Source organism: Fistularia commersonii, chromosome 7, assembly GCF_037954325.1.
Source record: "Fistularia commersonii isolate RoL2024-O1a breed Wild chromosome 7, RoL_Fcom_v1.0, whole genome shotgun sequence".
Lineage (NCBI taxonomy): Eukaryota > Metazoa > Chordata > Actinopteri > Syngnathiformes > Fistulariidae > Fistularia > Fistularia commersonii.
In genome coordinates, this window is record NC_141290.1 from 4329145 (window position 1) to 4401233 (window position 72089).

The window sequence follows — 72089 nt, forward strand, 5'->3', positions numbered from 1 at the left end:
ATCGGTGACCCACTTCGACGCGGCTGCCCAGAATGCCCACGCAGGTCCGCGACACCAGATTTCTGGAGATACTGCTCACGTTGCAAATAAACAACAATGGCTGGCCCCGCATTTTGCGAATATCTGCGGAAAGAGATGGAAATGTACATACACTTTGTATACGCAGATACATCCACAGAATGGTGATTCTGCAAATTGATCATCAGTCGATTTGATGGTGAATATGGGACAAATTGGGACGACAACAAAACACTACTTGCGTAATTTCCCTTCATAAACGATCTAACTGTGGCACCTTTTACAACTTATTGATGTCCTCACAATAATAACGGGACACACAGATATCTTGATGCTTAATTAGTTAAAAGTCAATGTACAGGTACGTAAATAAAAACTTTTTGTACACTTGGCTGGTCGGATTTGAATTCCCAGTCGCGTTTTGCACGGTTTGTCCCTCGCGGTGCCCCATAGGTGGCACAGTTGCCATAGAAACGGAACGGACGCATCTCCGTCCCTCACGTGGATCGTTCGGACCCGTTGGACCCAGTTGACCCGGACACGGACGCCACGTCGAATTTTTGGCGTCGCTGATGGAGGTGCGTCCCGTTGTGATGGAGGAGTTTGGCGGGGATGAAGAGGGAGAAGAGGAGGAAACCCTAGAGGCCCCGCTGAAGCCCCTGCTGGGCGACGAGGAGGTGAGCTAACTTTAGCTTGGAGGTGTGTTAGCTGAGACGGCTGATGCTAGCGCTCCGACAGGTGAGAGGCGGAGCTGTTAGCTTGTAGCGGCTAGCTGGCTAGCTTCAGCTAACTAGACCCAGTGACGTAGTTGTAATTTGATGACTTAAGGGGTGTGTTTTGTTGCTTAATAGTTAAATTATTCAAACTAGTATATGTTTAATATTTATTGTGTCACTCTGTCATATTTTATTCAACCACAAGCAATGATTTTCGTTGATTCATTACACAATATTTCAGTCAAAATACTGTTAATTGTAATAATTTATCTGTCTATATATTCATAACAGTGCAATATTTCATAACAGCTTCATGTACAATATTCTTTCCTACTCTTGTGCACTCATTATCTTTCACTTGGTACTTGAGACCTTATGGGACTTTATAGTCTTCACTTGTTACTAAGACACTTTATAGTTTGTTTGTTATTCTTATTCTCCCCCCCCTTTTTTTTTTTTTACTGTTGATACTATTTTCTACGATTATTATTGTGTTTTTCTTGTAACTCTGGCACAACAATTTTCTTCGGGATAAATAAAATTGTTCTTATCTTAAAATGGTCTTTAAATTCATTAATATTATTTACTCAAACAACTTTAAACAACAATATCAATACCTAATTTCTATGTGCTGTTTTATTTCACTTTACTTTTATATTTGTTGTTTTTTTTTTACTTGGTTTTGGGGATATATTTTGTAATGCAGTTTTTAACATTTTTTTTAGTTGTGGCAGATAACATATAACATTTTTTGACCTTTATGTTTAATTTCTGATGCGCTTTTCCAACACTAGTAATGTAACAAAACAGCAAATACACTGAAAGCTAAAGTTAGAAAGAAATGATCAGAGAAAAAAAAACAGGAATGATCTCTAAAATGAGCAAGAAAATACCATTAAACCCGTAAGAAATCCCATTCAACATGTGCATAAAGGTTTTTTCCTTTTTTGAAATAATCTTCAAATTTAAATCAGCGAAAGTTAAACATCCTCTATGTTACTTGTTATTTATCTGAGAATGTGATATAACCGTCGAAACATCCTGATGCTAATGTTTATTCCTCTTGATCCTGGGCTGACCTGTGTGCGGAAAGGCATCCGAGGACATCCCGGCCTCCCTTCTCTGCTACTTCCAAAGCTCCAGAAGCCGCGTGGCAGTTTGTGAAAAACTCGTCCTGCAGGAACTTGAGGGTACGACTTGATGAACTGAACTTGACTTGTTGGATAACCACACGCGTGTGTGTGCGTGTGTGTGTGTGTGTGTGTGTGTGTGTGTGTGTGTGTGTGTGTGTGTGTGTGTGTGTGTGTGTGTGTAACCCCTTAAGGAATGTAAACAACAATCAGTGAGTGCAGCTGATGAGCAGTATACAATCGTGAGGTCACTGGTAAAGTGTGTCATGTTCGTAGATGATCACACGCAGACAAGCGACCGGGATCAGTACCTCCTCTCTGTCTTTTCTCTGAATTTTATCTCGGCTGTGGCTGCATCACGTCATAGGCTGCAGGGCCCGCCGGCTGCAGGCGATGGGAACGCCGTGACCCAGAGTAACACCGTATTTGTCCCTCATTACAAGATGTCCTCATTTAGGACGACAAGTCCAATCAGCTGCCTGAACGGCTGTGTTGGTATTTGTTTTAATTTTTTTAATGACGCAGGGTGTGAGAGGTTGGTGTTGGGAAAAGAATGTGAACAATATGCTCCTCCCTGCCAAGCACCTGTCAATCAAACTGCATCAAACAGTCACCAAAGAGAAGGTGTGTTGCATGTATGAGAGCTTTAGCCACAGAATACTACGGTGACGATTGACGTGCCGCTTCACGCTGTAGGAACTTCTTGCAGCGCCTTGTGCATTATTTGGAATTGGGCCGTTTCTCCCTGCGTTTGGACAGCAAAGGAGCCACAGACCGTGGATCTCAGTTTCTAAAACCAGGAACTCATCGGTGCCAGGTAGAACTCGTAAGCCAAGCCCTGTACCAGAATCTGGTTGCGTTCTTTACAGCGCAACCCTCAAAAACTATCTGGTTTCTGGCCAGCGGTTTTGTTGTGAGACGAACAGGTTTTCTTGTGAGACGAACAGGTCTGAGCTCTTTTGGGCTACAACTCCACAGAGGAGTTTCCAGGGCTCTTAGCCCCAAATAGGCAAATAATAAGATCATTGTTTTTTTTCAATAATAATAAATAATAATCATTTTAGCCTAAATGAGTAAAAAGTCACCTAATGGCGTAGCAGAAGCAAAGAGTGTGCAAGAAAATCCAATGAATTCACATCTGCATGGGTTTCCTAGGGGTTCTCCAGTTTCCTCCCACAGTCCAAAAAGTATAGAGGGTTAATTTGTTGAAAAAGTGGAAAATTGCTCGGATGTGTGAATGAGGGGGTGAATGGCTGTCTGTCTCTGTATGTGGCCTTACGATTGACTGGCAACTGGTCCAGGGTGAAACCCATCCCTCACCCAATGACAGCTGGGATAGGCTGCAGCATCCCCGCGACCTCAAGTGCAAGATAAGCGGTATAGATAGCGAATAAATGAATATTATTTAAAAATAAAAGTTAAATACATGACAAATAGTCTTTCTAAGATCTCAGCTGAATACCAACTATACACCACAATGGAAATGCGTTTAAAAAAATAATTGCAAGAAATATAAAAACCAAATAAAAACGTACTTGGTCGATCAGAAAAATTCATGTGTTCATCACCTGTGCACTTGAAAGCGAGGGCAAAGCTGCAGCAGCTCCACCTTGGACTCTGACGCCCTCGAGTGTCAGCTTGGTGCATCAGACAAAAAAAAAAGAGCGGTCCGGATCCCACACATGCTTTGCCATCTCATCCAGAAGCAACTACATTCAACTTCCGTTGCAGGCTTAAACCTTTTAGGATATCGATCCTAAAAGGCGTTTGGTTCCTAGAGCCGGAGGAGACGTCCTCAGAGATGCTTTTATTATTATCAATAGCTTTCCGTTGAACCTTGAATTTTATTTATGTATCATTCTGTCTTGTGCTCCAGATGTGTCTGGGGGCCCGGACGCTGCTGAGGCGTGGCGGCATGGCAGAGGTCGGAGAGAGGAGGCGGAGAGGGAGGAGCAGATGCGACGGCGGGAGAGCGAATTCAAGGAGGAGCTGAGGAGGATCATGGAGGCGGAAAGGGTGAGATCTAACTTAGCACTCGACGGACCTTCGAGTTCCTGAATTACTTCTGAATATACACTCGAAACCTCCAAAACAGCGTATGGCAGAATTGTTTTGTCTTCTGCCCAGGTCCAGCAGAGGGAGCTCCAGCTGGCGGCCATGATGGCCCAGGAGAAAATCGACAAGGAGCTTCTGATGCAACAGGTGTGTGTGTGTTTTTTTTTTCTCAAATGTGTGCGCACACACGCATGCACATACTCACCGTATTGTTTTGAATCTATCTGGCAGGAGATGATTAGCGACTTGAGGAAGCGCGTGGAGACGGAGAGGAGGATGAGGGAAGAGGAGGAGAGGAGAAGGATGGAGGCGAGGGAGGAAGAGAGAAGGAGAGAGAGGGAGAGGGCAGAGGAAGAGGAGGCGAGAGCAAAGGAAGTAAGGCAGAGGAGAATGAAGGAGGCGGAAGAAATGAGGAAGATAGAAGAGGCTAGAAAAAAGAAAGAGGAAGAGAGGAAACACATGGAGGAGGAAGTGGAAAAGAGAAGACTAAGAGAACTACACCTGAAGAGGGAGGAGGAGAAACGAAGGATGCAGGAGGACGAGGAGATAGAGAGAAGAAAGAAAGAGGAAGAGAGGAGTCTGAGAGAACTTAATCTGAAGAAAGAGGAGGAGGAGAAGAGAGAAGCGATGGACAGAAGAAAGAAAGAAGAAGAAAGGAAACAGATGGAGGAAGTTAGAGAAGTAAGAGAACTTCACCTGAAGCGGGAGGAGGAGGAACGAAGGATGGAAGAGGAGAGAAAAGTAAGAGAGCACCGCCTAAAGAAAGGGGAGGAGGAAAGAAGGATGGAAGAGGAGGAGAGGAAACTGAGGGAACTTAACTTGAAAAAAGAGGAAGAGAAAAGATGGATGGAAGAGGAGGAGAAGAGAAAGGAGGAGATAGAAAGAAGAAAGAAAGAGGAAGAAAGGAAACAGATGGAGGATGCGGAAAAAAGAAAGGAGATGGACACAAGAAAGAAAGAAGAAGAAAGGAAACAGATGGAGGAAAAGAGAAAATTACAAGTAAATACATTGAAGGAGGAGGAGAAAAGAAAGGAAGAGGAGAGTCGAAAGAAAGAGGAAGAGAGGAAACAGGAGGAAGAGAAGGGAAACTTGAAAGAAATGAATAAAAAGAAAAAGGAAGAGGAGAAAAAGATGGGAAAGAATGAAGAGGAAGACATGATGAAGGTAGAAGAGAATGAAAGAAAGGAAGAGGAAGATAGCGAACGGGAGGAGGAGGAGGAGAAGAGAAAACAAAGCGACTCTCACCTTCACAAAGAAGAGGAGAAAGGAAGGATGGAGGAGGAAAGGAAACAGGTGGGGGAAGGGGAAACGAGAAAACCAGGAGAACTTGACCTTAAGAAAGAGGAGGAGAAAGGAAAGATGGAGAAGAAGAGGAAGGAGGAGGAGAAACGACAGAAAGAGGTAGAGATGAAGCAGATGGAGGAGGAAAAAAAACTACAAGAAACTAGACTGGTGGAGGAGAAGAGAATGGAGGCGGAGAGGAGGAAAGAAGGAGAGGAGAGAGGAAAGAAAGAGGTAGACAGGAAACAGAAGGAGGAAGAGGAGGCGAGGGAGAAGAGAGAACAAGAAAGTACTCGTAAGGAAGAGGAGGATAAAAGAATGATAGAAGAAACGGAGAGAAGAGAGGAGGAGGAAGAGGAAGAGAGAAAAACACAACATGAGGGAGAGCGGCAGGAAAGGAGAGAGGAAGAGGAGAGGGAATGGACGAAGGAGGAAGAGAAGAGAATGGAGGAGGAAGAGAAGGGGATGAGGAAAGAGGAAGAGCAAGAGAAGCTGGAGGAAGAGAAGGGAAGAACTGGGGAGGAAGAGGAGAAGAACAATACGGAGGGGGTGGCGGGGATGGAGGAGAGAGAAGTGAAGGAGGGAACAAAACCCGAGAGAGGAGGAGGGGGGAAGGCGAGAAAGGACAAACGGCGGAGGAGGAGACGGGAGGAGGAGTCTGAGGACGGAGGGGATGAAGAGGAGGGTGGCAAAGGAAGAGTGGAAAGAAGTGGAGCAGGTGAAGAGGAGAGAATAAGGGAGGATAGCGCTGAGGAAGAGAAGACGGAGGCTGGAGGAAAGGTGGAGACACCCGGAGGAGGAGATGAGTCCGGGGAGGAGGAAAGGAAGACTCCCCCGGTGGAGAACCTCGGTCAGACCTCCTCTTCCGGACCCGTGAGCGTCCTCCTCCTCCTCCCCGAGGAAACGGAGCAGCGCAGGCTAGCCTGGATGAACGGATGCGTCTCCTGGTCCAGACTGGCCCTCCTGAGCCGCCGCAAGGAGGCGGGACGGGGAAGGAGCTGGAGGCACCCCAGGACCACCGTCCAGGACGGGAGGCTTCCTCCGCTCTGCACCAGGACGCTGCTTCAGGCCGGGGGCTGGGCTTCGCTGCAGGAGGTCTCACACACACGCTCAATAACCTGACACAACACATCTGCCGTATCTTAGCAAAGCCTTAACTTCACCTGAACATTTAACCCGACCCAACTTCGGAGTAAACTTAAACCTGAACCCAGTCAAAACTAACCGTATCTTGACCCGGCCCGACCGAACCCATCCAAACACGAATTAACCTCAGACCAACTCAGACTAACCTGACACTGACCTCCTGCCAACCAAACAGAACCTAACCTAAACTTGACCTGGCCTGACCCAACCTGTCACAATACAAACCAAACTCAGCTCAAATAAGATAAGATAAACTTTATTGATCTCCATAGGGGAAATTCTTTTGTCACAGCAGTACAACAGTTACAAGTGTCATATAAATATGAATATAAATAGAGAGGCAATTAGAAAAACCAAAAGACATCCACAAATCCATAGACAGCACAGAGACCAACAACAGCAACAAGATCAAGGCTAAGAGTGGACAACAGGATGGGGGGGCAGTAAGGGTGACAGTAGACGGCCAAAAGTAAACAACAATATAAACAGAGTGACAATAGCAATGATAAGAACAAAAGAAATAAATGAAAATAGGCAGGAAGCTAGTGGACTCAGACCAACAGGATAAAAAAAAGATTGTTAACAGAGTTAGGGCTGAATGGGTGAGGTAGTGAAGTAGGTGAGGCTAACTCAACCCTGACCCCTTGCTAACCAGACTTAACGAACCCTAACCCATCTTAAACTTAACCTGAGCTGACCAAACCTGTCCAAACACAAACAAGCCTCAGCTCAACTCAGACTAACCCAACGATGCCCCCCTGCTAGCGTAACAAAACCTGTCCTAAACTTAACCTAACTAATCTCAGGTCAACTCAGACTAACTCAACCCAACATCACTGTCCACCCCTAACCTAAACTTTCCAATCCCAAACTAACATCATTACAGCCTAAACCTAATCCGAGCATAACCAGACCCAGCCGACCCTTGGGTTTAACAAAAATCCATGTTAACTTTAACCTGAACCTGAATAAAATCCCCCAAATCATAACCTGACCCGATCTACGAGTCTACACTTAATCTTAACTTCACGTAGACTTAAAAAGCACGATGTAAGTTTAAGGGTGACGAGTGATCAGGAGCAGTAGCTTTCAAGCCGTCTCTCTTTTTGTGACCTTCAGGTGACCTTTGTTTCCATGGAGACGCAGGGCGCCTTCAGCCTTTCCCCTCTGGCTCAGTGTCCACAGCTCCGCTCGCTCACGGTCAGACGTTGCGGCCTCAGAGTCCTGGACGGCATCGGCCAGCTGCCGGAGCTCAGCTATGTCGATGTGCAGGTGTGTGTACGTGTGTGTATGTGTGTGTGTGTGTGTGTGTGTGTATGTAACGGTTCTGTGCTCTGGTGCCCCACATCCCTGCGGCAGGAGAATGACATCTCCTTTCTGAACTGCGAGAACATGACCAGCCTGCGAGTTCTTCGGCTCGCCCGCAACAAGCTGACCTCCATCCACGGCCTGAGCGGCGTCGAGAACCTGGACCTTCTTGACCTGTCGCACAACTCCATCGTCCGCATTGGTAACCCCCGCCCCCGCGAGCGATCTCCACCTCCACCTTTCCCACCTCCGTCCTTCAGACTCGAAATTAAAACCCGGCTTCTCACATGCAGTTCCCCATCTTTCCACTAGAGGGCAGCAAGTGGCCTCTTATTGAGCCCGGTTTACTTTAGCATGGAGCTGTGATTTATTAATCTGCCGACCTGAATTACACCGGGGACGGATTTAACTGCAGCGTTGCCGTCTTGCTTCACCCAAAAGTGACGGATTACCTCGGTAAAGTAATTCACAAATATTACTTCCTTCACTTAAAGCGCTGCTGCTCAAATGTTGTTTAATGTGGCCCACTAACAAACCGCTTCTAATACCCGACCTAATGAGCCACACACACACACACACACACACACACACACACATACACAGGAGTTGTGTCTTTAATAGTCGTAATGCGAAACGGATGCAGCCCCAAACAATAACAGCCCAAAGAAAAGGAAAAAGAATAATACACATGTATTAAAACTATATAAATATGAGTACTGCAATACATTTTTTTGTATACAATCACACACACACACACACACACATATTTATATATAACGTAACATGGGATTGAAATACATACGGAATATTCAGAGACGCTCGTTTACAAAGGTTAAATATTTATTATTTAAGTATTTAGACATTGTATTTGTGCAAGCGTTAATCATGTCTATAAGAATGGGAAGAAGTGAACAATGATATATACAAGAAAATTGTGATTTAAGAAACATGTGGCTATTTCCATAAATGATACGCATGCTTTGTAAAGATAATATATATATAAATGGAGGAAATGAAAGTCTCCCCGATGCACCCAGCGGGCCTGGAGTCCACCAAGAGACTGCAGCGCCTGTTCCTCCGCCACAACCAGCTGATCAGCACCCGGGGCCTGCGGGACGTCTACACCCTGCTCCACCTGGACTGCTCGCACAACCACCTGGCCAGCGTGGAGGGCCTGGAGAACGCCGCCTTGCTGCACACGCTGGACCTGACGGCCAACACCCTGGGCCAGGTGACGGGCACCCGGCTATTGGTTATAGATTAGACATTAATCGGACGGGAGGGTCCCCTCGAGGGGCGGAGACTGGGACGTAATTCGGAGGCCTCGTTTATGTCGCGGTGGATGAGATTCTGGAAGATTTAGACACACGAATCGCTCACTGTAATTCTGGATAATTTTGATTACGTACATGCTGTGGTTCAGAATAATTTTATGAATAGACTTAAATTTAATTTCAGTAATGCTTGAAAAATTACCCTCACTGTAATGCTGAATTATTTTAATTATATATATAATATGATTTAGAATAATATTAAAATAAACTCATTTTAATTCAGAATAATTTCAATGACATACCTACTGTATTTCCAAATGTTTTTGAAATTCAGAATAACTTAAATATACACTAACTGTTATTCAGTATTCTTTTAATTATATGCTGACTGTAATTCTGAATTATTTTAATATATGCTATAATTCAGTATGATTTTCATAAAATACTCGTTTTAATTCTGAACTATTTTAATATATGCTATAATTCAGCATGATTTTAATAGAATACTCGTTTTAATTCTGAATAATATTAACATACACTAACTGAAAATCAAGAATAACCTGATTATATTCTTACAGTAATTAAAAATATTTTTATATATATTTATATTTTTATATACACTAATGTTGTGTTTCTCATAATATACACAAACAATCATTTTAATATACGGTAAATATACTCTGAATAATAGCACTCCTAATAATTCTGATTTTATACTAATCTGTAATTTACAATAACCTTGATATGTGCTCACTGTAATTCAGAATACCTTTGATTGTAATTTACTTTAATTCAAAATGATTTTAATTACATACTAACTGTAATCCAGAATAGTCTTTATATCCACAAACTGTAATTCTGAATTATCATAATATACACCAATTGAAATTCTGAATAGCTTTAATTATATACTAACTAATTCAGAATCAAAAGTACTTTTCAGGTACTTTCGGGAGTCTCATTTGACGTTTGGAAATTAGGAAGGAATGACCCTGAAATTAAAAACAAAAAAAACTCAGGTGAAATTTGCACCAGCCGTCCGTTTCGAAGCACAAACCAGAGAAAGCCTTCTCCCCGTTCGCCCGTCAGCCGCCGCGCCTCGACAACCACGTCCTGCTCAGAGAGCTGCGTCTGGACGACAACAGCGTCTCCTGCCTGCGGGGCCTCGCCGGCTGCTGGCTGCCGCTCCTGCACCGGCTCACCGTGGCCCAGAACAGGTACGCCGGTCCGGGGAAAACACACCCGTCACGTCGGTTTACCTACATCCCCATCGCTGTTGTAGTTTTCCGTCCTGTCACGGTCTATTTCCTGCTTCCCCCCCCGTAGGATCACCCAGCTGCCCTGCATGTCCCACTTCCTGTCCCTGTCCAGCCTGGACCTCGCCTTCAACTGCCTCTCAGGTAAAAACAAATTAAAGCTTATTTTTCTTTTGCTCCCTCGCCCGCGACCCCCTCAGAGAGCCCAACGCTCACACACGGCCCCGAACGCACCCTGGGCCGAGCACCCCCCTCCTTTTCTCCGTGTTGACCTGACCCCCCCCCCCCCCCCCCCCCCCCCCCCCCCCCCACACACACACACACACACACACACACACACACTCCTGTGCACCGTTGCTACTTATGAGAGCGAGATACAAACTGCATCAACCCCCCCCCGTCACCCCAGAGCTGGAGGACGTGTGCCGCGGCCTGGACGGGTGTCATCTCCTGCGAGACATCAACCTCCTGGGGAACCCTCTGCAGCACGAGGGAGGCTGGAGGTAAGTGAGTTGATAACTATCGATACATTGGATTGGTCGGATTATATCGCGCGCGGCATGATTCCCTCTCCCACGCGCGTCCTAATCTTATTGTGAATATTCTCCCCGAGGCCTCGGTGTTTCGCGTGACCCCGCGGGGCGTCATCGCTCCGGAGTGTCCCGCTCAAAGCAGAAATAACCCACGAAAATCCACGACCACCCCTCCCCAGCCCTGCTCCCCGGTTGGCTCAGGTAGTCTAAACATTCCAGCAGAACACAGGCCTTCCTGTCCAGCTCCCCGGGATTAGCGCTCTGATCCGCGTCCCATATTAGATTACCGCGACGTGCCACCGACACATGTGCGTGCTCGCGCTGGCTCGCCGCGCCCCCGCGCCTCGCAAAATATTGACACGACGGAAAAGCCAATTATTCTCCCCAGTGTCAATTTGCTCTTTCACTTAGTGCGCCACGAGTGCCCCCCCCCCCTCCCCTCCCCCTCCCCCGACCGAGCGTGTTTTCTCGGAGACGCTGGAGTGAGTCTAACACGCCAAGTATGCGACGAGCGCTCTGCAGGCGCCCCGAGACCCGTGCGGCCGTCGGCGCGGTGACTCAACCCTCCACCCCGACCCACTCCACCCCCCCAAGAGTGAAAAATTAGACTCCACTCTCCGGCCAAAAAAGCCATTAATGGTTTCAGCTGATTGTTTTACGGAGCATTTGTCTGATGCTATTTAAACCAAGATGGAGAGGAAAGGGGAGGGGGAGAGGGGTCAGATGAACTGTCACTACAATCTATCGTTACCGATCAATATTCTAACCCGATCCGCTCCTTTTGTCGGTAAGTGGTGGCGATTGGCCAGTACCATCAATATTTGTTTATGATTGGCGAGCTGGATGGATTCATAGACGTTGATAGGTCTCCACCCTGCTCCCGCTATCCTAGCCGCCTATTGCGTCCTCTCCTCAGCCCCCTGAAAAAAAACATGCCACCTGTTAATCCCTGGTATGGGGGGGTCCCTCCCTTCATCCCCTCAACCCTAACTGAGCCCCCCTCCCCCAATCATGCTTTCCCCTGAACTTCGCCTCACCTCCGGCGCCAACCGCCGGATTAACCCTCAACGTGTCCCCGCCGCTTTCATGCCGTGCCAGAGTTAACGCCGGCCGAGGCGAGGATCAGTGCGACCACTTGGCCGGGGCCGCCTCGACAGCCCGGCTTCCGAAGAGGAAGTCTTCACTAAATGAAATAGGGATTTGTGTTCAGGCAGGTTGCAGGGAGGAGGAGGCGGATGAAGGAATGTAGGGCAGGAGGAGAACTTCTAGAATCTAGAAGGGCTTTGAGCCCACACTGGATGGAGTCTGGTCAGGCCTCCTCTGAGAGACTTGAAGCGTCGCTGGCGACTCGAGAGATGTTATTGTCTCCTGAAAACCCCGGGCGCGCCGAGAACACGGACAGTTCACGGCATCTGATTGTTTTGTCCCGAGCTCTTCTGAGCGGCATCCATCTCTGAATTGAATTAAGACTCCCCCCCCCCCCCCTTGTGTGCGCGTGCATGTGTGCGTGCCCGCCAAAAAGCCCTTATATTTATTTAGGTTTGGAGCTACATTTTCAAGACCGGCCAGGAAAACATACCCGAAGGGATGGAACCCAACCCGGCCTGTGTCGGGAGAAAACCCGGTCGGCCACATCAAACCCGTCCTGACAGTACACAGATCCCGTCCTCCGCATTTAAGCCTTTGTTTTGGCGTGGTAGGAGGAGCTGGGGGGAGGGGGGGGGGGGCATGTTTTCACTGTACTATATGTATTTTTAAAAATCCTCCTACATGCAACTAAAGAAGGGGGTATCGCAACAAATTCCTCCAAACCGCAGCAGATATGGAAGTGGTTTTATTTGACCCCCCGCTACCACCAGATCCATGTACGTGTTGAATATCATCCGACTACGGTGTCGACTAAAAAATTCACCGCGGTATGACCAACCGTCGATCCTCTCCCGAGATCACCTGTTCCGCTTGTCTGCCGAAGGATGTTACCGAAAAGAAGCGGCCGGTGTTGCATGCTGTTTCTCCTATGTCCTAGTCTGAGGGAGACGGGCCCCTAAGGTTGGTCCCTGTCCTGGGAATGGGCTCAGGGAAAACTATCCATGGTGGCAGTGTTTTCTTTAAGGACGGAAAAAAAGAAAGAAGACGCCGTAGCCTGGAGACTTTCTTTTTTTTTTCTTGCTTTTTTCGCACTGGTTTTATTATCCACGTTCCCTTGTGCCCTGTATAGATTCCAGCTCCGTATTTTCCCACTGAACGCGGCGTGCTTGGGGCCGCGCTCCACCACTCGACGCTCCCTCGTTTGGTTTCCCTGGCAGATAGTTGAGATTCCTCCGACCGTACGTTCTTAGCCTCGGGCTCCCAAACCGCTTAACCCCCCCCTCGTCTGCTGATATCCCATAATATACACTAATACAACAATCTGCAATAATTAGAGGCGTTTTACAATGCCCCTTGACAGTGTACATCATTGTTAAAACATATGAGAGTATTCATTCCTTCTCTTCTCCCAGGGAAGAGCCTGAGCCAATCCCGGCCGAGATTCAGCCGAGGGGCGGGGCTTAACCCGGCCGGTAGTGCTGTCAATCACAGGGCCACTTTATCCCACAGTCCAACGACACTCAGAAGGTTCACTGGAGATTCTTTTAAATGTAATTCTGAATTAAAAGGTTGGATTTCTCTCTATGTGGCCACGTGATTGGCAGGTGACCCATCCCGGTTAAGCCCCGCCTCTTCTCACTCGGGCCCCATCAATAATTTTAGCAACTGTAGTTTCAGCTCATCATGTGAGTTGAAACAAGTGTCCTCTCTTGTTCTTGTGCTGCGCCGCTCAGAGCCACCCTCCAGAACGCGGTCCCCGGCCTGAGGTCCATCGACGGCGAGGAGGTGAACGTCTCACCCGCTCCCCGTCGGGGTCAGCGGGTCACCCCGGCTCCAGGCGCCTTCCTCACTTTCTGCCAGACGCAGCTTCAGCGGACGAGGGCCTTGGAGCGGCGGCACAGCGTGGAGCTGAGGTACGGGCAGAAAGATCGGCCCCGATCCGCGAGAAAGAAAACCCAGACGAGGGGCGAGTCCGCCTCCACCCACCCCATGAGTGTGTCCCACTGTGACACACTCTTTACCTGCAAATCTAATCCCCAACCCCCCAAAATAAAACAGCAAACAATAAAAGGGAAAAGGTCGCGGTACCTTTTCATCTCGCGGCAGGTCGGTCAGACGCGGCACAGCCTGGAATGTCAGCTATCCCCTTGTTATGTCTGACGCACGGGGCGCCGTGGGCCCAAAGACAACGTCCAGCTATTTTCTCAAGGCCTTGGATGTCGCCGGCCGATACCCCCGCGGAAGGCGGACCACCAGCACATAGAGCGCCGCTCGGCTCTCGGCTTATCTTCGTGACCCCTCCGAATTAACCGGCGCAAGAGATGAAACGTGGCGGCGGCTAACCGTGCGGGTCATGCCGGGGACTCCAGTGGCTACGGGGGTTGGGTGGGTGGGCTAACGCTCCCTTCGCTTCACCCCGCTCCCCGCTGTGTGCCCTCTACGCCCCTCCCCGGACCTCCGGACAATGAGCCATTCTGCGCCGTTACAAGGAGTGGCACAGCCTCCTAACCCCTAGCCTGACCTTGTGTCAGACGGCGGCGAGGAGGGAGCCACACGCCAGTCCGCCCGTGACTGTAAGGTGGGGAAAACCTCTGGGTCGATCACAATGCGGTATCGGGACGGCGAGTCGGGCCTCCAATCCCTGGTTTGCCTCCCAGGAGGAAGTTGAAAACTCTCTCAGACTCATTTCTTCTCTTGTTCCCATTTCAACTTTCACTGGTTTTACCAGAGTAACACTCCTGTGACCCTGGATTGAACCAGCAGGTAAAGGGCGGAGGGGTCGGGGGTTGTCGGGATCATACCCCTTTTCGGATCCCCAGACTCCTCTCCCTTCTCCCCCTCACTGTGAAGGAAGAGCTGTGTCTTTGTCCGGAGGAAGGAGCCTCCCCACCTGAGGCTACTGGCCCCGCAGACCGGCTGGCCGCCGAGGCTCCTCCGGCCCCCTCGGGGCCTGAAAAACAGAGGGGGGGAGTGGGCGCGGGTGGGACCAGAGCTAATAGATTCATTAAGTTTCCATTGAGGAGGCTTTGTAGTCCATTTATCCCCTCAGTGAAAGAGACATTATGTGGTATCAGGACACACAGAGAACAAACCGCAAACACAAGGACACACACTCGCCTCTCCCCCGCCGCCACCACAATCCAATCAACCTTTCCCTCTTGGTCCGGGTGGGGGGCAGTCCCAGACTTAAGAATGACACAGGCTGCTGTCTGTTCCCGCTCACCTTCATGTACAAATTTCACAATTACCTTCATTTTGTATGTTTTAAATCAAGTCAACCCTCAAACCTGGTTATCAGAAGAGGATGGTGATATTTAGGGGGGGGGGGGTTTAAGTGTAGCAGCTCATATCACAATAACACAGCATTTTTGAAATTGAGAGTCGGTGTTGTCCAGCGAATGCTCTTTTATGGTAAAGCTAGCCAACATTCTTTCAAAACACACCCTGATTTGTTCTTACAAGCGAGGCAAAACCAAACATCTAACAATATGTCAGACATTGAACCTGTCGTCCCATCTAGTGGGCATTTCTGCCACTGTGCGATTCCACATGGTCAGTTTTCGGGGCCCCTTTTATTCTCATCATATATTCTCCCACCAGGCATAGTATCTCCTTCCGTTTCCACGCTGACGACTGTCAGATATATATAAATATACCTCCCCTTCAAACACAGGGATGCATTTTCACGATGTGACGTTTTTGTGAGGCGCCGGATTTTCACCGCTTGCCAACTTTCAAAGCATCCGCATGAGCCGTCGTCTGCGTTCTCCGTCAAACTGGGGTCGGGGGATCAAACGCCACCGGCGTCCTCGGGTCACGCTGGGGACCGACAGTTTACGAGCTAATCGCGACATTTCGCCGGCGGTTGTCTGGCTAGCATTGGTCGCTAAGTCAGGTTAGCCGCCGTGTATATCTGTTTTTATTACCTCGGAGGAATCTCCAAAACAAATAATAACAAAGGAGCTGGTAACAAAATATCTTCCAACATGTTGTGGGAGGGGTTTCTGTGTTTCGACGCCTACTCCTTCAGAAAGGCCCCTTTAAATCTACACAGCAGATTTAAGGGGCCTTAAATCTGACAGTCTCCTGCAGTTCCCCCTTTCCTCCCGTAAATCTGCACTCCATCATGCTAATGCAGATAACCAGAGCAAACCTGAGTTCAATCACATCCACACCCTCTTAAAATAGAAAATCCCATTTTTTAGCTTTTTATATATTTGTACCAGCTATTTATTATATCACTATATTTATATATCTTTTTGAAGGGGTGCATTTCCATCAAAATAAGATACACTTAAACAGGAATTGTGGTTGTGATTCATCTGTGCAGCTAAAATCATTTGTCGGTGGTACCTTGAAGCATCGTCAGGATTCTTCCTCACCTCCCGTAGGTTAAAGATACAGTAAGAAACCCATATTTCATGCATGTGTTTGGACTCGCAGCAGCGCCTCGGCTCCTCTGGACACCTCAGAGACCTCTATCCGCCACCACGCCGAGGCCCTGCAGCTGGCCGAGGACCAGAGGTTCGCCCACGAATACGGCGACGCCGCTGGCCAGCGGTCACAGGAGTTCGGCGTAGAAGAAGAGGGGGGCGATGCTGGCTGCGGTTCCCGTACGGACGCGGACCCTGCCAGGTGAGTGTGTGTGACTGTAGACGCCGGGCTCTGCACGGGGCTTGAACCCACATTAAAAACCTCCTCACGGCTCACGGCTTGACAAAGGAACAAACTCTCGATTTTTTTCCACATGATTCTTCTCAAAGAAGCCCCCCTGTTTTTTTTTCTTTATCTGCCGCTGACTATTTGTCATCATCGGAGCCTCGTCGGAGTGATTTATGGCAAAGTATGCTGAACCTCGTTCATTTTACCGCGCAGCTTCATCATGGTGCTCGGCAATTATATGTGGGAGGACAATAGATCTTTAATATGAGGGGTGGCCCGAGATGGACTGGGACCCTCCAGAGTCCTGTTCTCCAGATGTTTGCTCGGGAAATAAATCCATGTTTTGAAGGATAAAGGTCCATGACATCATAATTCTGTGTGTGTGCATGTGTTCCTCTCTCTGCGCGTCTCAGCCCAGCGGCGGGTGCGACTCCGCGGCCGCCGTTGGGAGGCGGACGGGAACGTGGAGATGTCAGCGGCGCAGGCACGTGGGAGGAAGGAGGGGGAATAGGAGGGACTGCGGCGGGAGCACCCGGGCCTCCGAGCCAGACGTGGAGGACCGACCGTGACGACCGCGCAGCCACGGTTATCCAGGTAAAACGTCCGAGAGATCACGTCAACGTGGACGGCGACTTTGTAACGTGAATTATGGCGCGGATAATTCAAGGGTTTCAAAACCTGAGCTCTTCTTTTCCTTGGTTTTGAATCCAAATATTTGACGAGGGACAGAAAAACGATGAGATCCAGAGTGAAATCAGTCAAGCACTCAATAGGAACTCTGATTACTTTTTATCACCAGCCATCCTACAGTGCAATTGAATATCTTCTACAGCCGTGTTGCATGCAAGCAGCTGTGTAAAACAAAAAACAATAGCCGTCCCTGTTACCGGATACTTCCTCCGGACAGCGGAACGCCATTTTTAAAAACTACCGGGGCATGGTCAGCTGTTTTCAGAAATGTTTGTTTCAGAAATGAAGCGACAAAGAGGGCTGAGATCTTCTGGCCTGCTATGCCACAGAGGGGTGTCCAGGGCTCGCAGAGGAACATCAACATTTAGACCAAAATAAGTCTGGAGTTAGCGAACAGGGTGCTTCACATGGCGAAGCAGTGCAGAGAGAAGATAGAAACACTTCAAGCCATCTAATAGTCCATGGTTAGTATTCTCACCATGTGGACACTGTGACGGCTCCTCTCTCCATGTTGTCTGTGTCATCTTCCTCGGGATTTTTGTGCGAGACCCTCCCTCGCTGCCCGCGCGAATGCAAAACTAAAAGGTTCCTCGGACGAGCTGGGCAGTTCTCAGAACTTTTCTGTTGGAAAAGCGGCTAAACTTAGGTTGCAGCTGCTGGTTTCTATGGCTGATTTCTTAAAGAAACCCAGCAAAAAATGTATGTCTGTGGAGGTTCTCAGTCATTCAGATCTTGATGAAATCTTTGTCAAAATCTTCCAGTCTTGGCAACTGGATTTGAATTTCTTCACTTGAAGACGTTTCACGCCTCCTCCAAAAGAGGCTTCTTCAGTTCTGATTCTGTTGTCTGCAACGTAGGTTGAAGCGCAGGTGGTTCCTGTTGTCTGCGAGTCTCTCAGCTGTCTTTTCTAACTCCCGTACAAGTCGAAGGGTTGTCTTTCCAAATTGTGCAGCAACATGTCTGTGGAGGTTCTCAGTCATCCGGGTCACGGTGAATTTTTGTCAAAATCTTCTCGTCTTGGCAACTGGACTTGGAGAACTGAAGTTCTCAACTGAACTGAAGAAGCCTCTCGGATGAGGGGTGGGTCGTCTTCAAGTGAAGACGGTCAAGTCCAGTCGCCAAGACAAGAATTTCACAAGAACAAAAAATGTATTTTCACGGCATGAGTTCAGATTTGATACAGGATCCATGTAGGAAGTGTGCGAGCGAACTTGATTCCTTTAGCATCATGAGGTAAAATACATACAACATCAACCCCCTCGAAAACCTTGCAGTGAATGGTTTTAATTTGACTTATCATAGAAAGAGTTGTGGACCCAAAGTAAATCCCTGTGGAACTCCCGAGTAACAACCCTTTATTTAGTTGTGATGCAAGCGAAAACACTCGTCAACACACGTTCTGTCCCAACTGGCTGTGTTTAGGTTTTTTTTTTTTTTTAACTGTTATCATTCCCATCGTTGCGTTTCTACTCTCTCCAAACAAACACAAACTTCTTCTCATCTGCTCCTCCTCGGCGGCAGCTTATCTCCTCCGTGTCGGAGTGGAGAGTGTTCCCGGAGGAGAGGTGCGTGTTAAACCCGCAGCCGTCTCTCCGCCGGGCCCCCTTCCACCATGTTGTCATCTCTTCCGGGATCCTTTCCACCAGCGTCGTCAGACACGAACAATAACAAACGGGGCCCTCCGGCGGCACAAAGAAGTTTTTTTTTTTTTTTCACTCTTGACGCGAGGAATTGCCTCATCGCAGCCTTTTCACGGTTGTCAGACGGACAAGGAAGACGAGAAAAACCCTTCCACACAGATTGGAGTCAGGGACTCTAAATTACCGCGCTTTCCCCCCCTTTTCCATTTTAGCGAGATTGTCCCGCCAAGACTGTCAAAGCGGGCGCAGTCCAGATTCCGAACTTTTAAGTAACTATCTTAGAAAAAGACCGAAACCGCCGTCGACACGTGGAGACGTGAGAAAATGCCATTTCCCTCCTCCTCCAAGGGATGCCCGCTCTGAGGTCTCGCACCATCAGCCTGCTAGCGAAACACACTTTTGCACATTTCTCCCGAGCTGCCTGTCAACGTGGAGCGTGTTTGATGAGTCCTGCAGGGCCTCCCCTGGGGGAGGCGCAGTGAGTGATTGGGGAAGAGGGTGTGTGTGTGTGTGTGTGTGTGTGTGTGTGTGTGTGGAGAGGCAAACAGTGATTTATCAGATTCCAGAGAAGCGGGGTAGTAAGAGTCCTAGAATTCGTGTTCGGCTATACTCAAAGTGAAGCTTACCCCCCCCCCCCCCCCCCTGCCCTGAAGCCCCCCCCAAGCCTGCTGGGAATTGGAGGATTTAGAGGCGCACCGGAGCTCCATTTGTCTTGGAGCAGCCCTGAAGTCACACAGAGTTCAGACACCAGAGCGCTTCGCAATTAAAGCGGAGGTCAAGGTGTTTTATCTGTCTAATGGGATAACGCACTGTGTCTCTGTGTCCCGGGCGCACCCAGGCTTCCTGGAGGGGCTACGCGCTGAGGAGGAGGCTGGCGCATGCCCTGGACGCCGTTACGGAGCCCGAGGACGAAGACTTGGAGACGGTGGACGTCGATGAGTTCGCCCTTGATGAGGTATGCGCGCCGGCACCCGACGCGCATTCGCTCGTGGAGATGGATGAATTCCCAGGTGCCTACTTATAACGCCCCCTCCCCCGGCGCGCACGTGTGAACACGCAGACCCCCGCGCACACTCGTCCCTGGATTTGAACAATCAATCATTTCAGAGAGGCTCCCCTCCCTCGCGTTCAATCCCGAAGACACTCGTATGTAATTCATGTGTATATAATACGGCTTATGTAGCGCTGGTTGCAGCGCGTGTCGGATAGCGTGTGGCTCGGCCCCGCTGAGGGCCGCTGACATCATTATGAGTAAAAACTAGTCATTAAAAAGGAAACATAAAATATCAATGACAAAATATGATTTGGTCTCATTAGCTTATTACTTAAATCATTATAAACCTATTCTCACGGTGATGAAGGTGAGCTTTGCCAATGAATCACAACCTCGCTAACGGCTAACAGCTTAGCAGATTTAAAGAGAGAGCAGCATTTACAGTATGTACCCAATAAAATTTAAAAGTGCCATTGTGCAGGAACACGTGAGGAGTGCATGTGTTTCATGTCAATAACCCAACAATCAAATGATTCTGGTCTGGCTTACTATCATTCATAAATAAGGTCTGGATAGGCCTCGGTTAACTTGCCTGTTACTGCACACATCTCGATATATTATGTCCTCAAAAGGCGGAGCTGGATCGGCGGTGGATGCTGACGCTTCCCCCGGATTCCCCCTCGTCCTCCCCCCCGCCGGAGGGTTCTCCACCTGAGGAGGTAAGACCACCCTCCTGGGAGGAACTGTCACCGGGAGAGTTACTTCCTGGCCCCGTCCCTCCCTCGCTTTTTGTTAGCGCCCACTCCAGGATTCCAAGCTCCCCCCCGCCGCCTCGATTGATCTTTGAATTTACTCTCTACGAAAACAAGATTATGTTCTTTTGAGGCCCGCAGGTTTTTCCGCGGAACCCTGAGAGATGTCAGATGTCATTTTTCATGGATTGTTGTCCCGTTACCCGTCCACCCAGCCCCCCACCTTCGGTTTACCTCTCGTTGGATCTTTTCTTTGGAGCGCACTCAGCGCCGTACATCACGGTAGCCGGTCCGGGGGACGAGTTGACGGGACGCAGCTGCCGCGGCGGTGCCTGGACGTGTGTCGACGGCGAGACACACATCAAAAGGCCGTCCGCCGCAATTTAGCACCTTCCGCCAAAGACGGAGCAGCATCTGGAGAATACTTAAGCCGTTGGTTCGCCTCCTAATTGAGCGTTCCTCAAGCTGCGCTCGCTTCGGTGAAGAGTGTCAAAGAAATGAAAACACGCTCTGGAGTTAAATACTACTGTCCGGGCGTTAATATACGGTAAAATAACAGAACACGGCAGGGCGGCTTTATCTTTATAGCACCTCGCAAGCACAGGGCCTTTCACAGGGCTTCGCTGACGGATTTAATAAAACAGATTCAGACTGACAAGAAGGTAGATCAATTTTTGTTTTGTTTTTTTAAAAAAAAGCAAACATTTCACACTACTCTAGGGAGGAAGTACTTTTCAAATCAAAATATTGAAAATTATTAAAATAATTCTCTAAGTATGTTAAAAATGTGATTTCCCTCCCCCCAAAAAAGAGTGTTATATGCCGATGACAGGTTAATATGTCGCGTTTCAGCTTCCGCGCCTCGTCCCTGGACTCTCTGGCGTGCTCCAGGATGATGCGGCGTGGCGGCCGAAGCAGGCCTGGGATGTCAGGGAGCAGGCAGAGCCCGTCGACCAGGAAGCGACCTCCCGCACGTCCAATAGGTGGATTCCTGAAGTGTTCACATGTCCCGTGTAGACAATATTAAGCGTGTGAAAAGGAAGTATCCAACATGGCTGTCACAGGAAGCGCAAACCACCAGTTTGGCATTTTTATTCTTGATTCCAGCTCCGAATCCCCTCCGCCCGCCTCGCCGCCCGGCGGCCCGTCGCCCCGATCGGAGCGGATCATGGAAGAGTGGTGAGGCCCCGCCGTGTCGCCCCGAGTGTTTGCCGCTCCCACCTGTCCTTTTACCGATACATCCTTTTAACCCTCGCCCCAAATAATCCAGGGGCTTTGCGCACGCTGAAACTGCCCTGCTGATGCTGAAGAGAGCCAGGAGAATGACGTCAAGGAGGAAGCAGGAGAGGACACATTCAGGTGTGTGGAGAAGTTTCCTCCTGAGTCTTCCTTTGTCCCACTGCACCTGAATGCACCTTCTCTCCTCTTTCCTACTCGTTGAACACCCAGATGGGCGGAGATGCCTGAGTGCCATCAATCTGTTTTCTGAAAAAAGGAAAAAGGGTGGGGGTGGGAGGCACTACTTTTTTTTGACTGTTTTCATTCTTCTCTCCCGCCGCCGCACCCTTTCCACCTCGCGCTCGGCATTGAGCCGTAGCAGGCGGCAGAAGCCAGGACCTGTCGCCTCTCATCCAGCTCTCCTTTTGGGGCTCGCCGCGGAGACAGGGGCGGTGTGTGTGTGTGTGTGTGTGTGTGTGTGTGGGGGGGGGGCTTCCGAGAAAACCCTCGTGACAAGCTGACCCGGCGGCCGGTCTCATGGAGACGGCGTTGCGGTTGAAGGTGACTTCACCTCCCGAGACCTAGCCGTCCGGCTGCGGTTATCATCACGCCGGCGTCATGTCACCCTTTGATCACGCTCCGAGCGAGTGATTCGGCGGGCACGGCTCGTGTCACGCCGCCTCACCGACACTCAGGTCCGCGTCGGTCCTAACCTCCGATGGCATCCGCCTCAGTGGAACCAGAGCGCTGCGCTAATACTTTCCGATTGTTAGCTCGTGGTTTTCTGCTTCTGGTTTCAAGCCTGGCTTGTTCCTCCTTACACCCCTTCCTCCCCCCTCTCCTCAGATCCCTGCCTTCATCTGGTCTCCTTCGGCAGCTGCGCCCGCCGGCGTGGCCTGGCGCCGGCACGGAGCGTGGCGGCACCCAGCGGCAGGACGGCCCCGAAAGGTGGGAGCTCTGCACCTGCGGCAGGGGGGTGAAATGGAGCGTCGTATCCCCAGATTTGCAGAAAAGCTGTAAAAAAGAGCATCGTTCGTTCAGGCCCAATGGTGATACTAAGTTCTGAGCACTCTCCTACTGAGGTGCTGTGGGCTGTGATACGCAGTATCACCGTCCACAGATCATTTGAGAAGTCTTTGCTGTAACCGGAGATTTTGCACGAGTGATTTTCTAAATTCCAGGAAAATGCCGTGACTTTAACTGACAATAGTTGGCTGTAACGTGACTCAGAGTATCATTCGTTCATTCATTCTCTATACCATTTATCCTGTAGTCAGGGTTGCGGGGGAGGTCTGGAGCTTATCCCAGCTGGCACCGGCAAAGAGGCGGGGTTCACCCTGAATTGACCACAGGCCCACAAAGCAAGACACACAACCATTCACCCTCTCACTCACATCACATGGAGACATACCACCGTTCTCCTTCTTATCTCCTTCTTCGTGTTGTTCTGGACGGAACGCAAAAGGCGTCAATCCAAAGGAACCCCAAGCAGACAGGGGGTAGCATGGAGACTTCCCTGAGAACGACTGACCTCGTCAGAATCTGCCAGGGACCTTCTTGCCGCAAGGCGGAAGAGCTAACCGCCGTGCCGGCCGACGAAGAATGAGAGGAAAAACAAATGTAGTGACAAGGAGCGGGAATTTACCGAAAATAGAAATGCTGATGTCATGACCCGTCCCTGAAAGTGACCTGAGTCAGAAATCGGGCTGGATGGGTGGCGGCGGCGGCGGTGGTGGGGGGGTGCAAAATTTCCCCTCGCATTCTGGGACGACCGGCGGCTAAGTATAGCCCCCGGTTTGCCAAAACCAGGGGGAAAAGAAGTTCCAGCCGTGTACCCACGCTCCTGTCTGAGTCTGAGGCTCACCCAGACGGGCCTCCCAGATGACGAGGCTCCCGCTGTTATTGTTACTGATCATAACAGAGCTGCAGAGGAGCCGATACCTCCCGGGGGCTCCTCCGCGGCCTCCGGCCCTGCCCCCGAGGTGGAGGGGTGATCTGTCCCCCCAGACAGACTTGAAAGGGAGGGGACGGGTGGAGGGGTTGGGGGGAGACCGCTTTTATCAAGAGGGCCTGTCTCCATCTCTGTCCCGCTCCCCCCGTCCCAAAGGTCAAGGCCTCCGATCGGTCATCTGGGAGTCAAGACTGGGCGGCGCAGCACCGGCTCTTACCGACAGGCGGCGAGCGGAGGCTCCCGTATGAGGGGGAGGGATGACGGCGGCGCTGTTTCACGTAGCCATCGATAACAGTAGAGGAAGCCGGAGGATGTTTATGGATTCGCTCATCTGTTTCAGCTGAGCTTTGTTTGCAAAACAGCACTGACACACTTCCTCGCCCCTCCACCCCCGGAGATCAACATCAAATCTCGCCAGACTCCAGATACCCAATCCTGCATCGGGGAAAGGGACCGAACCGCCCGCCTCCCGGATCAGAATACCGGCTAATTGCTAATTAGCTCATTTGAGTGGAACAAGTCTCAACGAGGTCGGCAAAAACTACAAGTCAGTTGTAGAAATGGGATATTTTTTTTCCGAACACAAAACACAGGTAAGGTCGCATGTGCATTTGCGTAAGGCCAACCGTCCCGCGGTCAAAGCCTCGGAGGACTCGTCGAGTCCGAGTGGCCTATCGTGTTACATCTGCCCCCCCCCCCCCCCCCCCCCCCCCCGCTCCAGCGCCTGATTGGTCATCCATCAAGTGCCATCAGCTGATAAAGTAATACGAGGTCACCGGCTCAGGCATCATCCTTCTTGGCTCTCTGATCAGAGAGGAGTCCAGTAAAACGGGTAACTCTATAACCACCTTGGTTGCGACGGGGGGAATCCTGCTGCTTTTTTACAATGTGAGACCGCAGCGGGCACAGCGCCGTTCTCCCGGCCCCCTCCGCAAAGTGGGCCCAGGCCGACTCCCCTCTTGCGCCCCCCGGCCCTGACCTGTGAAAAGCACCCCCTCCTCCGGATCTCTCCCCTCAGTGCCCGGGGCCTCGCCCCGCCAGCCGAGCGCGGCCCGGCCGCGCGCTCCCCCGACAGGGGTTAACGTTTCAGGGTTTCAGAGTGGAGCCCCTTCTGGAGGTGATTAGCCCCAAAGCCATGACAGATTCTTTCCAAGATATCCGACGCGGCGTGTTTATTTTATCCGGGCTCTTTGTGTGGATGTGCTGGACATGAGTAACCCGCTTGAAATGGGTATCGTCTTACGCGGGCGGAGGGAGAGGACGGAGGAGAGCGGCGGGATCTTCCATTACTGTGGCGGGTGGACGGGAGGTGGACGGGAGGGGGGCGCATAGAAACCCACCTCCCTGTTTCTCAGTTGGTTTGGACAGTCAAGTGTCACGGAGATGTCGCCACCTTCTTATCATGCCCGTCCGCCCCGTTAGAGGGACCTCGAGTGTGTGTCTGTTTATTTCATCCTGGAAACGCAGCCTCCTGAAAGCTCTTAACTCGATTTCACACTCTGGTCCGCCGACAAAGTCCGACTGAAACGCGACCGTCTTGTTTACCGTCGGACGTCCAAAACAACCGCCCCCCCCCCCTCTCCCCCGATGCTCACATGCGTTCAATTTGGCCTCCCGTTATCTCGCCCCGTCTGTTTACCCCCCCGACCCCTGATCGGATTTCCGACACACTCCAATTCGCCCACCGTGAAAAACGTCGCGTCGTGAACGGAGTAACAGGGTTGTGAGTGTTATTGTTATCTTAGCTGTTCTCAGTAAGACGGGGGCCCTCGGCTCCGTGGGGGGGGATGCAAAGTTCGGGGCCGACGTCGGAATCCACCGACGCCGACTGTCGGAACGACGACATCGGCGCTGAAGTTAAGAGACGGCGTCTCCGTCCGTCAATCCACTGGGATGAAGATCCCCTCGGAAGCGTTTTGCGTAGCCCAGCATGCTGACTAGCAACTCAGCAACCGCCGTGTCAAGACAACATTTCAGCCAATCAGGTGATGGGATCCGTCTCGGCGCCCTCAAGTCACGTGTCAACTTTAGCAAGTGGATGGCGACCCGAGTATCTCCCCCTCCCCTGACTAGCTTGTTTTGTTTGCAAAAGAAAAATTAAAAAAAAGGACACGAGAGACGTTGGCGGGCGAATGGTGACGCGAGGATCTTCAGCCATTGGTCGGGCGGTGGAAGGAGGAAGTGGCGAGCGGAATATTCCATAAACAGCCCGGGGTAAACAGCTAATTTAAAACACGGCCTCGCTCAGAACGAGGTCAGTCGCGGCGTCGTGAGATGGAGATGCTTCTCCGCGGGGACGTCACGACCCCTGAGGTCTGACACGGAGCGACAATAGCCGATTGCAATTATTTAAAAAAATAATAATAAAAAAGACAGACGTTTGACACCGCTCCCGACGGCACGCCATCTTTGACTCATACGTGGCAGCGGCCCCGGCTTTTCCTCGCCGCGCCGGGCTCTGGTTTGAGGTTGGAAGGGTGGAGGCCCCCGAGTGCCAGGATCGTGTCTTTCCCTCAGCTTCGCTCCGCCGCGGGGCCAAATCCTCCGCCCCGCCCCGTACCCCCCCACCACCGCTCCCCCGGGGGGGTCCTCGATATCCCGGGCCCCTCCTCAGCGGAGAGGAGCTGGCCCTAATGCGCTTAAGAGCCCCTCTTAACAGGCGTGACTCCTCCGGGCCCCCTCCTGATATCCTGCCCTTCTTCAGGGGGGGATCGAGGAGGTCCGGAGGTCAGGCGGGGGGTGCTCAGATCCTCTCCAAGCTACTGGGCCGTGACATTTTCTTTCCTTGGGCTCCGTGTCTCCTCTTCTTCTGAGGAGGGGGAGGTCCGGGAGCCCACCGTCTTATTGGGTCTGGATTGAACCCGATCGCTAACCTCAGCGCGCACACTAATCCACTCATCCATAGGAACTTTTCGCACTTCCGAGAACCTTTCCAGAAACTTCTTAGTGCATTCAGACAGCAGAGGAACCAGAGACATGTTGGCCTTCCATTCCTAGAACCCTTTTAGCTCCTAATCCGAGGCAGGCTCCTTTTCACTGTTCTGTAGGGACTCTGTGATTGGTGGTACTACTAAGCCATGACCATTACCAGATACTTGAACGAGAGGGTGAATTTTTGGTGAATGCGTGAATGGTTGGATGTGACATGTCAATGAAGGGGTGAATGTTTGTCTATATGACTTGTAAATGAGAGGGTGAATGCTTGGATGTCTGATGTAGCTGAGAGTGAATATGTGTGAATGAGATGCGCCAATGCCAGCTGTGATAGGCTACGGCACCCCAGCGACCCTGAGCTCAAGATGAGCTGTTCAGAATATGAATGAATGAATGAATAACATCATTAAAATTATAACACTTCCTGCTTTTTTACTAAAATCTCCACACTTCCTTGTCCCACATTTGGATTTTCCTGTACCTGCACGCCCTGTTTTGGTATCAGTGGCATGCCACTTCCTGTCTGCCACGGGAAAACATCCATCACATGACATTAGGGCGGCTCTTTGCAATGAACCCATAAAAACTGCCGACCCCCCCTCTTTTTCACTCTCTCTCTCTCGTTCTCTCTCTCTTTTACCCCTAAAGCTCGGCGAGAGGCGAGTCACTGTCTTGGATAAATGCGTCATTAGTTCCAGCATTTTGGTCTGTCAGGATTTATCATCAGTTCACGCCTGCTGACGGCGGCGCTACTGTCAGACCGAGCGCAAATGTTTACTTTGAATTACGGCCTTATTATGGGATTTCAGCACGGCTCGTAAATCAGTGGCTTTTTTTTTTTTTCGCCGCTTCCATTCAATTTCACGGGGGCCAGGGCGGGCGACCCACCGGAACCCACGCACTGTCACCTAGCTAGCTGCAATGACTAAATGTATAATTGCATAAGCCCCATTTTCACCCCCTCCATCCTTCTCAAACTCACCGCTCATGCCCGCCGGGCGCGCTCACCTCATTCGTGTCACCCACGATGATGGTTGAAACTGTCATTTTCTCTCCCGTGAGGCACCGCCGGACGGACGGAGGCAGGGCCCAGGCGGGGGAAACCGGAGCGCCCGCAGATCCGCAGGGATCGGGCTGACAGGCACCCGGAGAGGTGAGCCCCCCCCCCCACCCTCACCGCGACATTTGTGATGATATTTGATGAAGTTACCAGTGATGTGATTCAATGCAAATTTTTAGCTAGCAGAGGCTAACCGTAAGGGGTAGCCATGTTTGCGTATTTCACGTTTCTTCCTGCTGTTCGTCGAAAGATATCAATTATCTGATTGATTAAGCCCTGTGCACCTGTGTGTGTGTGTCTGTGTTGGGGGGGGGGGGGGGGCGAGCGTGCAAACACACACAGACACTCAAAAGTGATTATAGCGGATTGCATGAGTGTTTATTTTTTTATTTTATTGTGTCTGGGTGTTTATTTTGTGATAAGTCAGGGGTGTTTCAATGTACACTTGGGCTAGGAGGATTGCAGCTCCTTTAGGGGCCAATAGTAGGAATAATACCCCCCCCCCCTTTGTTTTGGGAATTCCCTCTCTGTCCTCAGTGAAGGCTTCTTACCAGAGATCAGCTCGGACATCCTGAACGGAGGCAGAGTGCAGCTGGTGGTGAGTTTTTGCCCCGTCTCCCATTTGCACTTCCCCGGATCCCCGATTTTGATCTTTTTCCCGGGGCGGGGGTCGCTCTTAGTTGCATGCGTGCGGAGGTATGCAATGTTTACATTCGCCAGTCATGTCCCCATGCAGTAGCCCCCCCCCCCCCCCCCCGCCGCCGCCGCCCCTCTCCCGGAGCCTGTCTCATCAGCTTCATCTTGAAGGGGGTAAAGAGGTTGTTGTGGGGGGGTGGGGGTGACGGACGTGCGGGAGACCCCAGCGTCGCTGCCGGGGGACCTTGAAGTCAGAAACCACAGGTTCCACCGATCCCGCTCTGCAAAGCGCTTTGACTTATGAGCACTGGCAAAAAGGCAGGAGCCGCCCCACCCCCTCCTCCACCCTCCTGGCCGCCGCCGCCGCCGCTCTCATACAGCCAGCCTGTACAGCCTCCGCCCGGTTCCAGTGTTTTTCTAAAACGCCGCTCGCGTGAGACCTGTCGTGTCTGGCCTCATTTGTGTATGTGTCTGTGTGTATGTGTGTGTGTGTGTGTGTGTGTGTGTGCGTGCGTGCAGGCTGAACCAGGATACACAGAATATCGACAGCACGCCAGCCGCCTGTGGGCCCGAAGCGAGCACAGCACGTTCCACCCCGGGGGAGGCTCCTGGCGTCCTGCAAGTGAGTCCCCCCCCCCGCCCCCCCAAAACTAGAACACCGCACTCCGTGCACCCCCCCTCCCGAACCTCCGCTGCCAGGAACTCATTTACTTAACTTCTGACCAAAGCGGGGGGGAAAAAGAAAACACGCATTTGGAATAAAAACAAACTCAAAAGACGCAGAAATCCCAGCCAGGCTCTGCGACCGATCCTCCGATATAAACTGCCTCGTCGCTAGGAGACCCCCCGGGTGATTGACAGCCGACTGGGCTACACCAGTAGCAATAATAGAATGAAAAAGTTAACAAAAATAAACCAAACTTGCTGGAGTGGTAGCTCGAAGCATTTTTACGCAGCATGTTATTACACTTTAGCATGGGGCTAATGCTACATGCATCTACAGCTGGTGGCCACTAGAGGGTGGCTCTCCCCGGAGCCAATGCAAACTGTGCATGGTGTAAACGTGTGTGTGTGTGTGAAGGCTTCTGCGCAGTCCCGAGCGTTGATTGGCCGCCAGGTCGGGTCGGGGACAAAGCGGCGTGATGTTCTCCTCCGGCAGGACGACGAAAAAAAAAAAGAAGGCCGGTCCTGTCAGGGGAGCATGACTGGGCCTTCTGTCAGCCCTGACGTGACGGCAGAGGAGCGCGCTCACCGGGAGCCCTGTCCCCGCTAACAGGGGCTAATTGGATTCCGCTGACGGCGTTTTGTCAAAATGACATCCACGAGGTGCGGCAGCAGGCGGCCCGTTGTTCTCCCGAGGGGAAGGGGGGGCGGCGGCGAGGGTTGGGGGGGGGGCTCGCCGGAAAGGTCAGGGGAGCTCAGTGGAGGCGAGCGAGCGACAGCGAACGCATCACACCCAAGAATGTTTCAATAAGCGTCAAATGGTTGGTCGGTATTGATCGCAAATTCTACCCGGAGAAGAGTTGTACCACGGTATTATCGTGTATCGGGCCCCACGTCGGGCGAAATCAAACGCGAATCGTTTTTCCAAACATCGGGATGGCCGCCAGATGAGGCGAGGAGTTTGCGTGAGATCGGGGGGAAAAAAAGCAGCGAACGCGGCCGCTTTGATGCGAAGTGCCGCTCGCCAGCAGGGGCTCGGCGGGTCAGCGGCGCCGCCCGGGTAACAAGTCAAGATGGATTTATCCACGACATGTACTTCCTCCCGACATCAAAGAGGAGTATTTTCCAAGTTTTGCGGGTTCACTGAGTTTGCCAGCGCAGTGAAGGGAGTAGATGTAACTACTGTAGCGCTGCGTAAGCCACCCGCCGACACGCTGCAACGCGATACCTGCCGCTTGCCGGGACGCCACGGCAGAAACGCGTTTGCCGGCTGGCAAAAAAGTCTCCTTTCCACGTGGAGGAGAAACCACTTAAGTCTCATAGCTGCTCCAGCACCGCGGGGGGTAAGGGGGTGTTGCGGGGACTGGAAAACAATTTGTTTGGTCACAGCGGTCCCTTCCAGCACATACCTTCATCCCATGTTTCCAATGACAAACCGATAATTGAGCGTCTTTTTTAATTATTTTTTTTTTTTGTAATCCAGTTGAGCGCCCCCTGCAGCGGGGCCGACGCGCCTGAAAATAAACAGTGGGTGGGCTCGAGGGCAGGTGGAGGTTTACCTCAACAAACCGACAGCAGAGAGAGCGGAGAAGTGGCGCGGCGCTCTGTTTTTGGGGGGACATTCTAGCCGGGCGTCCAGCTGTGCTCTTATTTGGGGACCCGGGTCAGTACCTGTGGTGGGTTCGTGGCCCCCCAGCCTCCCCGCTGTTCAGCTCTGTGGGGTGGTTGGGTCGGGGGGGGGGGGGGGGGGCAAACCGAAGGCGCCACACGTGGAACGAATCACGCTCGCTGGAAGCTCGGCGTGTTTGGAAACCCTAGTGCCAAACCCCACCTTCTCACACCGTCAGATAAAGCCGTGCTGTTTTAAGACGTCTGAGGCAGGAAAAAGAATCATGCTAGCGAGGGAAGAGGATCCCGGGTCGACGTGGGCGGCCCTCTGCCTCGACCGCCAAACACCGATAGAAGGAGAAAGCGACGGAAGCCGGGGTGCGAGTGTTTGGGTAACGGGCACAAATAATCTCACGCTAATCATAACAGCAGCGCTAACTGTAACATGCTAATAGCTGCAATGGTATTTTAAATGGATCGCTTTAATATTCATAAAAGAAATAGACATGACTCCATCATGAGTGCAGGCGGGATAGGAGGATAGACAAGGCATCATGGGATGTCCCTAAGCAGAGTAAGCCCATAAGCCCATGGCAGCGTTGCTAGGGGGCTAGCTTAGTCCTAACTATGAGCTCTTTTAGAAAGAATGGTTTTAAGCCTGTTCTTAAACAAAGAGAGGTTGTCCGCCCCCCCACATGGAGACTGGAAGGTAATTCCAGAAGCAGAACAAGGACTCTGGGTGTTCTCGTTGTACACCCTCGTGGGGATACGTCAAATACTTTGGTAATATTTGGTATCACGCAACTGGACTGACTTCTTCCTTCATCCTCTCACCAGGAAGGGAAGATCCTCCTCCTCCCCCTGCGGCGCCGGCGGCGGCTCCACCCGTAAAGGAGCGCATCCCCGTCCGTGACGGCCCTGCGCTTCGGAGCAGCAGCTGGGGGTGCGGCAGGCGGAGGAGAGCGCCCAAGTAAAATACTAGCCTTTATTTTTTTTCCAATCTCCCATCTTTCTGTCGCGGCCCCAATGAAATACCGCATTCCCCCGAGGAATCCGCGCATCTATTTTTGGGGACCGCACGCACGCTCACCGGCGCCACCCACGGGTTGAAAACGCAGTGTCCTAGAGCTCCTCCTTTACGGACGGCCAAGTTCCGCACGTCTAAAACGACGGCAGGAAGCGAGATATGAGACTCCGCCTCCAATAACATGCTGAAAAAAAAAAAAAAAAAAAAAAAAAAGGACAAGGAAAGGAACTCGTCGGCTGCTCTGCGGGGTTCCTCAGAGTTCTGTCCTCGGACCACTTGTTTTGGACGTGTTTCCATGTTCCTCCTCTGAGATCTTTCTCCTTGACTCTTACCAAAGCGTGATCCACTCACTTCCTGTTTGGCCTGTGACATCACGACCCGCAAGCTTTGGAAACCTGTGCGTCATCCCGGCTATTTACGATGTTTGAATAAAGCGAGCTTACGTTTTTGTGCCGTAATTAGACTGAGCCCAGAAACGCAAACACCGCGTCCCAAATCCGACCGCCGTTTTACTCGTCTTTAACGTCGCGGCCGCCACCGCGCCGGGGACCCGCGAGGAGACAGCGAACGCCCTTGGGCTCCGGAGAGCCGCCGCCGCCGCCGCCTGGAAACGATAACTTAAATGAATGTCAAAACAAACAGACGTAGCCAGAGCGCGGCTCCCTGGCAGGAAATACACGTCGCCATATTTATTTTCCTTCTATCTTCCACTTACACGCGTCTGGAGGGGGGTGTTTTGACTGTACGCCGCCCGATGTGGATTCCTTCACCGTGCCAGAGACGAGGCGGTCCGGCCCACTCCCGGCGGGGGGGGGGGGGGTGTTGTGAAACCTGAGGACCACCACCCCCAACCCGTGTGGAAGGCGGGTGACTTATTCCCCACCGAAAGGGGGATATTTCCCCCCTGGCTTTGGCGCGGCATGGGCTACGCCAGAGTCTTCATCGCGACCCTCCTCCTCCTCCTCCTCCTCTTCTTCCATCTGTAACTCTCACGGCTAAACCCACGTGAAACCCAAGACGGCCCCTGGAGTCCGAGGCCCGGCTGAAATAAGTGCTCCGCAGCGCATCAAGATAAGAATGTTGCCGCGCTGTAAACGTTAGCAAAATGGCGTCCGTGCCCGGGAGGGAGGGGGGGGGTCGGGAATACGGAGCGTTCAAAAACATGCAGTTTGTTTGTGAACACCAGCTTGTTTGAAGGAGGTCTGCGTCCTCGTGTGCTAAACGCTAATGCGCTAACGCTAATTTAAGATGCCGGTTGCGTTTCCTCACGATTTCCAACGGGAGCGGGAAACCATGACGGGCCAACGGAGCCAAGCAAGGTCGGATCTGTGGAAAAGCTCGTCGGGATCCGGAACCCGGCCTGCATTCATCCTCCATCTTCCTTTCTTCAACACACACACACACACACACACACGCTTTGTTAAAATGTCTCTCGCCCTATTTTCCTCAACCTCTCTGCTAATTTATTTATTTCTTTTTAAAATGATGTTAGCATTGATGTTATTATCTATCATTTCCTCACTGCTTTTATGTTCAGATAAAAACTTTATTTGGATAAATCAGTCTCATAAAAAAAATGAAATTAGATGATTGTAGTCTGAATTCTGCCACGTAATAATAATAATAATAATAATGACGATAATGGGAATTTTCTACAGCCTACAAATTGAATGACCCCGTGTACACTGGGAGCCCCTGTGTGTTCGCTGGCATACTGTAGGGGCTAAATCAATTTAAGGCTTGTGAAGGTGATTAGGTTTGGAGAGGAATCCGGAGGAACCGGGCTAAACATTATCATTCTCTCACACACACACTTTTTATTATAACACACACTCCTAAAGACTGAAAGTGATTGAATGTTCAGATATTACATACATTTATATTTCACGTGTTTCACGTGAGGATAAAGTTTAAATGCTTAGTGGGCTTTCACTGATTGGAAAATCTCTGGATTTATATTGTTTTTTTTCAAAGGAATAAAAACTATTGGAACTGTGAATTGACTGAACAAAATTAGCGTCACTACATTGATCAACATCAGCATTTTATTCAGAAAAGCATTTGAGATGCTCAATGACAGCTTATAATAATGTGTTTCTAAGCAAGTTATGACACTCGCTATTTTTAATCATACATATGAGCTGCGCATAGCTTTGATACGTCTACGAATAAATTATAAAATGATAAGAATGGTGTTTATGTGGTATATGTCACCTCACTGGATGCTGGTCAGCGCTCAGGAACGCTGTGACTCGTGAGGGCAAAAACAACATCGAGGAGGAAAAAAAAAAAAAGGTCGAACTAACAAACGAGATATTGAAGCAGGGTGCGCTGCGTGACATCACCGTCAAGAGGCGGGATCAGGACGCATCGGGGCGGGGTCAGGCTCCAGGGGCCTCCAAGGCTCCTCCGAAGGCCCAGAAAGGTTTTTTCGGGGGCCTCGAGGAGCCTCCAGGGGCCTACTTACACCCCAGTGGATCCAAGGGTCCTTCAGGGCCTTCCAGGAGACTCCAGGGGCAACTTGGGCCCTTCGGGGTAGAGGGACTCCTCCAGGGCCCCTTCTTGGGGCCTACTTGGGCCCCGAGTTTGTACAAAGACTTACAGGATCCTCCATGGCTCCTGAAGCGGGGCAACTTGGGCCCCTAGGGGTTTTAAAACCCTTCAACTAGCACCCCAACATCCTCCCAAGTGGACTCAAGGGCTCCTTCAAGGCCTTCCAGAAGACACCGGGGCTCCTCTAGGGGCTCCTCAGCCTCCAGGACTTCTCCAGGAGCCTCCGGCTGTGGCCCTCAGACCGTCGCCCCCTATATATAACACCTGATGTGATGTCACCGTCCCCTCGGCGAATCAAAATGCAGCCTGATGTCAGCTGAGCTACAGCTTTTTGTTTTCGTCTCCTCTGGTAAGAAGATGGAGAGCCTCTGTGTGTGTGTGTGTGTGTGTGTGTGTGTGTGTGTGTGTGTGTGTGTGTCCACCCGGCTGGTTTCAATCAAACTTTATTGACAATATGAAGATCAGATACGGATCACCATTTATTGTTTTCCCCAAATAGATTATCACCAAAGAACGCCGCTTCCTTTTATATAAGAAAATAAAAGTACTGCCATTACTTGTATTTTTTATTATAACTAATTGTCCTTTTATTATTTCACCATTTTGTCATATTTCACTCACAAGTTTATGTGTTGAATTGCTTGATAATTCCTATTCTTTTTCCAATTTCCCCACTCAAATGTTTATTAACTGTAATAACACTGTTGTGTATTTATTTATTACATCCATTTATCTCTGAGTTGGGTTTTCCTGTTGTTTGGTTTTATTTCAGTTACAATTTTTTCCCTGAGATACTTCCCGAAGTTTTCAAATGTCCTGTTCCGTCCCAGTCTTGGAAGTAACATGTAGTAAAGTAACGGTAATAATAACGACTGTGATTTATAATTTCATACATAAATGTTTATAAATTATTAGAACAATTTATGAACTATATATTTACTAATTTACTCAAAAATGTCCTCCTTTTGCTAACTATAATAATTGCACTGCTTATTAATAAACAATGGTGTATTTGACATTGTTACAACCTATTTGAACCCATCATAGGGTTTAATCATTATTAACGTATTTAATTTATTAAATGATTATTTGATTCCAGGTTTGTCCGGATTGAGACGCCCCCCACTTCCCAATCTGGTTAAAATATTTATTTAATCTGCAAATATATATATATATAAATCTCACATCATGTAATCAGCACTTACTAAATATATTTTTGAAGTTGTTCAATCTTGTCCGTTACTTAAAGTCATTACACTTTTTAATAAAGTTTAAATGGTGTAATTACAGTGTATTAACCATAACCAGGATAATGATTAATAATAATAATAATAACAATTACCATTATGATTATTATCATTATTGTTGTTGTTGTTACTACTATTATGAGAGCTTTTTTTTTTAATTCTGAGTCGCTCTGGATGAAAATACCACCCCTTTCTCATCTGATTAAAAAATGTATTACTACGCAGTTATTACTACTACGTATTACTACGCAAATAGTTATAAATGTGTCACCTCATGTCATCCGCACTTATTAAATATGTATCTATTATTTTTGTTCGACGTTTTCCATTACACTTGTTACTAGTTAACTACCTCGTTATTACGGTGTAATGACATATAATTACCCGTTATAGTGATTTATTTGAATCCGTCACCAGGATTTTTTTTTGTTATTGTTGTTTTTACGACGATCAAGAATTCAGATAATATTGTCTAATTCCGGGGGGGTTCCGGATGAAGATGACACCCCGACCACCACCTCCTTCCCCAATCTGGGATTACCGAATTATAATCCCGCTCGTAAATCAGCGACTCGTTCTGAACGTCGCGCCGGTTGTTTCCCCGGCGGCGGTGGGAGGAGTCGGGAGGAAGGAGAGGAGGAGGAGGAGGAGGAGGAGGAAGAGGAGGAAGAGGAGGAGGAAGAGGAGGAGGGGGTGTCTTGAAGTTCTCCGCTCTTCCACGGAGCTCATAAGGACGCGGACGCTTCTTCGGGATCCCAGAAAATAATCTCCACCGGCGGATTAACGCGTCTCATCGGATCGCGACGAGCCCTCCTCCTCCTCCTCCTCCTCCTCCTCCTCTTCTTCCTCTCCTCCCCTTCTTCCTCCTCTTCTTCCTCCTCTTCCTCCTCCCTGGCCGGCGATGGAGACGCTCGGCTGAGCCGCGGTGAGGAACGATGGAGTTCCTGGAGGAGAAGTTCTCGCTGAAGAGCGGGGCCCTGAAGGCCTCGGAGTTCTTCACGGACCCGCTGGCGGAGAGCCTGGACACCGCGCACTACTTCGGCAAGTCCCCGCACAAGTGCGCCGCGCGGGACCGCACCGGTGCGTGAGCCCCCCCCCCCCCCCCCCCCCCCGCAAGACCCCCGCCGTCCGATGAAGGGTCCCGTCCCGGGTGTGGGTGTTGGGTGGGCTGGGGTGGGGGGGGATTACCCTTCCATTTTTTTGAAAGAAAAATTGAAAAGTTCCCGTTTCTCTTTAAAAAGTTATTTTTTTTAAAAACGATATAGTCTTTAAAAGCGAAGGTTTTATTCATTTAATAAATTAATCTCATACTAGACTAATTTTGTCAGTCATTATATTGCATTATACTGTATTATATTATCACATATGTATATGTATTATAACAGTATATTTAATTCGATCTTATTATATAACCTTTTTTTATACACTAAAATATATTATATAACCTTATTCCAGCAAATTGTATTGTATTGCATTATCTGACATTGCAAGATATGGTATTAATGTCATGACTTGACATTGGTTTCTATCATATTACAAAATATTGTAATATATAGCATTATATCATATTATATTATTTTATCTTATATTATATTATATTATGTTATGTTATATTATATAATATTATATTGTATCATATTATTTCTACCCGGTTCATGGTTTTCCGAGGTTCTTGAACCGCTAATGTAGAAAACGTTGGACAAGTTAAATAAATTAACATTTAAAGCTTGTTTGCCTTTAAAAAGAAGAAGCTGAAATTATCTGAACTAAATTTATTTTTATAAGCGCTTTCAATTGTTATATATGATATTGTATTATGTTAGATTATACAGGCTTGTGGTAAAATAGAAAGTCATGTCTTACTTTTTAAAATGAAGAGCGTTTTAAAAGAAGACATAATATCTTTACTACGCATTACATATTTACAACTTTTCTAAAACATAATCAATTTTTAACTGTACGTATTAAAAATAGAAATAGAATAGTTTTTTTTTTAATTGAATTTATTTGATTGGGGGAAAAAAGAATAAGAAAAATTCGATTGAAAATAGAGACCTCATCAAACGGGCACGTCAATCAATGATCAATAATTGAATCGGTTATCGATCACGTTTTAACCCGATTTCCTCTCTTGTCCGCAGGCGGCTACGGCGCGCCGAAACCGGACGAGGACGCGCTCCACGCGGATTTAGGCTGCACGTTACGCTCGTCCCCGCCGCCTCATCACCCGCCGTCTCATCACCCGCCGCTTCCGCTTCCGGCGGGGAAACCGGAAGCGGACGACGCGGGCGACAAGTGCGACAGCAGCGGCGTGTCGAGCAGCAAGAAGCGGCGGCACCGCACCACCTTCACCAGCGCGCAACTCGAGGAGCTCGAAAAAGTTTTCCAGAAAACGCACTACCCGGACGTGTACGTGCGGGAGCAGCTCGCCGTGCGCACAGAGCTGACCGAGGCGCGCGTGCAGGTAGGAAGCCGGAAGTGCGGGAGAGGGGGGGGGGGGTAAAAAACTACAAAACTACAAATAAAAAAAAAAGCCGCGGAATAAACGTAAAAAAAAAAAACAACAGCAAAAAAATATTTTTTTTACCGTCAATAATATTCAATAAATATATATATATAATTTTAATTCGTATATTTCATGACATTTTAATTTTTTTTGTGAATCTCCAGGTGTGGTTCCAGAACCGCCGCGCCAAGTGGCGGAAGCGGGAGCGCTACGGTCAGATCCAGCAGGCCAAGACGCACTTCGCCGCCACCTATGACCTGTCGGTGCTGCCGAGGACCGACAGCTACACCCAGGTATTTTCGGTTATTATCGTCATTGTCGTGAACGCCGCCGTTAAATCGACAGTGATCGGTAAAAGTACTTTCAGACGCGTTATTACACGCTTATTACATAGCAGGACGTTTATTACTGTGTAATAACATATCTGTTATAAGAAGTTATTTAATATATCGCCGTCATTTTACTCGGCGCCCGTCGTCGGAAATAAATCTAGATAAAAAAGTTTTATGTTTAAATGATGCAGAAAGGGTAATTGTTGCGAACAATTCTAAGCTTGTGTGTTGTTGAGTTTTTCCTTTAAATTGTTTTTCCTTTAAATTGTCCCTCCCAAAAAATACTCCAAGTATTTGCTCTTTTTTTTTTAGTTTTCCTTCAACTGAAACAGCTGCATGTTTGGATTTTTTTTTTACTTTAAAATATTTTACATGTAATACATGCGTAATAATGATTTTGATTTTATGTAATAACTTTTTTTCTTTTTTGTCCTTTATGTAACAAATTATAGTGTTGTGAAAGAGTGTAAGTGTGTGTGTGTGTGTGTGTGTGTGTGTGTGTGTGAGTTGTCGTGGCTAATGAAGTCTACTGACGACTCTGTTACCACTTAATCGGCTCTTGTTATTAGAATTTTCGTTTTATGTCTGGATGATAAATCATCTGATAGCAATAACCTTCGTCCCAGATGTTATAAACTGCATTAGTGGCGGATTTTTATGGTTGTGATGTGTGTGTGTGTGTGTGTGTGTGTGTGTGTGTGTGTGTGTGTGTGTGTGTGTGTGTGTGTGTGTGTGTGTGTGTGTGAGAAAGAGAGATCAGCCATTGGTAAAGTAGCAGAGTGACACTTTATAGCCATTAAACAGAATAACAATGTCAAACGTGTCCTTACAATATTACTATTGCTCGCCCTTAAATTCTTCGTGAACAAGTAATTAAAAGAAAATGGTTGAATATGTTAAATTCATTTTTTAATGAATAAACTTAATTTTATTTTTGTCATTTATCTTAAAGGTGAAAACAGCATCAGCTAATAATGTAATAATAATGTAATAATACAGTAATTCGTTTTTGTAACCGGCCGAAAACCAAACCAACCACTTTTGTTTATGTCCAATAAAACAATTTGAAACGTTTAAAAAAAATGTTTATAGACATAAAAGTGAGAAGAAGGGATCTGAAATCGGCCTCCAGATGAAACCCCTCACGGCTGCTTCTGATTGGACGTTTGCTGGCGCCGAGTCAGATTCACAGCTGGCGGCTCACTTCCTGTCTCCCCTTCTTTCTTTCTTTCTTTCTTTCTTTCTTTCTTTCTTTCTTTCTTTCTTTCTTTCTTTCTCCGTGGAGGCCAGGATGTTTTGCCCTCTGACTCTCTGACCGTTATCGCCTTCCAGGCCGGGCAACCACATGGGCGACTCCTAATCTGAATTTATCTGAGCTGAGCTAATTTGAATCGATGAATTTGGATTTAACCTGAGCTGAGATATATGATGATCTAATCTGAGCCAAACCGATACAATCGAATCTAATCTGGTTTAATCTATTTAACCTAATATAATCGTATCTGATCTGGTATAGTATATGATACAATAGGATATAATTTGATATAATATAATCCAAACCAATCCAATCTAATCTGGCCTAATCTCATCTGATATCATATAATTCAATTTGATCAGAACCAATGTAATGTCATTTAATCTGATATGATTGCATTTAATCTAATATTATAGGATATAATACATTACAGTGCAATATAATATAATGTTATTTAATCCAAGCCACTCTAATCTGATCTGATCCGATTCAATCTAATCTGATGTGATCTAATCTAATCCAATCAGATTCAAACTAATCTAATCTGATTCGGTCTAATCTGATATGATATGATTTAATGAAATCTGATTTTGTATGATCTGATTCAAGGTAATGTAATCTGATTTAAAATGATATAATCTGGCTCAAGATATAATCTGATTCAATCTAATCGAATCCGATTTATAATAATCTCATCTAATCTAATGTAATCTCATTTAATTAAAGCTAATGTAATCTGATTCAGTGCAATGTAATCTATGAGATCAGATATTAGGCGTCCAATTCTGACCCTAAGGAACACACGGGCTTCGGTGTAATCAGATTACATCTCCTCCCTTACATGTTCTCCCACCTGGGTTCTCCAGGTTCTCCGCCCTTCTGTCATTGGTCCGTGAATGTCAGGTGACTCCTCTCCACCCAGCGACAACCGTGATTGGCTCGGTGAACAAATGAACAAACGAATGAATGAATGAATGAATTCTCGGACAACGAAGTCCAGAGTGTATTGGTGTTCCCTCCCGCCCGTCGTCCCCGGCGATGATCGGCAGCACATGGGATTTCTCCTATGATTAGATCCAGCGCCGCCGCCGGGGGAAGGTTGTTTACAGACGGACTCATCACCGATTCATCCTCGGCCACGCGAGAAAAGGGGCGGAGCCTCGATCTTCGATTCACGCTGATTCTCCCAAACAGAAACAGACCCGGGGTCAGTGAGGACGCCATCGGCAGCGACTTCAGTTCTATCAGTCATCGATTGACCCATTCATTCATTCATTCATTCATCCATTAGCTATACAGTTAATCACCCTGGACCAATCACAGTGCCACATATAGATATTCAACCATTCACCCTCTCATTCACATGTCATATAGACACATTCACTTCAACCTGTCATTCATATGTCATATAAACATGCAACCATTCACCCTCTAATCCACACGTATGTAGCCATATGTAACCGCTCACCCTCTCAGTCACATGTCATATGAAGCACTCATTCACCCCGTCATCAATTCATCATCTAGACATGTAAACATTCACCCTGTCACTCGACGTGTCCAGTTGACTTTGGAACAGAAGCCGCGAGTTGACGTCCTCAAACCGACCGGTTGCCGCAGAAACGCGAAAACTCGACAGCGACGTTCGTCGTCACTCCTTTCATTGACGCTCGCGGGCGCCATGGTAATGTCAGCGGCGACCTCTTGTGTGACCCCCTCCCCCCCGCCCTCCCGGGGTGCCGGTATTTGTTTTCCTCGGTACGCGGTGTTTGTACACAGGGTCTCGGAGAACGGGCGGTTGCGCAACGCCATGTGTTTGGAATTGAGGCGTTGGCAGCGGGTGCCGCAGATGGCCGCCCGCCTCCATCCCCGACTTTGTTTTCGTTGACGTCCCCCTCCCCCTCCCCCTCCCTTTTGTTCCCATCCAAAAAGACGGGACCGGCTTCAAAGCCCGCGGCCATTTATCAGAGGAGACTCAAAGGCGCTAATAGGAGCCTCCTCGCCGCGGGACCGACATCTGCCGGCGCCATCTGCGGTTAGCGTCCTGGCCGAGGCGGTCAAACGGTCCGGTTGTGGGATCATATCGAATCCATAAACCGGCAGAAACCTGTGGGCGGCCTTCTGTCTCAACAGAGAAGCGACAAATCGCTTACTGCTAATAGAGTAGCGCTAACAGTCACAAGCTAATTCTGTGTCTGCGTGAGTGAGTGAATGTTTGAGTCTCTACATGACGTGTGAATGAAAAGGTGAATTTTTTTAGTCTATGACTGGCGAATGAGAGGGTGAATACTTGTTTATATGACGTCTGATGAGAGAGTGAATTTTCGAATATGACCATAACATGTGAACGACAGGGTGAATGGTTGTTAGTTTCTATATGACGCGTGAACGGGAGGATGAATGGTTGTTTATATGACGTCTGATGAGAGAGTGAATTGTCTTATGTCGCTATAACGTCGCTTTAGGACCGGTGAATTTGAGGGTGAATATTTGTCGGTGATGTGTGAGTGAATGGTTGTTTATATGACGTCCAATGGGGAAGTAATGTTATGTCTCATTATATAAATGAATGAAAGGGTGAATGTCATTAGTATCTATATGACACGTGAATGGGAGGCAGAATAATTGTTTACCTCTACATCGCGCGTTGGTGTGACGTGTTGGGCGAATGGCGGAGCGTCATCAGGACAACAACACCATGTTGTCATGGCGATGACCTCATTCTACCTTGTCCACCTCCGCAGATTCCCAACAACCTGTGGCCGAGCCCGTCCCCGGGGGGGTCGGTGGTGTCCCCCTGTATGCTGCCACGGGGCTCGCCGCCATGTGTCACCTCCTACTCGCATTCCCCGCGCCCGGCAGCCGCCGCCGCCGCCGACCACGGCTACGTAGGCTTCCCCAATCAGCAGAACCAGTTCGGCCACGTCTCCCTCAACAACTTCTTCGGCGCCGACTCCCTGCTGGCGCCGGGCGCCAACGGCCACCACGCCTTCGAGGCCAAGCCCGAGTTCGAGCGGCGCTCGTCCAGCATCGCCGTGCTGCGCATGAAGGCCAAGGAGCACGCCGCCAACATCTCCTGGGCCATGTGATCCACGCCGCTGCCCCGGATGAGCACGGCGAGGGAATCATCCGGAGGAAAATAGAAATAATAACTAGGCGGCGAAGGAAACGGCGGCCGTCGGACCCCATTATTCGCACGTCAGGCCGGGGTCGGCCGGCGGCGGGGAGTCACCCGCCCCCTGCGGTAGTTAGAAAGGATGAGCGGCGGAAAGTAGTCCCGGCCACTTAAGCGGAGTGATCTGGAGCTTCAGGAACGGACGGCGCCCGGCGACGGCGTTTCTTGTGACTGTGAAAGAATCCCGTCCTCTCAGCCGCGCCTCCATTTGAAGACGGACTGAAGACAAGCGGCTTCTCGGGAGAGGAAGACACGGACTCGCTGGTTGTGTTTGTTTTGATCAGCGGGGATGAGAAACCGCCCGGCGTAAAGAAACCTTTGTATGTGTGTGTGTGTGTGTGTGTGTGTGTGTGTGTGTGTGTGTGTGTGTGTGTGTGTGAGTGTATTTTTGAATTCATCCGCTAAAATTTGCAATAAACAGAATTTTTGCTCCATTCCAGAGACGCCTTGACCTCGACCTTTGACCTTCAGTGATGTCCCTTATCCCCACCCCCATTTCACATCCGCTCCTGCCCATCAAAACCCTTGGGGGGGGCGGGGCCATGTTTTCCTCGCCGTGGAGGCTAAACAGCCACGCTTCGACGTTGCCTCCTTACGTTGGCGCACACACACACACACACACACACACACACACACACACACACACACACACACAGGTCTCTAACAGCTGCATCGATCTGAAGTTTTGATCGCGCAGTACCGGTGGTGCCCACTAGGTGGCGCCACACTCCCTACCGTGATTCATTTAATACACCTGGGAGGTAACCAAGGTGCAAACACACATACACACACATTGAAAATAAGCTCCAAAGCTCCCTTAAATCTAACCCTCCTTGTTGCCGAGGCAACAGGTGGAGTGTCTTTCTGTTTCGCCCTTGCAGGATGGCTTTACATACATGTAGCGGCGCCGTCTTGTTCCGATTAGGGCGCTAACGGGGATCAGATGTGTTTCGGGCGGAGTGGCTTTCCCTTCTTGTTCACTTCCTGGTTCGGACTCCTTGTCGGAGGCGTGCTTCACATGAGCATAGGAACTCTTCATGGTTAGGTTTTTACAACGACAACCAGAGCCTAAAACGACCGATCCCCGAGGGAAAGATGGCCGCCGCCACCACTGCGGGTCCCCCTCCCTCGCCCTCGCTGACAGAATCGGGTCGCGTAAATCAGTTCTCACATGGCCAACACATGAGCACCGTTGGCGAATGGGCTCCGGCAGCAGATGGCGGGGATGTCCGAAAAGCTCCTTTACGATTCCGGTATGCTAGCGGCGGTTGTCATTGGAGCGGGTTAAAACTCAACCGCGAGGAGGGGTATTTCCCCATTCCGTGCCTTACGGTTCCTCATCTGATGAAGCCAATTTTGCTGGTGGTGCCAGTGGTGGGCCGTCAGGGTCTGCAATGAAAATATCTGAATTACAGATGTTAATTATATTTTGTCCATGAATACTTATTAAATAATTCCAAATTGTGTGCACTTCCTTTCATAGCTTTTCCCCTAGTTGTGCCGCTTCCAGACATGGATTTTCATATTAAAGCATTTAACCAATTACATTTGAGCCATCATCTGTTGCCAGGCAGGGTCAAAGTCAAAGAAATCTGCCTGGGGGGGGCTGCACAACCAGTTCTGCTTGTCCTTTACGCAAAAAAATAAGTGTTGATGACGCTGTTGCTTCAACCAATCAGATTTTGAGTTGGCGACATCCAAAGCCTTCTAGCAGGCTACAGCAACGTCATCGTATTCACACCCTTTGATTGGATAGTCAGAGATTGGACCAGCATATTAGCGAGAAGAAGCGTACTAGCGAGCTGTAAACAGAAATATAGTTATGTTTGTTTAATATTGGCTTTGTCAACCCACAATGGCTGCAGGAGGAGAAGAAACGGATTTAGTTACTTAATATATTGTTAAAGCCAGTTTCTAGATGGAGTTTTGAAGAAAAGCTAGACGTAGTAAAGAAGGGTACACTGCAAATTGTATTGCTGGGAGCGCTTGGGGCTGAAGCGCACGGATAATCTGTGCAACAGAATAATCAAACTCTTTTTGAGGAAAGAAAGAAGGATGGATTTTGTCTACAAATGATCAGAATTTTTGGTGAGTAAAATGCTGCTATTTTCCTATATAATACTGCAAGTTCATAAGGTTAGCTGTTTGCTATCAAGGCATTTATTGTGGCTACACGAGTTATCTATCCGCAATGCACCTCTCTTTATACTGCATTTCTGCATCATAGGATGGTTTTTAGAGCCATAAACTAATTATTGGGGGATGGATTGATTCGGAGCACTATTGAAGGCCTCGGTGTAAAATGCACAGCCCGCCACTGGCTAATACCCACAGATCCTTATATCTACCGGGCTAAGCTAACATGCTACGAGGTCGAGGTCGAGTTTGTTTTGAGCTTCAATTGTAAATAAACAGGTCGTATGACTTCGATTTTGGGCTTTTTCACCGTATTTGTGCAAAAATATGACAAAACGGCTGCTTTATTTTTTAAATAAGCTAACATGCTAACAATCAACAAAGTTGAGTTGGAGTTTGTTTGAGCTTCAGTCGTAAATAAACACACAGTTTCATCACAATTTGTTTTTTTTTCACCATATTTTTGTCAGAAAGAAACCAAACAGATTCTTTGTTTTGTTTTCTTTTCATTTATTTTTCAAGTATTTTCAATCCCCCCGTTTGGAGCGCAGATGACGCACGTGTTGTTTTTCCACCCTCTAAATTAATCGCGGATAACAATGTGTTTTTGGTTTTTGCAGATTTATCCGTCTTCACCCAAGTCTGGGATTTATTGATTTATTTATTTGTTTATTTACTTAATTCTTTCTTTCTTGATTTATTGATTTCATGCCGAGCTTCAGATTTGGTCAGGATTCTCACGTTTGGTTCGGAAACTCAGTCGGAGGCTTTTTCTTTGGACTGAGACCGATGGTTGTGGGTCCGGGCCAGCACACACGCACACACACACACACACACACACACACACACACACACACACACACACACACACACACACACACACACACACACGTGGGAATAAATGTGTGTGTGTGTGTGTGTATGGGTGGGTGTGTGTGTGTGTAGCGAGAGTGAGGGCTCCTGCAGACCTGTACGTCAGCAGCTCCAATGGGTTTGACCCTCCAGGTTAATCATAGCCATTAATATAAGAGCCCCCAACCCCCCAGTGTCTGTGTGTGTGTGTGTGTGGGTGTGTGTGTGTATGTGTGTGTTACTTTCATTTCCTGGACTCACTCCCCCCATGGAAAACATCTAGATCACATTAACTAAAAATGTCAAGTCTTATCTCTGAGGCTTGACAGTAATTTATACAACAGTAGAGGTAGATGGGAGAACACACACACATACACACACACACACATACACACACACACACCCACGCAATGGTAATTTAGGTAATTCGGACATAATAGTTCCATATAATCTATGTATGATGTATTATAAGGCTGTAATAACAGAGGTATAGACGACTAGGTTGTAAAGGTTTAATGTATAATTTTTCTATAATTTATATTAAATGTGTAAATAATTGTAAAATAATTATATGATAATATGATAATTCTGTAAAAAAATGAATTCTCGTCTATTTAAGAATAACCTACATGATTATTTGAGTTTTGCGTCCGTAGAGATACACTCACACACACACACACACACAAATACACACACACACACACACTCACACACACACACAACACATGAAGACAACACACTCACACGCATACACACACACACACACACACACACTCACGGAACCTCTCCTCTGACACACTTTTTCTATGTATCATTCTGAGATAGTGCGTGTGTGTGTGTGTGTGTGTGTGTGTGTGTGTGTGTGTGTCTGTGTGATTTCAAAGACTCCCACTTGGGGTCGCACTGCGTGCAGCTGGCTAGCATTAGCATCGCCACGGCGTCAGCCAATCACGGAACCCCCCAATAACCCTCTCATGGCCGACTGAGGAGAAAAGAAAGGACAACATAAACCATAAATAAACACATTTATATTTTTATTCAATTGTTTCAAAATGTTGGATTTATTTTATCCAGCTATAACCTTAGTGATTATTCTGATATTCCATTTCTGAAAAAGCCAGACAGGCTGAATCTGTATGTGAATGGAGTGGGGGTCAGGAAAGGGTTTATAGCAACCACTCAATTTTTTATTTGGGGTGTGTGTGTGTGTGTGTGTGTGTGTGTGTGTGTGTGTGTGTGTGTGTGTGTGTGTGTGTCTGCGCGTGTCCATCTCTCCATCCCACATTGGGGCTGGTTGGAGGTCCTGCAGAGGCCTGCGGCCTCACAAATCCAATTAAAAAGAGCTGAGATTTTGGATGTGCTTTGCCTGTCAATCAAAACCTGTCAGGGTCCGGTTACCAAACACGTCAGAGCATGTGTGTGTGTGTGTGTGTGTGTGCGGGAAACAGGGATGAGAAGTAACCCTTCAAGTTTCACGATCTAGAAATCCTCCCAGTTTTTCATCAAATGGTTTATAAGCCTGTTATTACATATGTCATATGTCTATTACAGATAGACAAGAGCCCTGTGTGTGTGTGTGTGTGTGTGTGTGTGTGTGTGTGTGTGTGTGCGACTCAACTCAAGGACATTCTGATGGGTGTCATCCAATCCACCATAACCAATCGAAAGTGGGGTCAACTCTTACATCATCATTTATGTCACCTTTCCTGATTCATACACACAGACAGACACACACACACACACACACACACACACACACACACACACACACACACACACACACACACTGATCAGCAGCATGTCACGATTGTATCATACAAACACAGCACTGAGGTGGCCTTTTAATGTATTTTAGGCTTTATTTTAATTTATTTCGGGTTCTTTTTTTACCCAACTCTCTTTGGCACGAGAAATGTAAATCAATAATTTATTTGTTATTTTGTATATATTTTTTTAATGTTTTTTTTTTTACCCTTGGGCAATAAAATACAAAGACTGAATTAGAGCAGATGAATGTTTTCTCGGAGTCCCCGAAAAAATCCGTTGGCTCCAAATTATTCATTTTCAAGGAATAGTATTTTTTTTTCTCTCTTTGACTGTTTAAAATATATTTTTTTATGTTTTTTGTTAACTTGCTGCTCATCCATGTCCAGCTCTGAGTCAGACTGTCATTCCACCAACTGACCACTAGATGGCAGTATTGGCACATAAATGCAGGGTCCCCTCCGGCAGGGGAATGAAGAGAAAGAGGAGGAAGAGGAGGTTTTGGGATGGAAAATGACATGAAAGGCGTTGCGAGTTTATGGATTTCAAACAAAAAAAACAAAAAAACAAACAGCAACAACAAAAAAACAGGAACTAAATGAGAAAATCTCAGCCAGTATCTGTGGAGCGATGTCGCCATCTAGTGGAGAAACAACGACACTGCAGGCAAGAAGTCCAGGTGAGAGAGACAGGTGTTTTAACACACACTCAGACATATGAGTGTGTGTATGTGTGTGTGTTTGTGTTTATATACATATATATATATATATATATATATATATATACTTCCTTTCCACGTTATCCTGCTCAGGTTCTCTCTAGGTTTTTCCTCCTCTTTTTCCAACACCGTCGTTGGTCCATTGAAGGCCCCGAATTTTCCGTCCACAGGAGTGAGAGGGTGAACGGTCATGTGATTGACAGGTGACCCGTCCGGATGAAACCCCGCCTCCGTCTCCTTCGCCATCATCCGTGATTGTCACCGGTTTCCATGGCGAAGCCTCCACTTTCCAAGCCAAAGGGAACAGAACAAACATGGCGGCCTCTGTCGCCGTCCTCCGATCACAGGGACGTTCTCGAGTGGTTTAAAACCACTTTTCAGGTAATGGAGGTGCGGCAGGTGGGACCCTCCCCCCCTTTTTCGAATGGCGGGGGGCACTTAGCCATGATGCACTTGACGGCGGGCGCTCCAGAAGGCTGAAGAAGAAGAGAAATTGATTTTTTCCCTTTTTTTTTTTTTCGTAAACTATCCTCTGCGGAGCCCCTTAAGGAACCGGAGGGAGAAAAAAATAAAAATATTTGCAAGATCCTGCAAAAAATGTTTACATTAAAAGTGATGTTGCGGGTTGTCACACAACAGACAAAATAATTTTAAATTTATTTATTTTATTTTGACCCACACCAAAAATACAAAGATATTACACTTAGACATTAATGAAGTATTTTAAAAAAATTTAAATATTTTTTTCTTATCATCAGGGCTCAATAATCCTCCAATCACAGCATCGTTGCAGGTTTTCATGCAATAGTAATGTCATATTGTCCCTTTTCACTTCCATTACAGTCATTTATGACCCATTCTTGGTGGAGGTCTGTCCCCCGGTGGCGAGGACCGCCTCCCTCCACACTACCGATCGATCGATGACCCCTGCGATTGATTCTTCCGGGCCGTCCGTCTGATCGATGGAGATCTGGAGCGTAAAAGTGGAAGCTTCTGGAAGGTTCTGGCCTGCAGCTGCTCACACCTGCAAATTGGTCCGAAGGAGGAGGTGTGAGTCTTTGACAGGCTCGGCTTCCTGCCGCCTTGTTAAACATGTGAAGACACGGGGTCTCACACACACACACACACAAACACACAAACACACACATGGCTGGACATAGGCATATGTCAGAACTGACACACACACACGTGTTGTACACAGAAATTTACACAAGGAAATACTTGCTCGTGGGTTAACACATAAATACTAACATACACACATGGACAGACATGTGCAAGGTCAGACACGCACATGCACACGCACACACACGTATACACACACACACACAGACTAAGATTGACACATGCACAAGTATTGACACACGCACATTCACAAACACGAACAAACGAATTGCAGGACGTAGACATATGTCATGCAAGGGCACACACACACGCACACGCACACGCACACATGCACACAAAGAAGCAGTTGTACACTGAAATTTACACACATACAAACAAGGACATATTCACTCACACACTAGACAGACACACACACACACATGCAAGGATGTATGCACACACAGAAGTTGTTACATACTTACACACATACATAAATAGGCATTCATACACACATACACACACTCTTGGCTGGATATAGATGTATGCGAGGGGAGACACACGAAGACACAGCTGTACACAAAAGTTTACATACATACAATCAAGGACACACACACACAAACACACACAGCTAGACATACACAGTTGAAAGGGGAGAAACACACACACACAGTCAAAACACGCATACACAGGAATTGGCAGACACATAAAAACATAAAAAGACACACACACACACACACACACACACACACACACACACACACACACACACACACACACACACACACAGTGTTTGTTGTGCATGTCAGCATGTCAGACTCTTTTAATTAATTTTATTTTCCTCTTTTGTACCCTTTTTCTTTGAATGATATGCTTCTGCTTAACAGATTATTATTTGTGTGTGTGTGTGTGTGTGTGTGTGTGTGTCGTCACATCTCCTGTCTTCACCTGCTTTGCAATCACCCTCCTCATGCATCTCACCTGTGGGTCGTCTTTCTGGCCCCGCCCCTAACACCGTCATCCAATCAGCTCCTTGCCCCGCCCCCTTCGCCCCACCTGAGGGTATTTCAGTGACTCTGCAGCCACCAGGGGGCGCTATCACCCCCTGGCCGTCATCCAGCCAGCGTTCTCCTCGCTTCAGGTGAGGATTTCACCCTGTTCCTCTCAGAATTACTATTCCAACTTGTGGAAAACAAATTCCTATTAAAATGTGCGCACACACACACACACACACACACACACACACACACACACACTCTCAGGGAACCCAGCGGTGCCTTCAGGGCCCGTCGGTGCATTCAGTTCTAGGGACCTGCGCGGAGTTTCTCAATGAAACTGTCATGTTTTTGGATGTTTTTTGGGGGTTCTTGGGAAACTCCCCGCATGTGATTAGAACTGAAGAGGCCCCTTGGATGAGCGGGTGAAACGTCTTCAAGTGGAGATGTTCAAGTCAAGTTGCCAAGACAAGAAGATTTCGTCAGGACTTGATGGTGCCTTCGGGGCCCGTCGGTGCTTTCAGGATTCGGGAGGGTTGTATAGATATCATGGGTGACGTGAATTAACTTGCAGCCGCTAACTAGTAAAGTTTATCTCGTGGCGAGCTGGTCCGCTCGCGTCAACTCGTACCCGAAGCCAGTTGAAGGTGGTTGTCAGGTTGTAGATCCGCCTCTGTTCCATCAGCTGACTCTTGTTTTGTTTTGGACGAGGTGCTGCATCTCCAGGAGGAAGAGGAGGATGAAGAAAAGGAGGAGAAGAACAAGCCAGATGGTGAGAACAGACTGTCGAATCGTCTCCATACATGTGATTGACGGGTGACCAGTCCGGGTTAAGCCCCGCCTCTCCTCCCCAACGTGCGCTCTGATTGGCTCCCTTTGAGGCTGTGTCTTATACAAACAAATGAATGGCTTATTTTTAAAGATAGAAAACTCCAGCTCTTTAAAAAAACTACAAACATGGCCTCTGCTTCACTCTGGAATATCAATGAATGAGAATGTGATGGAGTAAGAGCCTAATGAGAATTCAGTGGGAAGCTTTGTGTGTGTGTGTGTGTGTGTGTGTGTGTGTGTGTGTGTGTGTGTTAAAGCAGGGATGATGGGATTTGTAGTCCATAACGTGCCTGGGGGCTCTCATGGGTGGAGATGGAGGATTTCTCCTCTGGGGTCACCTGATATCACATCGTGGAGGCTTTATAATATTATCGCCATGGCGACAGGACCTCCAGCGGCCATCTTGATTTCGACGGGTTCGCGGCGCCTTGGACGTCGCCTTTTCGCACCTCTGTGCCGGCGAGCGGGGCAAGATAGAGCAGCTCCGCCATTGCCTGGCGGGCGGCGCAAGCGCTATTTATCAGATGTTATTACGCCGCCGTCCGTTTAAGTGCTGCGTTCAGTTTGAACGCCAGGAGGTCGCCTCCTTCCCCATCGATCAAAAGGAATTTTTCCCGTTTCACACCGAGAGGCCGCTCGATCACGGATGGAGGGACCTGGAGGAGGAGGTGCAGATTTACTGCGGGTTCAAACTATGGAACTACAAATATGGCGTCCCTCATCGAGCCCCCAAATGTCCCCGAAAACCATCGGTGGATTCGTCTGGTCTGATCCTCTCCAGGTTCTCAAGAGTCACATGACGTGTGACCTTGTATTTCTCGGTGGCCCTGTGATTGACAGGTGGCCCGTCCAGATTAAACCCCGCCCCCCCAGCCCCAACGTGAGCTGTGATTGGTGTGTTGCGATGTTCGCATCACTGGTGACCTCAGATGGTTCTGATCAGGGTTCTCCAGGTTCGTCCTCCCGCAGTTCAAAAAAGTCTGCAGACTAAATTGTGAATGACAGGGTGACCAGTCTCTGTGTGTGGATGCTGTGATTGACATGTCCGGGTTAAGCCCCGCCTCTTTCACCTCATGTCTGCTATGATTGGCTCCCGTACCTCCCGGCTGTTGCGCAGAAGATTGAATGAATGAATGAGTGGTTGGTACTTTTAGCTGGCGCTGAATGAGAGGGTGAATGGTTGGACGCCTCTGTGATTGACAGGCGGTCAGTCCAAGCTAAGCCCCGCCTCTCTCCGCTTCATCATCAGCTCTGATTGGCTCAAGCCCCCCGCAACTGTAGGATGAACAATGAATGGATGAATGAAAAGAACGTCACTGAAAACCCCGGTTTATAGTGATTAGTAAGAACGGCCATCGGAACCAACCTCAGGGTTGAGGATTCAATTAACTCAATTAACTTAATTAACTATTAATCAACTTGTTTGAAAAAGATGAGATGGTTAATGAAGTTAAAGTCAGCGTGTTGATCTTCATCCATTTGATCACAGATAGATAGTATTGATTACGGCATAGATCGGAGCCTTCGGGCGAAATCCAATTAGCTGTACTTCCATTAAGATTAAAACTCTCACAGATTTAATTATCCAGGCTTTACGGAGAGGATTAATTACAAATAAATTAAATATCAATATTAACATTGAGTGATTATTTAGATAATATTATTGGATGTGTTGTTAACCCGAACCACCCAGCTGGGTTCCAGAGCCACGGCAGCGGGAAAACGAGGCATTACGATTCAGCGCGGCGTTTGGAGGGCGACCAGCCGTCTCTGGCGGCGCCGTCCGATTAATCCTCGTTAGCAATGGCGTAGCAAAATAAAAAAAATGGATTCATCGGCTTCATCTTGTATTCCATGTGACAAGTATAGTCAGTTATCAACAAAAAAATGTAAAAAAGTTTTTAGCTTGAAATCTTTGCTAGGTAATTCCTCAGCGGCGGCAACTAGCGTAGCGCCTCATTAGCATTGTTTTTGAGGTTTCAAAAGAGCTCTAGGATTCGGTGATCACACACAAAAACACACAAACACACACACACACACACACACAGGAGACGAGAATCTTCCTAATGGATAATCCAAACCCCCCAACAAAAAGCTACATCAGTCGGAAAAAAACAGTAAAATGCTAACTTGTGTCGTCATGGCATCGTCAGCATACGTGCGCACAATTCTTCTTCTTCTTATGCCGCTCTGTCCCGACACACTTGCGCTGGTGTTTGCAAACTGAATTTCAAGAGTCGCCGGCTCGGGCTCTGTTAGCATACGCACCCAACTCACATTCAGATAGCTCAAATGTCTTAACGCTAGCTCGTCGCTACGAAAATATCCACCGTGTCTGTGTGACGTAACCGTTGTCGCGCCGGCGGTTTCAGGCGTCGGGAGATAATTTTGTCTGATGACGACCGGTTTCTCCATCGCCGGTGCAGCGTCATCCACGTCGCCCCCGGGTCTGAGTCACCGAGGTGGATACCCGCGTCTGAGTCACGGGCAGACAAGGACGGGGCTGCAACGCAGAAGATTCTGGATCATTACACTCGCGCCTCTTCTTTGCTAGGTTGTATCGTGGCGGCGGTTACCGAGGCACGAACTCCCGCTCGTGTCACGATCTTTGCGTATTTAACTCGCGTCAGTGCCTTTAGCATGTCTTTCGGCGAGCGGTTGTCGCGACGTAAACGCCCGCAACGGATCGGAAATGCTAACCAGGGCGACGGCTGTTTTCCGATGTCCGTTTCCTCGGATCCGACTCCGAAAATAAAACGTCGGCGGCAACGTGACGAGTGCGTGACTCGGCCCCGGAGTATTTCTCATCTCGGCAGTTGCAGCGAAGCCATCAGGCTCACAGAAGGAGAAGATGAAGATGAAGACATCGGCACTCGGCAGTGTCGGTGTGGAAATGGGGCAGCGGTCAATGGACTATTATGCGAGCGGGAGATCATATTAACGGTCCGAGCAGGAGGAGGAAGAACGCCGGCTTCCACCTCAGGGCTTGAAGGTCAAACATATTCATTGTCTCCTCAGACGTGCGCGCACACACACACACACACACACACACACACACAGTCAGTCAGCCTGATTCACTCTAGTAGCAAAGGCTCGGCTCACGTTAAGTGTTTGAAATAGATTTAACCACCGAGTGTGTGTGTGTGTGTTAAAACACTAGTCATTCTTCTCAGTTTGTTAGGAATGAGCTGGGGGGGTTGAATGAGCTCCACCATAAAAAAAAAAAAAAGGGGGCACTTAATGGTCCGGCGATCTAGATAAGGAGGCGTTTCTGTGGTGAGGAGCTCAGCAGGTGACGCAAATGTTTAGCAGTGGCGTCAGGAAGCGGCACATGCAGGCTTGACTCAGTTGATTTAAAAAGAAAAAGGAAATTAAAAAAAAATGACGTCAAATCTGCACCGTTAGCTCGCTGCTAATCAGGCGAAGCGCGTGATTCACCTTTTTTTTTTTTAATGAAATTTTTTTGAGTCACCTTGACATTCACCCATTCAGATACATAACATTTTCGATAAAAGAAAACCTACTGCATTGAACTTGTGCATGTTTAAAAAGCTATTTTGCATCTTTTGCAGCCATTGTAACTTTTTTTTTTTTTTAAAAAATGAGCTTTTTGCTAGCTTTGCTAGAAACGTCCGGGTCGTGCGAAAAAATCTGCACGTGAGATCGGTTTCACAAGGTGGCGCGGATGGAGGCGCGGCTCTGATAACCTGCCGAGGTAATGTTTAGCCCGGGGAAGGCGTTGGGGGTTTGGAATCCCAGGAATGCGGGGGAGACGGTTTCTGAAACGTCCCCGAGGCGCGACCCGAGAGATTAGATGTCCTTTCGGGTGAGAGAGAGAAAACAAAACACCGATTTGACTTTTGAACGCTCAAACACTCGGCGGCGGCGAACGCTGCTCTTGTACCGACGGCGCGACCGAGCGCAGCCTGATTAGCGTCTGGTTCGAAACAACCAAAGCAAACAGACACGCTTGTTAAGGAGTTCTCACAGGATTAAATGGTATTTTAACCCCCACCTTTCCCCCCGACCTGTGGGATTACACCTGCCGAGGTTTTGTAACGTATCAGAGAAAAGACTGTCGGTGAGCTCAGGCCGTCGCTTTAAGAGATTTACTCCGGAACATTAGAAGCAGACTCAGGTGAAAGATTCACGTCTGGAAAAAAATAAAACCAATTAAACAAGACCCTGCCGTGATGCGGTGATCCTTGCAAATCCCCAGCCGTGGATCTTTTAGTTGGAGAATTTTCAGCTTAAAACCATAGTGGAATAGGATGGTATGATCTGGAACGTACCAACTCCTCTAGCTGAATCACTATATATGCATTTGAAGAAGATGAGGAAGATGGGAGGCGTTGATTTAATAAGGGTGAATTTGCCACTGGTGATAGCATTTGTCAACCCTGATTCCCACGAAGTTCAATTTGGAATCTGTCTTTTCAGACAGTTTCGGGACGTTTGTTTTTGGTGTTCACGTTTGCTTGATGGGACTGGACCGTACCACCCCAGAATGCAGAGGGGTCCAAGTCTCGCGGCGGTAGTCTGAATGCAATCCAACACAAGAAAAAAAATTATTTGAATATTGAAAACCCCCGGAAATTGAAAACAAGCTAATGAGGCTACAAATGTTAGCTTTCATCTCTGATAGAAAATATAATATAAACCCGGGGGCAATAGATTCAGAGATGTGGTCCTGGGTCCGGTCCTCTGAGGAGTCTTGCTAGCTTGTGGCTAGCCTAAACGTAAGCTTGTAGCGTTCCTGGACGATTCCTAGCAATGCAGTTCCCAATCTAGCCTGATTTGGTTAGAAGAGTCAAAAAAAACAAAACTACAAATTTAGCCAAAGGTGTGAGCTAAACGGCAGGAATGGACGCCGTTGTCGCGTTGGGTGTTTACCAACCCGCTTGACAAACATTCAGGAAAAGACATTTTGGGGGTCACTCCGGTTAGCATCTGATAGGCTAAATCCATCAATCAGACGGGGAAGAATCGGGCAGCCGTTTCGTGGGTGGGGAGTTATCGTGACGCATCTGCTCTTCAAACGCAGCCTTCAAAGAACATTTGAAGACGTAGTCTGAAGTGCCTCTCTACACCCCCTCCCCGCTGGCGCTCTGTTATTACAACCCATTGCGTTCAAAGACACCCCTCGCCCCGCGGGGCCCATCGTCCACAAGAACGCCACTCGCTGTCGCCTTGTTCATCTAACGCCGTCAGTTACGTTTCGCCCCCGCCTCGATGTTTGGGTTCTGCAAGTTCTCCAAGTTCTGCAGGTTCTCAAACCAACTCGCTGATATTTATTTTTTGGTCGTTGTTTTATCACGACACTGGAGAGCGCTGTCAAGGCGTTACTGGAGTTAGCCGAGTTTGCACTCTTGATAAAAGAAAACCAGAACCGTGTTACACCTCCCATGTTAGCATCTTTCTTAGCCAACAGCTACGTGAATGATAGTAGTCAACACTAGCACTTCCTGTTTTTAGCGACCTCGCCTTTAGCATCCTCTTTCGTCAACCGACAGCCTCTTTTTTGGAAACAACATCGCAGCTACTACCCACCGGCTAACTCTAGAGCTAGCAGCAAATGTGAGCTGTTTTAGCCTTTGTGTTTTTCAGACATGGGACCGCAGTGGGTTTTGTTGGCATGACAACAGACAAGTCCAGAGGTGATGTTTTTCCTAAGATCTTAGCAAAACATGGCCTGTGTGTGTGTGTGTGTGTGTGTGTGTGTGTGTGTGTGTGTGTGTGTGTGTGTGTGTGTGTGTGTGTGTATGTGTGTGTGTGTGTGTGTGTGTGTGTGTGTGTGTGTCACCAAGCTATTAAAACAGACCGATGAAACAAATCTTTTTTAATGGCATAATGGACTCTGAGTGTGAAAAGCGCCGCGTGTGAGTTCCGATGACCGCAACAGCACCGCATCATCTCTCCTTTATCTCCTCCGTCTTTTTATTCTCTCTCTTTTTGTTTATGGAAATTAACATTTCTATTATGGAAATTAGCATTTGTATTGACCGGGTGAGGTTTTAACGGCCAATTAGCCCAATCATGTATTTGTGGGGTTGTTTACTTCCTCACCCCAGGGGTGTGTGTGTGTGTGTGTGTGTGCGCCTGTCTGTGTGTGTGCTTTACTGGAAGCTCAGTGACGTGTCTTCATCCTTCATGATCCCTTGAACATAAATATCATTGTCTCATCAACATATGGGATCTAAATGAGAGGTGTGATAGCGACGACGGTGTGTGTGTGTGTGTGTGTGTGTGTGTAAATGTAAATCTGTTAACATCATAAACAGACCCCTGACTGCCAAACACAGGCTACGTCTGAGAGTGAAATGGTGCATCTTTTATTCAGCTGTAGCTGAGGCCTGGCGGTAGCCGACATCCATCATGGCGACGGCGGCGGCGGGATAAATGACCATCCGCCTCACTGTTTATCTTAAATAAGAAAATAATCGGGTTTTACCTTTTCACCCCATGATGGGGATGTTTGTCATATATTCCCATTGGTGGGTCGCGGAACCAGGAAGTACGTTTGTTTACTATCAGATAAGCCCCGCCCCTTTTCCTTGTTCCACCCAACAGTTTCGGGGTCAGATTCCAATCTGGCTGCGTTTCTTCTTCTTCTTCTTCTTTCGGCTTTTCCCGTTAGGGGTCGCCACATTGAGTCAACTTTCTCCATCTAACCCTATTCTCTGTATCTTCCTCTCTCACGCCAACTACCTTCATATCCTCTCTCACTACGTCCATAAATCTTCTCTTTGGTCTTCCTCGAGACCTCTTGCCTGGCAGCTCCAATTCCAGCATCCGTCTACCAATATATTCACTATCTCTTCTCTGTACATGACCGAACCGTCTCAGTCTGGCTTCTCTGACCTTCTCTCCAAAACATCGAACATGTGCCGTCCCTCTGATAGACTCATTCCTGATCCTATCCATCCTGGTCACTCCCAAAGAGAACCTCAACATCTTCATCTCTGCAACCTCTAGTTCTGCCTGCTGTCTTTTGGTCATTGTAACAGTTTCTAGTCCAAACATCATCGCTGGTCTCACCACTGTCTTGTACACCTTTCCTTTTATTCTGGCCGATAGTCTTCTATCACATAGTACCCCTGACACTTTTCTCCACCCATTCCAACCTGCTTGGACCCGTCTCTTCACCTCTTTTCCGCACTCTCCATTGCTCTGGACTGTTGACCCCAAGTACCTGAAATCCTCCAGCTTCTTGATCTCCACTCCCTGTGGCCTCACCGTTCCACCCGAGTTCCTCTCATTCACACACATATATTCTGTCTTGCTGCGACTAACTTTCATTCCTCTCCTTTCCAGAGCATACCTCCACCTCTCTAGATTTTCCTCTACCTGTTGTCTGCTCTCACTACAGATCACAATGTCATCCGCAAACATCATGGTCCATGGGGATTCCTGTCTAACCTCATCTGTCAGCCTGTCCATCACCATTGCGAACAAGAAGGGGCTCAGAGCTGATCCCTGATGGAGTCCCACCTCCACCTTGAACTTCTCTGTTACCCCTACAGCACACCGTACCAGTGTCTCACAGCTAGCATACATGTCCTGCACCAGTCTAACATACTTCTCTGCCACTCCAGACTTCCTCATACAATACCAGAGCTCCTCTCTTGGCACCCTGTCATATGCTTTTTCTAGGTCTACAAAAACGCAATGTAACTCCCTCTGGCCTTCTCTGTACTTTTCTATTCGCATTCTCAACGCAAATACTGCATCTGTAGTACTCTTCCTAGGCATGAAGCCATACTGCTGTTCACAAATGCTGACTTCTGCTCTCAGTCTAGTTTCCACTACTCTTTCCCATAACTTCATTGTATGGTTCATCAACTTTATCCCTCTGTAGTTGCCACAATTCTGCACATCCCCTTTATTCTTAAAAATAGGCACCATCACACTTTGTCTCCATTCTTCAGGCATCTTCTCACTCTCTAAGATCCTGTTGAATAATCTAGTCAGAAAATCTACCGCTGCCTCTCCTAGGCACTTCCACACCTCCACAGGTATATCATCAGGACCAACTGCTTTTCCACTCTTCATCCTCTTCAATGCCTTCCTCACTTCACTTTTACTAATTTTTGCTACTTTGTGGTCTACGATAATCACCTCTTCTACCCTTGCCTCTCTTTCATTTTCCACATTCATCAGTTCTTCAAAGTACTCTTTCCATCTTCCCATCACTCTTCTAGCATCTGTCAATACATTCCCCTCTCTGTCCTCAATCACCTGGACCTGTTGTACATCCTTTCCATCTTTATCTCTCTGTTTCGCCAACCTGTATAGATCATTCTCACCCTCCTTACTATCCAACCGAGCATACAAGTCATCATAAGCCCTTTGTTTTGCCTTTACTACCTCTATCTTTACCTTTCGCCGCACCTCCCTGAACTCCTGTCTGTTCTCTTCAGTCCTCTCAGTATCCCACTTCTTTTTCGCTAACCGCTTTCTCTGTATACACTCCTGCACTTCCTCATTCCACCACCAAGTCTCCTTATCTACTTTCCCTCCAGATGACACACCAAGTACTCTTCTACCTGTCTCCCTGAGAACACTAGCTGTAGTTGTCCAATCATCTGGAAGCTCTCCCTGACCACCCAGACCCTTTCTCAACTCCTCCCTGAAAACCATGCAACACTCCTCCCTTTTCAGCTTCCACCATTTTGTCCTCTGCTCTGCCTTTGTCCTCTTCATCTTCCTTGTCACCAGAGTCATCCTACAAACCATCATCCTATGCTGTCTGGCTACACTCTCACCTACAACTACTTTGCAGTCACTGATCTCTTTCAGGTTACCTCGTCTATACAAGATGTAGTCTACCTGCGTGCTCCTACCTCCGCTCTTATAAGTTACCCTATGTTCCTGTTTTTTCTGGAAAAAGGTGTTCACTACAGCCATTTCCATCCTTTTTGCAAAATCTACCACCATCTGTCCCTCGGCATTCCTATCCTGGATACCAAATCTGCCCATCACTTCTTCATCCCCTCTATTGCCTTCACCAACATGTCCATCGAAGTCTGCACCAATGACCACTCTCTCATTTCTGGGAATATTCTGCATCACTTCATCCAACTCATTCCGGAACTTCTCCTTCTCTTCAGATTCACATCCCACCTGCGGGGCATAGCCACTAACAACATTGAGCATCACACCTTTGATTTCCAGTTTCAGACTCATAAGTCTATCTGACATTCTTTTCACCTCTAGAACATTCCTAACAAACTTCTCCTTCAAGATAACTCCTACTCCATTTCTCTTCTTGTCAGTACCATAATAGTACAACTTAAAGCCTGCTCCTAAGCTTCTAGCCTTACTGCCTTTCCACCTGGTCTCCTGGACACACAGTATATCCACCTTCCTTCTCTGCATCATGTCCACCAACTCTCTACCTTTTCCTGTCATAGTCCCAACATTCAAAGTCTCTACTCTCAGTCCCAGGCTCTTTCCTTTCCTCCTCTCTTTCTGCTTCTGAACATGCCCTCCTCCTCTTCTTCTTTGACCCACAGTAGCCCAATTTCCACTGGTACCCTGTAGGTCATCAGTACCAATGGCGGTCGTTGTTAACCCAGTCCGCGACCGATCCGGTATGGTATAGTTTTGGTTGTCTCGCATATTTGGTTTTGGCAAAAGTTTTACGCCGGTTGCCCTTCCTGATGCAACCCTCTGCATTTATCCGGGCTTGGGACCGGCACAGGGAGACACTGCTCCGTGCCCCCCCAAGGCAGGCTTGGAGAGACACGGGCCAGTGCCGCCCTGAGGCTGCATTCCAATCTGGCTGCGTTTATGGTATGTATTGTGTATTGCTGAATGCTAGGTGTTAATCCGCCACAGGAAATAGTCCCAAGAGGACTATATATATATATACTGGAGGATTATTTTGCTGTTGGAGGAAGCAAAGTTATCATAAGCGCCAAAGTTGAAGCTTCACTTAACCGGATTCGATTAACTGGAAAACAAATTACAGCTAATTTGCGTGCTGTTGCGGCCTTGCTATCAAAACTTGGCTGTGTACGCTAATGTGTGTATGTTAGGGTGTGTGTGTGTGTGTGTGTGGGTGCGCATGTGCAAAGGGGGCGGGTGAACTCAGTCGCAACTCAGGATCATTGCGGCCTCGGCTCATTGTTTTCACAACATCACAATTGAATCATAAGAGACTCTCGGAGGCAGAAACCCCCGTCTCTCTCGCTCTCCTTCTTTCCATCTCATTTTTGTTTTCGCCGCTAAATCGCAAGGCGGCTAAATTATCCGTAATCTAGGTTTAAAGATCTCCGCCTCCTCCCAGGGGGACGGCGGTGGTGCAATTCCTGCTGATTAATTTATTTATTTACAAAAGAAAACGCACCTTTTCCTGTGTGTGTGTGTGTGTGTGTGTGTGTGTGTGTGTGTGTGTGTGTGTGTGTGTGTGTGTGTGTGTGTGTGTGCGCGCGTGTGCGCAAATCTAACGTTCTCCTTGAAGTAGATGAAGAAAGACGTTCTCTTCTCCTCCTCCCTGAAGCGGTAGCGTCTGCTCTTCCTGTTTATTTCGCGCTAATGTATGTTCGAGTGTTCTGCCGCTCCACGCTTCAGATGGTGGTGGTGGAGGAGGTGTGTGTGTGTGTGTGTGTGTGTGTGTGTATGTGAATAACTTGTTCCTACTTGGTTTCAGACTAGGTTTTGTCTCTGGTTTCTCCATGTTCTCCTTCCACGTTCCCCGGCCTGGATTTTCTCCATGTTCTCTTGCTCAACTTTTATATGTCTTCTTGCTCAAGTTCTCTCCATGTTCTCCTGCCGAGGTACGCCTGCAAAGGTTCTCCATGTTCTCCTGCTCACCAGATTCACAAACAGTCAGTAGGTCAACTGAGGACTCTCAGTTTTCTCTGGGTGCAAATGAGAGGGTGAATTGTTGGATGTCTCCATATGTGACCCGACGTGATTGACAGCTGCCCCGGCCAATGACAACTGAGAGTGGTTTCCCGTGAGCAGGAAGAATGGATATCAGATTTGTGAACATGGAGTTGATGCGTCCACTGGGAAGATTAACACTGATTGGTTGACGCCTTCACTGTAGATGCCTCTAAGTGACCTGTGCAGGTTAAGCCCCGCCTCCCGGCTCAGTGTCAGCCTATCGTAAGACATGTGACCGCCGATTTCTCGATGAGCGGACAGATGGCCGCGTGAGGCAGCTTCTTTGGGGAGCGGCGAAAAACAAAACAAAACGGTGAATTAGCATCCTGGCTCGCACTTGGCACACAGTGCCACTGACGACATAATCAGGGAAAGTGTTTCCTGTCCCGCCTCCGCTGCTCGGCAACCAATTAAAACCAATTAGCAGAAAGTGCTTTGCATAACACACATCTGTGCCGTTTAATTAACCTGATATCTGCCAAAACACACTTTTCATGATTGCCCTCAACATGACGAAGAGATGGCCGGGTAGCCTTCCTCCTCCCCGTCACTCAGCAACTCTTCAGTTGCATTGCAACTGTTGGCGATGAATTATGGGATTGCTGGTGTTAGTGCTAATGCACTGACGGATAACAATAACAAGAGTGCGGGGATTAGCTACGCAACATTGGAAGGGTATCTGTGAAACGTTACCTGCATACTTTCCCTTGCGTTCGTCCGCTAGAGGGCAGCGCAGAGTTCACGTGCAAGTTCAATTTCAGACAGTAACCAACGTGGATAATAAGAAAGAAGCACCGCAGTAGACGGTGGGGGTCTGCTAGCCGATTAGCTGCATGGCGCAAAAGTAAGTAGTTCAGTAGTGGACAGGACTTCATTGTAGTCGTCAGCAAACAGGAGGATATTTGAAACGATGATACCAGCCAAAAAACAAACAACATAAATGGATTTTAATTGCGGTTTCATCCCGGACCACCCGCCTAGATCCCAGCCCCGACGGCACTTCCTGCCAGTCCCATGATGAAAGGGTAGAATTTTCACTTGCGTTCTTTCCATATAAATATGCAGTATTTGTACGCGGTAGTACACATTTAGCGTGTGTGTGAAAGCTCCTGCGCCCAAAACGCTGAACATGAGCAACCATTCATCTGCACTTAGATGTGAAAATGTATTTTTAGTACAGCATTACCCCAGGGGGGTTGCAGTGTGTGTGTGTGTGTGTGTGTGTGAGTATCTGTTCTGTAATTACAACTCCATTACAAGCCGTGCAGTGACTCACTTGAGGAAAGGAAACAAAAGAACAGCCTGTGATTGTGCTGTCGAGGGGTTACGTTATGATATTGAATATTTGATACCAAAGCTTTGTAAATCTCAATTATCCACACACACACACACACACACACACACATGCTCCTCCTAGCATGGGAGCTGTGCGCCAACCTGCTGCAGAAGCGCTGCGGTGTCGGATTCACGAACAACTCCATAATTTGCAAAGGTGCAAATGAGAGGGCGAGTGTCTCTGCATGCGACCCTGTGATTGACAGGTGAAACCCCGCCTCCGACATGGTGGATCTCATTGGAGGAATTTAGTTTTGAGTCTTTCGAATAGGAAAGTCCTAACGGGGGGCTACATTCCCATCATGCACTGCTGCACCTCCTATCTCCAGGGAACAGGAGATCAGATGGCTTAGCGTCTGGCATCCACCTTGTAAACACACCGAGTATCATCAGTAGAGAGGTGTGTGTGTGTGTGTGCGCGCGCGTGTGTGTGTGTGTGTGTGCGTGTGTGTGTATGTGTGTGTGTGTGCGCGCATCCCCTTCACTGTAATTACCCAGCGGTTGCTAGGTGGAGCAATAACCACCTCAGATTTCACACCCTTTGAGTTTGCTGTTTGTAGCTTTTTTACCGTCACGAGGCAAATCTCAGCCGGTTCCACGGCACTGAAGAGAAGCCGGACTCTTCGCCACCTTCACCTCCATCACCCCCGCCTTCCTCCCTCCTCCACCCGTCCTTTGCCGCGGCCCCCGAGGGCAGATTTAGGCTCCTGGAACAGGCCCATACCTGATCTGCTTGGTCGGGTTGAAGCGCGATGTCTCTTCGCGGAGTAGAGTACACGGTATTCCGATGTACTTCATGCTTCTCGGGCTTCATCGTCACCATCCGAGGGTGGAGGCTAGATGGAGAAACGAATCCGTCGCCATGACAACGGGTTAATCGAACTGCTTAGTATCAATTTACCCGTACGAGAGAGCCGGGCTGCTAATAAGGCAGAAGTAACGTGAGTCTCCGGGAGACGGTTCTTGGCGCTGGCAGTCGTGCGTGATGACGGCGTTGGGTGGAGATGTGCTGCTCTCCGAGCGGAAAAGCGAACGTACACCAGTCGGATCGGGATTTTCACAAGTTCTCAGGAAAGTTTTTCGCCCGGGTTCCAAAAGCTCCTTATCCGCACAAACTTATCGAATAAACCGCCATGTCGGGGATTCAACAGCAATATGACAGCAAACATATAGGACTCCTGGTTCCTCCATGTTCTCCTCTTTGGTTCTCTCCAGGTTCTCTGACTTCAATTGCCTGTTTGTGTGACTGGGATCATGTTTAGCCCCTTTGGCACTGCTAGAACTTTTTGTAGTTCCTTGAACCTTTTCAGAAATAAGGCCGTTTCTTGGTGCATCGGGACAGCACAGAAACCAAGGATCTGTGGACAACAGTTCCTAGGACCATTTCATCTCCTACGTCGAGGCAGGGCCTTTTTAACGGAACCATAGGAACTCGTGACGGAGGTGCTTCGTAATTGGTGGAACTCATAAGTCACGCCCATCACCAGATACTTTCTGTGGTTCCTTGTCAGCTGTTGACAAAATGGAGAGACAAAGAGTTCCTGGGGTTTCCAGGGCCTGCAGCCAAACGTCAATATTTTGGCCAACACAAGAACAGAATTAGCTAACGGCAGGGTTTTTCGCTAGGTGAAGCAATGCAGGGAGAAAGTAAAAACACTCCCTATCGTGATCCCTTACGGACTGTGTGAATGTAAAACTACAAGTTTCCCCTGGATGACGCTACTTCCTGGATCGACATGTGAGTCGGGCAGTTTGGAAGCGGCTAATGTTTCCGCGATTGACAGCTGACCCTGTGATTGACAGCTCACCCGTCCAGATCAACCCCCCTCCACCAGCCTCCGCCCCAAGCGCCAAGGGGCTTTATGGTCAACAGATAAATGAAGGAGTTAAAAAGCATACAACTGACGTTTTCTTGCTAAAACTCTCCTCCTGTTGTGATGCCGCCACATGTGCATCGATTGGCACTTTCATTGTGCCAAGCCCGCACCCCTCGTCGAGGTATCACGCCGAGACCGCCCGTCCCGAATGCCCGTACTGCCACGTTCAACCCCAACCCCCGTTATGTAACACCAAAAAAAAGTTGTTGTTCTACACGGGGGGGTCACAGTTTGTAATCAAGCCGAGGCGTATTACATGCCGTCAGAAGATCAGGCGGCGAGCGAAACCCGACCCCCTTCCCCCCCTCCCCCGTACACTCGACGGCCGGCTGCAGCCGAGGGGGGAAGCTCGGGCTCAAAGTCTCCCGCCGTATTAGCAGGAGGGCTTTGGGTCCAAATCCCAAAGCCCTGAGCGTTGTTGCAGAAAAACTACAAATCTATTAGGCCGGCTGTGCGACGCGAGGTGGGCGGGGGCGTTGTATGTGTGTGTGTGTGTGTGTGTGTGTGTGTGTGTGTGGGGTGGGGGGATTACACCCGATAGAGTTTCTCACTCCTCAATAGGATTAGAACGGCGAGCCGGTTGGTGGTTACTTGTTTGCGCCCCCCCACCCCCCTCAACCCGAGACAATTCTCAGCTCTCCCAAGACGTGCAACCAATCTAAAAGCCTCCAGGGCTGAAATATAATCCCGGGCTCCTGCGCAGCAGATCACACGGGCTCTATGGAAACAATAAACCTGAGGACTGTGTGTGTACTGGTGGTTGTACTGGTGCTGGTGGGGATTCCAAGAATGTGGCAATAATTGTATGAAATCGTAATGAATAAGCGCAAGGGTTTTGGCAATTTAAGATTTTCAAGTGATACGTCGGCTGCGCCACGTCAGGCTGGTAAAGGGGGCGGGGGTGGGGAAGTGTCATGGATCAAGAGTCTATTTCAAACGCTACTGGGTGGTTCGGTCCGACGCAAGTTGGGATTTGGTTTGTTGGTTTTACATCACAGATTTGGTTTGAACCCCAAACTGCGTGTGATGCATTCACTGCCGGTGCGACAGCGGCAAACTGGGTTTAATTCGCCACTCATTAAGATAAATGATTTCAATGACTGATCACCGGAGGCCAGTTGATGCCGGTTGGATTATATTGTGATTAATTAATTGGATTTTAGTTGCACTTTTTGTACATTTGTTTAAAAAATGATTGATTGAAATCTGACCAAAGGAAATGGGATCAAAGGATAAGAGATCAAAGGTTGATCAAGATCAGATGAAAAAAAAATCTGTTATGACTACCGGTTATATATAGACAGATATAGATAAAAAAAATAGATCCAACACCCGAAACGTACAACGATATAAATGGAATTTCATTTTTACTGATTCGGTCAATACATCAACAGGCTTAAAACATGAAAGGATACGGTTGCTATCAGATACGCTGGCGAGGGCTCAGATGGTGGCAGGGATCTGAAAAAAAAAAAAAAGAATTTGAATATAAGTTAACGAAATTTAAAATCAAGTCATGGAATCAAAGTTTTTTAGGCAGAAATCCCATTGATGTGGATGATGAAAAGTACTGGGAACCCAAAATTGAACCAGGCGGTTGATGTAAGGTCACAATTTTTTTTCCCGCTCATCCTTAAATATTGTAAATATCAGATGATATCTCAGTATCCTGGGCTTTGGCGATACATTTAACATTAGATTCTCCCTGTTTCTTGCCCGGCCAATATCAGGAACTGTCAAAATCTGCTGACCTGCTCTTGCCACTTTGAAAAACAACCCAGAAGAAGAGACGTCTACCTTCTCCAGACTGTTTTCCTCACCCTGTTATCTCACATGGGAGCAGCGCGTGTGGGTTAGCGGGTTAGCAGTGCAGTCAGATAAGAACAAAGGGAAACTTCCACCATCATCGTCACCCGTTGGTGTCAAAACACGACGTCCCGCTTTGCCCCCATGGAAGAGATACCACACGAGCCGAGATTAGGAAGATCCCCCCCTCCAGCCTTTAGACAAAACTATCACACGACCCTCTTTGACACCACGACGGATATGTCGGAGATTTGTTTGTAGTTCGGAGACATCGCCCCCTCCTCCCTCCCCCGGTCAGAAGCATCGCCCATCCTCTTGATGGTAGCCTATTGGTCCACTGGCTCCCATTGGAAGCCTGTTGGTCTATTGGCCCTTGATGGTAGCCTATTTGTCCACTGCCTCCTGTTGGTAGCCTGTTGGTCTATTGGCCCTTGTTGGTAGCCTGTTGGTCCATCGGCCCGTGTTGGTAGCCTGTTGGTCCATTGGCTCCTGTTGGTAGCCTGTTGGTCCACTGACTCCCTTTGGTAGCCTGTTGGTCCACTGGCTCCTGTTGGTAGTCGGTTGGTCCACTGGCTCCCTTTGGTAGTCTGTTGGTCCGCTGGCTCCTGTTGGTGGCGAGTTGGTCGATTGGCCCCTGTCGGGAGTCTGTTGATCCATTGGTTCCTGTCGGTAGCCTAATGGTCCATTGGCCACAAAAGAAATGTCCCCGCCCCCTGTGTCCACAGGCGGAATACATGGAAAATAAGGTTCTTTTTTTCTTTGTAGCCAAACAGTCAAATATTGATTATCTATTAGTATCAGTATAAAGAAGCTGCTTGTCTCCTGCCTGGGTTCTTTCAAGGTTCTCCGCCCTCCTTCCAAAGTCTGCAGAATCTTTGATGGTTCTAAATTGCCCATCAGTATGGATGAGAAGGTGAATGGGGTGAAAGTCTCTATGATTGACAAGTGGCCCAGTTTAAGCCCCGCCCCCCCACATCTCGACACCTTCCGGACGCATCACGTTTTTTCCCATTAAATGGTGCGAAATGGACGAGGGATTTAACGAGGCAATTATCTCCCGGTGAACCCGACACCGCCAGTCATGCAGAGTGTCTTCATCGCAGCGACCCGTCTTTGCTGAACAGTCGCGGCTGCATCGGGGGGAAACCGACGCAAACGCAACTATGTAATCTGAGAATGCGGCGTGTGTGCTCGGATGTTCCACGACTTATTAACCGAGCCGCCGTTGGAAACGTGGAGGGTGAAATTGAGAAGTGAACTCGAGTGGAGATGCGATGAAATGATTACCGTTACTACCCTGGGTGACCAGTTTAATTCCCGTAGCTGAATGGGTTCCTCAGGTTCTGTGGCCGGGGTTTACCTCCTTCCTCTTGACCAACACTAGGATCTTAGTTGATTGACAGGTGACCGGTACAGGTTAAAACCCGCTCCCTCATCCCGAACCTTTTACGATGAAGATGTTTTTGCTTATCTGGCCACGGGAAAGGGCGTTGCACGTTGTTCCTCTGAGCTCATTGTGCGGCTGTTTGAGTTGTTTTCTTTTTTTTTTTTAAACAGGCTGTTTCACTCCAGATAAGAGAACTGGGGGAAAAATAGTAACACAGCACCATTTATTGCTTGTCCAACTACTATTACACTGTTATTACACTTATTACACATACTTTTTGTGATTTCTCACTAATGTCATTGTTATCACATGTTTGCAAATGATATTGAATGTCCTGTTAAAGATATGCAAGTGTGTTAAAAAAACAACTAGCGACTACACTGAGATTACACTGTTATTACACATGTTTATCGCAATTTTGCTCCTATTTAATTGTTTTTACACGTTTTCTAATGATATTGAATTTCCTGTTAAAGATATGCAAGTGCATAAAAAAAATAACTAGAGACCACACAGAGATTACAGTCTTATTACACGTATTACGATTTGTAATAACAATGTTATAACACATATAAACATGCATAATAATTATTATTATTACACATGTTTGCTGACGATATTGCCCTGTTAAAGATATGCAAGTGTGTGGAAAAAAAACAAACAAAAAACTAGAGACCACACCGAGATTACAGTCTTATTACACGTATTACGATTTGTAATAACAATGTTATAACACATATAAACATTGGTAATAACAATTATTATTACACGTTTGCTGATGATATTGCCCTGTTAAAGATATGCAAGTGCGTAAAAAAAATAAATAAAATAACTAGAGACCACACCGAGATTACAGTTTTATTACATGTATCATGATTTGGAATAACAATGTTATAACACATATAAACACACGTAATAACAATTGTTATTGCAGATGTTTGCTGATAATAGCGCCCTGTTAAAGAAATGCCATGTTTGTCAGCGATTTCTCCATGTATGGTTTGGACAGTCCCATGATTGACAGGTGATCCAGTTTAAACCCCGCCCCCTCATCCCCAATCGCAGCTGCTATTGGCTCCTGCTCCCCCCCTATTCAAGCTTTAGCTCCCAGAGGCTAATTAGCATCCGCCGAACACAGTTTTGTATTTAAATGTGTGTGTGTGTGTGTCTCTATGGAGTCTGGCATTTTGAGGAGGGGGCGGGACTTCTAGATGGGTTTAAGCCGCGAAAACTGCGAAAACGCCGCCAACGCCGCCTGTCACGGCGGTGACGGATGGTGTCGAAGCCTGCACTTTAACGACGCTGGGTGTGGGTTTTTGCTCGCAGGTCAGAACAATGGAGGGTGTTTCCTGTCGGAGTCCAAGCACCTCGGCAGGCAGCTTCCTCTGATTACCGTGTGTGTGTGTGTGTGTGTGTGTGTGTGTGTGTGTGTGTGTGTTTTTGTTCCCCTCTCCAGGACCTGGTTTCTGGTATGAATGCTGACCTTGTTGGGAATTGTTGGTCGTCATGGCGATAGTTGCAGGACGTCACATCTGAGGTCCAGGTTAGGGTCGATGTCAGGTGGATTGAAATAGCCGTGTGTGTGTGTGTGTGTGTGTGTTTAGATTAGGATTACTCTTGGGAAAGTTTCAAGGGTAATTTATGAGGGCCAAATGTCACTTGAAGGTGTATTGTAAATTTATGAGTGTGTGTGTATGTATGTGTGTGTGTGTGTATGTATGTGTGTGTGTGTGTATGTGTTGGTGTGTGTTTTTGTGTGTGTATGTGAGCATGCATGTGTGGTGTGTGTGTTTAGATCAGGATTACTCTTGGGAAAGTTTCAGTGGTAATGTATGAGGACTGAATGTTACTTGAGGTTGTATTTTACATTTGTGTGTGTGTGTGTGTGTGTGTGTGTGTGTGTGTGTGTGTGTGTGTGTGTGTGTGTTTTTGCCGCCAGCCCTCATATTGCCCAATATGGCGTACTCTATATGAAGTATTTGTACTGCACTTAGAAAGCCACCCCCTCCATCCCTTCACAAACACACACACACACACAAGCTCTCACACACACACAGGCGTGCTGGAAGGGGTCGCGACCTCTTCGGCTCCCTCGCTGCCTCCGTGCGTATGTGTACAGGTGCTCCCAACGTCCGTCCTGACATCACATCCTGCGGCGCCGGGCTGCACGCCGGCCAAGGAAAGCAGAGCCGCAGACAATGCAGGAGTGAGAGGTGAAAAACACGTGTGTGTGTGTGTGTGTGTGTGTGTGTGTGTGTGTGTGTCTGTCTCATTAACATCCCACTCTGGCTCCTCAAAAGCATTTTTACCAGCCGATTGGCATATTGATCGGCTGGTAAATGGCAAAGAAATAGCTGTGAGGGTCCTTATTGCTCTGATCGATACTCAAACGATTGTCCAGCTGATCTGATCACCTGGATTGACTTCAAATCAATAATAGAAGTTGAAATTCTCTCAAAGCATATGTCATGTGTTTTTTAATATTTCCTCAACAGTAAGTTGAGGATTATGGCTAAGTCATAAATACCAGTTATACATCGACAAGAAGAATCAATCAATCAATCCGTTGCCATGGTGATCATTTGCGCTTTCCGAACGCACCGACACTCATCGTACAGGGGGGGTTTGACGGCCAGAAAATGTTTTTGGATTAATTTATCTTTGACGCAGCAGTGCATGATGCCTTTTTCCAACTGTTACTACGCATGGTGATATCTTTGTAATAACATTGTTATTACGCATGTTTGCTAACCATATTCAATTTTCTGTAAAAGATATGCAAGTGTTTAAAAAAAAAAACAAGCAACAAAAACATGTTTAGTGTCTGGGTTAAACATATGGAATATAAATGAGTCTGGGGGACCTGGACTGGTCACCTGTCAATCACACGGTCACCTGTCAATCCCAGAAATCCAATCTCATCGACTAGGAAATAATAATGTAGTGTCAGAGCCAATCGCTGCTGTTGTTTTGGAGAGAGGGGCGGAGTTTAACCAGGATGGATCAGCTGTCAATCACACACGGAGATATTCGACCACTCACACCTACAGGCAATTTAACCTTTTTTGGACTGTGGGATGGAGAACCTGGAGGGAATCCAGCCAGGAAAATATGAGAACCCAGGTTGGAGAACATGAGGAGAACGTGGAGAACCTTCTCTGTGCAGAACGTAGGGAGTTGCTAACGGCTGCACCAGCGCGGCGCTCATCTTGAGCATATCTGCTCCGATGCGATCTCGCAGGAAATACTCTGACAGACAACATAAATACAAACCCGGTTCTTTGCTGTGTGTGTGTGTGTGTGTGTGTGTGTGCGCGCACGAAAGGAGATAAAGAAGGCAGTCGGTGCCGTAATTGCTGTTTACCATCGGCGCGGACGCATCTCACACAATAATCAGACACGGTGATGAAAGTGACCCACTTTGTTTACCGTCTGCGGGGGGGCAGTCTCCCGCCGCCACGGGAAAACATCTCCAACGGCGAAGTGACAAGTCACTGATGACGCCGCCCCGCCGAGGCTATCGCCGAGAGATCGTGGAAACAAGATGTCGGACGCACGTCGTTTTTTATGTTTAAATCTTTTAAAAACATTTAAATCTTTTAAAAACAACATTGCTAGGTTATACGCTTTTCATTTAAAAGGTCCGTCCTCCAAACTGGCTTCTGTCTCATTGCGTTTTTCTGTTTCA

At 48.1% G+C, this 72089-nt stretch overlaps 1 protein-coding gene across 1 annotated transcript; it reads left to right on the forward strand.

Annotated features, from left to right (window-relative positions):
- The first annotated feature begins 489 nt into the window (after positions 1 to 489).
- On the forward strand, positions 490 to 42757 carry LOC147232413 (uncharacterized). The gene is made up of 28 exons (XM_086148920.1): positions 490 to 695; positions 1828 to 1924; positions 3741 to 3880; positions 3992 to 4066; positions 4151 to 6295; positions 7466 to 7618; positions 7706 to 7856; positions 8692 to 8885; positions 10018 to 10145; positions 10255 to 10328; positions 10594 to 10687; positions 13540 to 13719; positions 16250 to 16441; positions 16882 to 17062; positions 19637 to 19753; positions 20425 to 20511; positions 21397 to 21527; positions 21652 to 21723; positions 21815 to 21903; positions 22609 to 22710; positions 27710 to 27800; positions 28245 to 28305; positions 28863 to 28965; positions 31452 to 31523; positions 36372 to 36521; positions 37583 to 37905; positions 38112 to 38240; positions 42279 to 42757. The coding sequence occupies exons 1-28, from the start codon at positions 591 to 593 to the stop codon at positions 42621 to 42623; spliced, it is 5781 nt and encodes a 1926-aa protein (XP_086005046.1). The 5' UTR covers positions 490 to 590; the 3' UTR covers positions 42624 to 42757.
- The last annotated feature ends 29332 nt before the right edge of the window (positions 42758 to 72089 follow it).

Excerpts from the sequence above, each read along its gene's own strand:
- LOC147232413 (XM_086148920.1), top strand. The coding sequence starts at position 591 with ATGGAGGTGCGTCCCGTTGTGATGGAGGAGTTTGGCGGGGATGAAGAG. Across the intron at positions 7,857-8,691 it reads CAACTCCATCGTCCGCATTG|CGGGCCTGGAGTCCACCAAG; the intron begins GTAACCCCCGCC and ends CGATGCACCCAG. Across the intron at positions 28,966-31,451 it reads AGGCTCCTGGCGTCCTGCAA|GAAGGGAAGATCCTCCTCCT; the intron begins GTGAGTCCCCCC and ends TCCTCTCACCAG.